The 72,089-nt window shown below is 43.4% G+C and overlaps 1 protein-coding gene and 1 long non-coding RNA gene across 3 annotated transcripts; one reads left to right on the top strand and one right to left on the bottom strand.

Moving 5' to 3' along the window:
- Positions 1–39,050: 39,050 nt before the first annotated feature.
- Positions 39,051–48,727, bottom strand: LOC141942257 (uncharacterized). 2 transcript variants are annotated; one of them, XR_012628582.1, is made up of 3 exons: positions 48,539–48,727; positions 46,939–47,076; positions 39,051–39,266 (listed from the first exon to the last, which is right to left on the bottom strand). It is a non-coding gene; the product is annotated as an uncharacterized LOC141942257 (long non-coding RNA). The 2 variants fall into 2 exon arrangements; XR_012628581.1 differs by lacking the exon at positions 48,539–48,727 and having other exon boundaries at positions 46,939–47,319.
- A 161-nt stretch (positions 48,728–48,888) lies between these two features.
- Positions 48,889–51,864, top strand: FOXG1 (forkhead box G1). The gene has a single exon (XM_074865207.1). It carries the CDS (start codon positions 49,498–49,500, stop codon positions 50,881–50,883), a length of 1,386 nt encoding a protein of 461 aa, XP_074721308.1. The 5' UTR covers positions 48,889–49,497; the 3' UTR covers positions 50,884–51,864.
- Positions 51,865–72,089: the final 20,225 nt, after the last annotated feature.

Consider the following 72,089-nt stretch of genomic DNA (forward strand, 5'->3'; position numbering starts at 1 on the left):
AAGCTAAACTTCTAGAGGTCAGGTCATTTATGCCTTTGTTTGTTCCTTTAAAATGGATCTACTCACAATTGCCTAAACACTCAAGATGGGTAAAGTGCTGGTTTCTTTTCAGTTTGTGTGAAATGTCTCTTTTTCAGTATAGAATTTCAAATTACTTCATTTTGACCAATTCTATAGTCATACGATTTTTTTTCTTTAAAGTTTTCGGGAGAAAAAGTACTCTTAAAATATAATCTATTTCAATAATTTTCATCCAACTGTGAAACAATTGAAAGTGGTAATAAAACAGATGCTTTTTTCATTAACTCTACACCACACTTCATATATGTAATGACAATAAACAAAATAAATAAAATAAATACATAATCATAACCATATTACAAAACATATACTGAATAAAGATTCTGATGAGCTTCAGTGTGTTTTTTCATGGCACTAGGTTTCTGTAGGACCTATGACTAAAAGAGATCCTCAGCTAAACCCTGTGCTGGCTTTCTCGCAGTTTTCTTATTAGCGAAGTAATGAAATAGACATGTTATATATTGCTGGGCTGAGTCATATATGTCATAACACACAGCATTGCTCAGTGCAGGCATGATCAGAAAGAAACGAGTTTTTAAGAATGCTTAGAGGTTAATGAAGATAGATCACTGTCAGAAATTTAAAAAATATAATTGAAGAAAAAGTATTTATAAAAGTATTTATTTTTCATTCTGGTATCTACAGTCTCTGTTATCTAGATAATTTGACTGTAGAGATTCTTTTTCAGCCTTAAAAATTATAAAGGGACTGATTAGAACTGAACACCAAATATTTCTTCCATTCCTGGAAGAAAATTAGGATTTAGAGAAAATTTCTCAGCCTGATTCTGGATGAAAAAAAGTCAAAGCCCTGAAAACATCTAAAAAAACAATGAACTGAAAACAAACTCAGCATAAGTCTATCATAGTGTTTGATTGTTTTATTTGTGTTTCAGTTTGTTTTCTCTTCTTACTATATTTAGCTTAAAATTGTAAATAAAAAAGCTCTTGAAATTGGAAATGAGATTTTAATTTAAAAAATTAACATAGAGCATTTCGCTAACATTAAACTTATTCCTGGAAGCTGAAAATGAAAAATGCATTTTAAAAATACTTTGCTATCAGTAGTGTCTTGTTTCAGTGAATCATGGTTTTCCAACAAAGAAAAGAACACTAAATACATTTTTCACCCTCTTTTCCACAGGTTTCCAACAAAAAACTTCAGGTTTTCAGTCTCATTTTTGTAATATTAATGATTCTAATATGTTACCAAATGGAGTAGATTAGTTTTTCCTCTGAAGAGCATATGTTAATGCCAAGCCCTGGGTTGATTGACAGCAATGATGATCAAAGATGCCACCTAAATTGCTTTTCTATTCTTATTGCTAGTGTATTTCCCAAAGGACTCAAACCAAAGACTCAAGCTACACACCAGCATTAGCAAGACTGAAAGAAGAACTGAAAATGTTTCGGAGCAGATCCTCAACTAGTGAAACTTGGCACTGCTCCACTGACTTCTTGTTTTCACTCCTTCTCCTTCTGTCTCGCTTGTGCTTATGTGTGGGCTGCTGCCCTGCCTTAGACATTTTTGAGGAACAGACTCACAGCAAGCAAAGCAGATAGATTAAATAGGTAGAAACTTTTGAGCACCCTACAAGAGATCGAACAACAACCTAAAAATAAAACTTAGTTACAAAATAATAGTATTTATTTGTGCCAGAACACTGGGCTAAATTCTCAGCTGCTATAAATGAGGATAGGTCTATTGCTGGAGGTGCAGCTAGACCAATTGACATCCAATTACAATCTACTTTTATTGACTCCAAAGGAGCTACCCCAGCTAATGAGAATCTTGCCTATTTTATTAAATTAATCAAAATTATGTGCTACTGCATGTATGTTTTGTTCTGAGAAGAAGTGAGAAATCTCTCTGAAACTAGAGACCTAAGTATACCCTTTGAAATGCTGTTGTAAATCACCAGTAGTACAGCTTTAAACAATGTCAATATAAAACTGATAAGGGTAAGATAAATGCCAGCACAATAAAAACAGGAATTTCCCCAACTTAAGCAAAAAGATTGGGACTTAGCTATGTTTTTAAAAGCTATGGCATGACAGTCTGACTAGATATCTTTAATGTTTAACTGTAATGAAAAGATGGTATTTTTCTGTTGAGAGAGAAGAAGGGAGATCTCCAAGAACCAGCAACCATGTCAGTGTGCCTTCATCACACAGTGTTTGCCTAAGACGGCAACAAAGGTTTTTTAACTTTGTTCCCAAAACTGACCCTCTCTGTGTGAGCAATAGCAGTGTTGGACTAATGAGGCCGGATGTTTGTTCTCTTTTCTGTAATCTGAATTCTAATCATTGGCACAGGTGATTTTGTGTACTGTGTGGCCACAAGTAAATAAGAGAAATTAAGAAAGCTCCTGGTGCACAAAATCTGAAAGATTTTGAACTAAAAGTTCTCTGTCACTACACATCTTTCGTTTGTCTTCAATCTGATTTTAAAACTAATTCTTGCACAAGTGCATCTTCTGTTTCTGGTCTTTGCTATTTAGGAATTACAAATAAAATGAAGTTGAAAGCAAGGAGTGATCTCTGAGAAAGAAGAAAGGAACATACTGTACAGGCTAGGATAAGGTATACTTTCAAAACCATAGTGCAGGGTTGGAAAGGAGGGTTGGTAGCAGGAGAGGGGCCACAGTGGTGGCCCCCTGTGAGAAGCTTCTCGAAGATCCCATGGCTCTAAGTCACACCCGCCTTCGCACCAAGGCCAAGTCAATTAGTTGCACCTCTGCGATAATGTATTTAAGAAGGGGAACCTGGGAGGAGGAGTTGGAGTTGTGAGGAGGAGTTGCAAGGAGGGAACCTATGCAAATGGGGGAGTCCTGTCCTTGTCTTGATTCCTGAGCCTTCTGTTTTATTTTGTCCTTCCCATTCCTTGAGGGGGAAGGGGGAAGTGAGCAGCTGCATGGTGCTCAGTTGCCCTCTGGGCTCAAACCACAACACCAGTAAATCCTTTTAAAAACAATAGTAATAAATGCAGGAAAAGATGAAGCACATGCTATTTGGCTGTTGGATTTGACTGGACCCTTGGGGCCCTGCTGCTTGGCCCTTTCTTTAAGAATTCCAGATAAGGTTCAAATTGAGCAAGAGGCTCAGCTGGAGTTTCTGTAAGCCCAGACTCCCCATGTTTCAGTGTCTTTACACTGGGCTGAGGAAGAAACCAGGATGGTAGACCCTGGTCTGAAGAGTACAGAATGTGTTGTTCTAGGTGTAGGAGTCAGGATCAGTTATTTGCAGTTCCAGTAGGATATTTCTTTGTTTCATGCAGAATTTCTTGGCATAGTCAGTAAGATGAAAGGGATTAGTGTGTTTGTTTTTTCCATCAACATTGGGACATCATGGTGTCACAATTTATCATTAAATTATCACCAGAATTAACTGAGACTCGGTTTAAATGGTCCTAAACCAAACCTTAGTCTCAGCTTTGATTGCTCAAGTGTTCAGAATCTTGAGGTTTATCCCAGATGACCAGAAATTCCTGAACAGGCAGAGTATAAGGAAGTTGCCTCTTACTCATGCACAGAAATGGAATTTGACTCCCCAGCTTGCTGCAGTTGAAATTAAGAGATTTCTATGTCATAGTGGTTTAAACCTACTAAATATAGGATGTAACTGTTCTGTATAGCAGATGTTATATCAACAGGCAAGCTGTATGACAGAAGGATTGAGTCACTTGGAGGGTGAAGATCTAATTGCAGTTGGTCATGCTGTAGACACTTAAGAAAACCAGAAAGGCAGATGAGCAGAAGGGAAGGAATATATCACCGTGCTTATCAGTGGAACTGGGCATCTTACTGGGCTGCGGTGGAAACAATTTATTTCGTCACAGTGTTGTGGGACAGGGGACAGACAACTACTGAACTCCCTTGCAAACAATTCTGTAATAATGAGCTTAGAAAACTAAACATTAATAATTGAAATAAATCAGTCAAAGGGATGCAGGGTATTTTCTATGGCCCAAAGTTTTCTAAGGCAAACATGATAGCCTTCATTTTAACTTGCCACTTCTAAATAGGAAAGTAAACTGAATATTGAGAAAACTGTGGTGGGAATAGACTGGATGTGAGGAAACCCAAAGTGTCTGGTTAAAGCTATCACGGCATTATAGCCTTCAACTATTGAACAAGGTGTCCAATATCTTGGTAGAGTAAAAGTATTAAACACAGCACCAGGCCAGATAAAGGTTAAGGAGGTGGAAGATGCAAAGAGTCATACCTATGAAAGGGGTCTCATGCAACCAGTGGCCACATCTGAGAGATGAAGAAGTTAGTAGATTGCCAAAGGACCTCAGTGATAAGAAAATCACCCAATTCAGAGGATGGTGGTAGGCATACCACAGGGCTTTTAGCAGAAGGAGAGAAAATAAGTGTCCCCATAACTGTCTAAACTGTCTATTTAATGTTTCCCCAAAGAACTCCATTTAGCAGTCCATGCTAATAAGCTATGAAGTCTGTATTCACACTCTTGGCACATCTTATATAACTACCATTAGTTACAGTTACCTTTGGTTACAAGTAAAGTTGCAGCCCTCAGGTTTGAATCAGGCTTCTGATTTGAAATGCAAGTCCAAATTAACAACGTCAAGGTCATAAAAAGGGAATTTGAGAGTGACATTCATCACAAAATACATTCATCAAAAGAAACATTCCTGGTACTATTTAAATATAAAGAGATAAATGAGAAAAATATCAATGTACAGAGCAGAGATAGAAAGCAGAAGACAAAATCTGACCAGTCTAAAACACAGAGATGGCATCACTGAAAGGTTAATGGTACCTAACTAAAGATAAAAAAGCTGAAGAACATGATACAGAAAAATCATCTAGAATTCAACAAGGCCTTATATCATTAGAGGAGTTAAAAAATGAAGTGTGAATTTCAAATCAATCAGCCCTTTCCAATACCAATCAATGTTAAAAAAAAAAAAAAAAAGATAAAAAGATTAAAACCCAAATATCTCCCAATGAGCAGATGTGGTGATAAAACCTAGGCATATAACTGCAAAGATACCTAGGTACGAGATCTAATAATGGAAAAATATAATATTTGGGCTTTTTATGAGACAGTCAAGATGGATCAGTCAGTTGTTTATACAGTGTTAACAGCCTCTTAGCATTTCTGGTAAATGCATGTGGGGTTTTTAGATTGTTTTATTGCCACATGATTAGTGAGAATCAGACATTCTCATATTTACTCGTGCTTTTAAAAGGCTAGCAATTTTGCTTTTCCACATATTCCACTTTTACCTAATGCTAGATACACATTACATATCAATATTTTTTCACTGAAATATCAATTCAAAATTTTGGTTACCTCTCCAAGCACCCACACCTTCCATGAGTGATCCAGCTTCTCTATCCCAATGAATTTCTTTTACTGATGCAACTATAAAATAACCCAAAAAATTCAGACCCGAATTAACCCAAAATTTCAGACTTGTCCAATAAAATTTTTAACTGTACCTATTCTGTAAGACAGTTGGCTTGTTTTTTTGTAATTGCTGTGGTTCTGCATTCATACCTTTAACAATCTGTAAAAGGTAATAATTTACAATGGCATCCCTTCATCAAATGTCAAGTTCAGCATATTCTGATGTGTTATATGTAATAACAATCAAGACAGTTCATAGAAGACATGGAAAGGAAAAATAGTGATTGATGAAGAAAAGAGGTCAGCAATGGAAACCTTAGACTACTGAAGGGCAAAGGTTACCTCCCACTGGAAACCACTCTTCCTGAGCTGGTATGTGCCTGCAGAAAATAAAAAAAGAAAAATTATTGTTAATGAAGCCTCCATGAGAGAATGATATTTGCAGACATTAAGAAATCAGCCAGCAGAGGAGAAATACATGAAGTGATTCCAAACAAATGAAGGTTGAGCTGTGTTCAGTTGCACTATCTCTTCCCAAGGAGGAAGAGTCAATCCTGGAGCAAACAGAGTGTTTGTCAGTCATCAGGACTTTAATGGAAAGAAATGGCTGTAAGACTTTTTTGCAATAACCACGGAAAGTTGAACTGTATTTAGGCTTGCCAGACATCTAGGCTTGATCCAGACTGTAGAGGTTACAGGGTGTTTCTCATGAGGGATTGCAGTGCAATCTGAACCAGTTATGCATGGGTCACAACAGGTGTTGCACATTTTATGAGTATTTCATTCTTTTGTATGTGAAAATTCAGGTAACATCCAGCTTCCCTGGCACTTTTGGACCATGTAGCTAGCCAGAAAGTGTAGCCAGGGCACTCAGTGGAGTATATATCCCTGGTATAGATATTGTAAGTTTTGGGATAGGAGTGGGGTAGGGTCAGACTGGTAAATTTGGCAAATCTTAATGCATCATGCAGCATGCCACGAACAGTCCCAGAAGTTACTGGATTTGCACTCACATCACAGAACCACAATTCTTTCTCACTTTTTTCTTGCCCTGTGTGATACTCAGTGAATTCAAGAATGAATGATGGCTCTTCCCCTTCTCTCCTCTCTCCCACCCACTTTGCCTTCGCTTGCCGATGGGGAGATGCGTACTCTCTTGAAACATAGCCACCCTATAAGAACACTGTCAGGTTCTGTGGACAAAAATAGAACCTCGTAAATTGTGTTTGTGTAAGAGGGTGACTGAATCATCACTGATATCAGTAGATATGGGAACTTGTAGCCTATAAACCATAATAGCTTCTCCTCAGCCTACTGTTCTTGGTATTATTCATACGCACACAATTTTTCATTAAAAAGATCTGCTCATTTCAAGGTATTTTTAGGATCTGAAATGACCTTGCAACAGATATTCTACTTGTCATTAATTCAGGTTAATCTTCAGAAGAACTTAGGAGCTCATATCTCTGAAGATGCTTTGTTTCACCAGACTTCTATATTCTTCTCAGACTTCATCTCAACCCAATCCTTATGTAGTCTATCGCTTTTTTGAGATCCTTAGATTGTTTTCTGTTTCTCATTGGCTCTGAATTTTTAATTCTTTTCCAATTTATCCCTTGTCTTTCTCTCTTACAGAACCACTGTGAACACAAATAAGGCATCCATTAATCTAACATTCTTCTGTTACTGCTGTAGAACATCAGGCAGTCTCAGTGCTTCAAAGAAACAACTGCATCACCAATACCCACTCTCCAAAAGATTTAACCAACAAGTTTCTTCCAAAATTCTTTGATTCATTCTCCTATGGTAGCCTCACATCTAATATGATAACTATGAGCAAACTTGAGCAGAGGATATCAAGTAAGGATAAAAGAATTACTACCTGACCTATTAAGTTAAAAGAGAAGCTTTACTGTAAAGCACAAAAGGGTTGTTATTTTTAATCTGTTACTGCAAATGTTGTTTTTAGTTAGGAATATTCATTTCAGAAAGATAAACTTCTGAGAGTTTTCGCCATGTGTCCTTCCCACTGCTTTGATTCTCCTCTGTAGCAGAGTCACAAGGTAAACATTCATAATCAGATTACATGACTCAGTGATTCTGAATATTACCTGATTACTTCACTTCCCAGACTCAGTGTACACAATGGCATTCTTCAGAACTAATTGAAAAGTACAGATAGAAAGACAGCCAGTAATACTTGGGAGGAGGGACATCTTTACTGGAAAAAATCCTGGAAAATAATTTTCTAAAAGGTATATCAAAATTATATGGTTGCCCCTCAGACATCAAGGAATAAGGCTGCTTACTATACCTTGATGTTTTAATATATCAAAATGTGCAGCTAATGCACACTGGAGCATCACTACACTGGAGCAACACCATGGACGAGAACTAATTCTCAGTTTCTGAACTGATTCATGAACATTTTTATTGTTCTGCTTATAAAAAAGATACACTGGAGATGATGTTCAGACATTTAAGATGTTGGGATGAAATGCTTAAACAGTTGTGAGGTTCCACTCTCACCTTTACCTGAAATCTGTTGCATTACATTGGGCAGGTTGGTGATGCACACTGTGTTGTATTGCAATTAATTTTATGGGACAGGGCAGTTGTTAATTTTGTAAATAAACTACACTTCACTAAGAAAAGCCAACTGAAAAAATAGTGCAGTGTAATTGACTGGAAGGAGCAATAGCCTTCAAGTAAGACCAAGAGAAAATGACACTCGAGAGTTGGAATATTAACGAAAAGTTCCATTAAAGTCGAGAAAAGTCTAAATCATCGGCCTTTGGAGTTTTTCCTCATTTGCACTTAGGAAATGCCACAACAGAAGCTTTGGTAGTGTACTGTACAGGAATATAAACTAGATACATAAGCAACGCTTAACTTTTCCTTTAAAAAACTCACATTTTTACATTTCAGGAAAAAATACTGAATAAATTCTGCCTCTGTGATTTTCAAATTATGTTTTTGAGAAATAAACTACTCAACATCAAATGTATATAAATTAGACTAATATCAAAAGACAATGTCAAATTCAAGCCTTAGGCAAATAAGTGTGGTTCCACTTCTGCCAATAGACAGTTTTGAAATTGGTGTACCGTTATTTTTATAGACTATGAAGATAATTTTTGAGCACACTAAATTAAGTGGTGAATACACTCTTAACAAATTGTTCTCTTTGAAAACCTCCATTGAAATACAAGGAGTGGGCAGCTCATACTGCTAGGTGAATGTGATATAAATTACTTTAAGAAGATACAGTGACTCTGAAATTATCACCAATTAGACTTGCCAAATTAAGTAAGGAAAAATAATGGACAAGATATGGAGGTGGGAGTTATGGAGATATAGTTACTACTAAAAATACAGGCAAAGCTGTAAAGACATCATGACACAGTACCCAATGATTTGCTTATTATTCAGCATCTATTAAAATAGCTTTTTAAGAACTTATATTCTTTTTGTTTCCTAGATCTAATAGTTGCTAAATCATTTTTCTACTGGTCCCAGTACCGAATGACTTCATTTAATGCTACATTTTTAATGCAATAGTGCTAAAAAAAATTATTGTTAAGAAACTTATTACTTGTCAAATAGTATCTTATGTATATGTGTACTGACTGTACATGTTTTGTCAACCTAAAATGATTATTTTAGAATCTATCCATTTAGGCATCTCTTGAAGATTTGAAACTAATCAAATCCACAACAGTCGGTACTTTTACTAGTTGTCCAGGCTTCTTAATCAGAGTTCATCATACATTTTCTTATGCCACTGTCTGCCAAGGACAAACACAAATTAGGATTCTTTTGAATGGTTTTACCATTTCAAGATATTTTCTCTGCTGTAAAAAATTCCTTTAGGAAAAAAAAAAGCAAAATTTGTCAACAGTTTATTTGCAGAAAGCTCTTTATTGATTAGCAGCACTAGAAGTGGTTTTAAAATACTTACCCAGAGACTTGAAATAAAAAATATGCCCAAATTTTTGCAATCTCGGGATTCAAAACAGTAAGCTTCTTGGGGCAGAGACCACCAGAAGATTTTATTTGTACATGGTGCTTAGCACAGTGAGACCCCAGTTTTTGACTGCAGCCCCTGAGTGCTACTGTAATAGAAATAATAAACGATAATAATAATAAAGTCTGCTTATTAACTTGACAGGCAATTTTTGAAATAATGAGTCATCAAGGAAACTAATTTTTTCCCAATAAGCAATTCAGCCATTTCCTCTCATCACAGATAATATACATCTGTCTTCTATGGCTGTTTGCAGAAATTCTGTAGATGTGCTGTGTCTTCTCATGAGAAAATTGGTTCATGAAATGGAACAATTTCTCTCAGACTCATGATTTCTTCTTTATTGAGGGCCAAATTGAGCCTGTGTTCAATTGCCCATGTCTGGGACAGCAAGTAGTTACAGCACCTCCAGAGCAAGGCGAGGAAGAAATTGTGACTCAGAGAGTTCCAACCCCTTTTTCAGCCTCAGCTGCCTACTTGCTCCAGAAAGAAAGTAACCTGCAAATGCTCTATAGTGTAGACTATTTACCACCCCTGCCAGCTCAGCTCAGCTCACTGCCATGTTGAGGGGTGAGAGCCAAGATTACTTTCACACCCTCCTCATGTGTGCAGAGGACATGAGAAAGAAAGGAGTTCTAAGTGAAAAGCCTTTATTATCCATCCTGTGGCAAACTCAAAATCTATGGAGGCCATGTGGAGACATAGTGCTTCAGCAAGGACAGATAAATCTAGGCAACATCTAACCCTTCATTATCAGCTAAAAGCATGTGATAAAGGAAACAAAATCCCCAAAAGTGGAAAACTCAAATCCTTCTTCTACCTAATCAAAATTATCCTAAAGTGGTTTTTTTTTTTAGATTTCTCTTTGACTTGAGACTTGAGACACCACCTGTAAAACCTTAAGACCCATATATGGGTCTTACACGTACATGCCTGGCATATTTCACTGACTATTCTATGGTGAAGCAATAATGTTTATAGCCTCTTCTTTCAGAGATTTTAAAGTTGCCAGTGGCAACTGACGTGCCTTTGATTGCCTTTATTTGCTATGTGGATCCATATTAATGACTAAATAAAATAGCCAGATGATTTGAGCTCTCTCATAAAAATCACCTCTGATTTTGGATCAAAGACATGTTTAACAATATCCACAGTCCTCATGCGTCCACACCACACAATTTGATGTACTCATCATCAATCATATGCCTTATGATTAATTTGAGTCGTTATGAGTAACGTCTATCACCGCAGTCCTGGCATGAATAATTATTGTTCTGCACCCTGCTGTGATAACTCATTTCTGACAAAGATCTGCAATTTGATATCTGCATAAAAAGAAAGATGAAACAGGAATAGTTTATTAGAATGGTATAGTCTGTTCAAAATTTTCGTAATAAACTTTTTTACATCCTAGGAATTGATAACTACTTTGAAGAAAAACATGTGAAACGGACCTCAATAGCTTGGAGATATTGTCTTTGCAATTACCCCTGGATCTTTCTATCAACATGTGGGATTTGTATATCAAAAATAGTAATGGGAATTTTAGAGCCTGCTGGTTTCCTGGAGACCTGTACTGCAAATAGCAATCACAGAATCAAAGCCAGGACATAGGCAGGATCAAATGAAGATGGAATTTAACACAAAAAAAGTCCAGTCAAATATAGACATTATGAATCAGACTGGACAACAAGAAAGACATGCAGGAGCTGGGAAGCTAGTGAGCAGAGCCTGCAAACCAAAGTCCAAAGTGTAATCCTCATGGGCAAAAGAAACTTTACCAGTAATTCTCTTTGGCCAGAGATGCAGTTTGAATCCCATCAGGAAGTTTCACCCTTGTGTGTCGTCAACAAATTCCTCCTTTGGGAACATCAGTGGTGCTGCCTTGAGCAACAACCCTGGTGAGAGCAGCACCATGGCTCACACACAGAGGAGTGAGAGCAAGTTGACACAGACCCTGTTTGTCTCTATCATTAAGTCAAACAGGACCAAAAAACTCAGGTTCTCCATCTTCCAGGCAGGTGTTCAAGTCACTAGATAGCTATTTTTGTTCTAACTCGAAGAACATTTAAGTATGACATGTGAAATGAAAAAGAACTAACAGAAGAGACTGAGAAGTTCTCAATTTCAAAATACCCTACAGTCTGGCAATTGAGTTTCTTCTTACCAACGAAATGAAAAAGACTTATATTTTCTAGTCTTCCAACAGCAGAAGAGGGATTTGAGCCCAGGTTTCCCACAGGCTGTATGAGAGCCCTTACTAGTGTGCAAGTGAGTAAAGCAGACAGTGCCTTCTGCTGTGTGAATCTAGACTTTGAAGCCATAACAAGACATTCTGGCAGTTGGGGCAGGATGTCAGTTTAATACCATCCTGCCTTCTTTCCACATGCACATGTAATGAAAGAGTAGCAAAAAGTAAGTTGCAAAAGCTTCTTACCTTTACTATCACATAAACGGCTACTCAGAAAGTCAGCATATGGGTGTCTTGCCCCAGCCTTGCTACAGTTTTGCTTTTCTTCTTTTTTTTTCCTTTTTTTCTCCCTACTGAAACTGCAGTTCATCAGCTCTTCTAAAACTTGAATAGACCAAGCTGTTTTAAACACATCCTCTAGTGATTCAGCCTTAGTATCATGGCTCTGGTACAAATTCTGCCTACAACTGTTAAGGAAAGACAGTTTCCTTCTTTCTTGGCGTGCCTCTACAACAGCATCCCTTCCCCCAGAAAACACTGCCTGCTTCAGCTTTCTTCGTTTCTAAGATATGAACTTTTATACTAGACTTAATCCTTCACTTCAGATCTTGTAAAAATAAGCCGGTTATTTTTCAAATAATAAGCATGTATCATTTTTTCAATTACTGTCTTATCCACTGTTTTTCTAAAAAATCTTGTGTATCTCTTGTGGAGGCATATCTTCTACCACACTTGCACTTCTGACTGATCAGACATACTTATGACTGATTTCCCTAATAGCATTGGTTAGTTTAATTACACATATTAGTATTAAATCATAATCTGTATTCATTTATTGTACTTTATGTAGGTATCTTTCCCTTATTCTTCACATAAAGATAAGCAAAACTATAGATGTCTCCCTGAGTTTGCAGACTCTGAAACAGCAGCAAGCAGTAGCGCCTGTTCTTTTGGTCTTGGCAGAGCACCAGTGCTGAGGCCTGAATATGAACTCTCATATCTATGGGTAGAAGTTTCATTCCTGAAACTTTTGGAAAAATAACTAGAATAAGAATCTACTCCATATTTTAACAGCCTCCCATGAACTCTCAGATAAGGGACTTGAAAAGAAGAGCAAAGACATTTTGTTATCTTTTGTAATATATTGGTAGATTTTAAGGTCAAAAAAGACCAATAGGTCACCTGATGTATTCTTTCATATCTCACAGCCCAATAAAGGTACATTTGCATTGAGGTAATTACATTTGTAATTAGACGACTCCCTGCAACAATTTGCATGAATCATCCTTCCTGTTAAATATATCTTCTCCTTTCTGAATTGAATTTGTCTGACTTCAGCTTCTAATCACTGATTTTGCCATTCCTTTCTCAGATTTCACTTCACTCCATGAAGCTATTCACACTAAAAGTCACTGCCCAGTTTTCTTATTGATCCGTACACTCTATTATTTTATTTTAACCTTTACTGTCCAGCATTAACTCCATCTCTTTAATCCCGCTGGTGTCCCTTTCCTGTATTTAAACGTCTCTTTCTATAAATGGCACTGTTACTTCTGTGCTGCTACTGATAATACTTTAACTGATAAAATTGCACTTGTGTTTTCACATCTGCTCAGGCCAGTGGTTATGCTGTGATCAGCTGGGTCTTCCTTACCATCACAATAATCCATCAAACATGAGAATCCAATCCTTATTTTACTACCTCCCACCCACTCACAGCTCAAAATAGCCTGGATTTGATAAGCTTCCAGGTGCCCTGCAAGGATGAGAGAGAACTTTTAAGCAAGGTTCAAGAAACGCTTGTCATAGTGGTGAAGGGGTAAAAATGAGTAACTCAAGATGTTTAGCTCATTGGATTTCTCCTGGAACAAGTTACTGAAATGGTGATTTTTGTAGAAACAGTGTCATACTGCACAACAGTGAAGTGGTAAGTTGCTTTCCTAAATAGTTTTACATCCAAGTAAAGTGAAAAGAACAAGATTTACAGAGTCGCACTAGGGAATTAGCCTTAATGTAAGTAGAGTTATGTTTCTTTTATATCCAAGAAATGTCTGATGAATTTTCTATGATTTTCATGTCTCAGATTTTTTTTTTATTCCCTATTTTACTTGTGCACATACATCCTTCGGCCTTTGGACCTAAAATTGTCTATGTAATTTTTCTTTCATGTTTGTTCACTGCACAAAAGAGGGAATGACTATGGCACATTTAATAAAATATTAAATTCAAATTTTAGGAGATTGAAAAAGCAAACAGCTTTCAATTCCCAAATCATGAATATCAACATAGCAGCTTCCTTCACAGTGTCAAGGTTTGAGTTCAAAACACAGACAAGATTCCCACCCCATGAATAAATTACTATTTGGAATGGGAGAAAGAAAAATAGGAATGATCATTAGGTTACCAGTTCAATAATCCCATATCATACCTTCATGTTTGAATTCAGAAAATAGTAGTGATGTCTTTGAAGTAGGTATGCACTTCTGCTGCATGATCACTAATTATTACAACAATTCCAAGTAAGTCTGATAGCTTTAATTAAAAAAAAAAAAATAGGTGAGATGAAAAAATAGGAACAACATCACACAGGTATTCTTTAACTTACAAATTCAGATATTAATAAAAAATGTGTTTAGTTTGCATGGTTTTTGTATTCTTGTAGCACTTGCACCTTCAATCTCCTGACTTGTTATCATCTAGTTTCCTGTCACTAGCAAGCACAGGGGAACTTCAGCTCAGAAGCCTGATCAAGCTGAGTGTTGAAGAAGTCTGAATCTCCTCACTATAGACCAGATTTCTGCTTTTTCAGATCCTCCCCACATTGCAGTGATGCTACTTTGGCATCAAAATGAAATTTGTTCATTTGTTTCAGTTTTCTTCATTCCAGCATGGAAATGAAGCAAAAAGTGGAATCAGATGTACCAGCAGATTTTGCCACAGGGAAGGATTTTCTAGTGCTGATTCCATATTGATCAGAATTTTAAGTTTCAAAAACCTCAATTAAATGTTTCCTTAAATTTCTTGCCAGTCCACTGTTATTGCCTGACTGCTCATTTTCCACCCTTTTCAGCACAGGCAGTGATACATTGGGTGATCTGAAGGAGCAATATTATGAACTTGAACTACATACAGGCAGAGGGGCAAGTGACTTCTCTCATCTCAGGATGGATATCATGCATGTGGAAGATCCTGTTAAGGTACATACAGGAAAGAAGTGGAAGAACCCAGCATAAACCCAAGATAACAGCAAATATTTCTTTAACTTCTGTGTTAAAAAACTAAAGACTGAATTCATTCCATCTAATTTTAAGTGAGGTTCCTAAGAGGAATTTAGGATATGTCTAAACTGTCAGACATGGTTGCACCAGCACTCTGTGTGCAGGAAGCCCCCCCAGGCTTCACCATTGTTCCCCTTGCTCCTGGATTTGCCTGGAATGGAAAAGTGAGCATGCAAGCAGGAGGGAAACGTGCTGACTGACACCCAGCCAGGACACTGAACTGAATAAGTGAAAGATCAAGACCTTGGGACATCTCACAGTGTCCACCTGCAGTCTGGACATAGCTTCACTTAAGCTTCATAGCCAAGAAATAGAGAGGCGTGCCTGGAAGAGGCATTCTGATCTGATCTACCTCTGGTTCAGCTCTTGGAAAATCTGCAACAGGAAAGGGAATTTGCCCTTTGCCTTTCAAAAGTGATTGTTAACATTGATACAGGAATCAATTGTGCTTTCTTTCATCATAAAATAAAACTGAATAGCAAAAATATTTGTTTAGCCATTTCAATCACTTTTTTTAATGTACCCTGAAAAGTATGCATGCGTGTGTGTGTATGTATATATGTGTATATCAATAGATACATAGATATATTTGTAGATATAAATGCATCTATACAATATCTTATTGCTATCTATATATCTTAAATAGAATATAGAACACTGTTCAGACATAATTACCTTTTAGCTAAAAATATGAGGAGGAAACTTTGGTGGTTCTAACAGTGAAACAAGTCCTTTGGAAAACTTTACCTATGATAATATATTCTTTGACATTAAACATTTACTTCATGCAGGCAACACATTTCTATTTTTATATACAATCAGGATTTTTTTAAGATTTTGAGTCATTCTAATAAGAATTTGCATATCCAGCCTATTTTGTGGAAAACTAACCAGTCTGAAAATCCAAGGTTAGGTGCAACATAAACTGTGGCTCTTAAGGTGCAGTCCCTGATTTGTAGCAATAACAACTGAAGCTTAATTTCAGGGAAGTAATGATTTTTTCTCACTTCTTGCTATAAACTGGCTAAGTGTCATGTCTTTCAATGGACAGTAGTAAACTCGGAAGAAATCTTAGATGTTCCTAAACATTGATATTTAAACATATCCAGTCAGATCAGAGGAAAAAAAAAAAATCTAACCCTAACCAATTTCATCTGAGTTTATTCCAGGCCTGTAACCTTCAATCCAGCCCAGTCAATCTGTTGCTGTGGTAGGACCTGACACCTAGTAATTCTTTTCCTATAGCCAGCTGTACACCCCTACTTGGGCACCCACAAGCTCAAGGGCAAGGTCAAACAGAGAAGAATATATTGGAAGCATCCTTCACTCTGGTTATTCAAGATGGCATATGTCAGAACAGGGGTCTGCTGTGCAGTAAAAGCTCTCAAAGACTAAGAAGAAAAAAATAATCAAATCAAATCAAAAAGAAGTCTAAAACCACTCATCTATACTCTATCTATACTCTTTTCCTTTATTATTTTATATTTTCTTTCATCTACCCTTATCTCCCGCTTCCTCCTTATTTCTGAGAAGTGTTTGCTCCTAAAAGAATATGTAATACCTGAGCATTGAAGAAGCTGGATTTGTTTTTCAAATGAATCTTGTGAGGATTCAGTAATTGCTGCCAAACAAATCATTATTAATTGATCTGTACAATACTACAAGCTTTGGTACTTTCCTTTGTAGTTCTCTTGTTCTGCACCTACAGTTTAGTATTTTAAGGTCTCAACACCTACACCTTTTAATTTTGCTATGAAATGTACTGCAACTTCACTTTTCTGTTATCGCTTTGTGTTTTGCAGGCAGAATATTGATTTAATTTACAAGTATTCCCATTTTCTATAGCTACAGTTCTTCATTTTGCATCCTTTTTATATGAATATGTCTAAATCTCTAGAAAATTGAAATGCCACACTGGTAATACCTGCTTCTACTTAATATGTCAAAAAATGTGGTTTTCTAACTGCGTATAAAAAAGACATTCGGATTATTGACATTTAACTGTAAAGAATATGAGTCTGCCATTATTTACAAGTGGCTTATTACTTTCTTTTATGAATAGGCTTAAAGAACTTTGTTAATTATATGCTGTATGAGTGCAAAAAAGCCTCTACTTATACATTTTAAATGCCCCTTTTTCTATATAATTACCTTTAAAGTAAGATGAGCATTGCTGCATTGCATTAAATTTATACTCTGATATGTTCTCTGAATGCGCTATAAATGCGGAGGTTCTTTCTTTCTTAATAGAATTTCACTTTTCTCATCTAGAGTTTCAATATTTCAGAGGTCTTTTCATTTGATTATACATGCAAATCACTTGGGAGACCTAATACACTTATCTAAAAATTACTCATTCCTGTATAACGAATTTAACAATCTCATCTACAGTGAATAAGACTTTCAAAACTGTTTCCAATTCCTCCACAGAATTGCTCTGTTTCTCTTGCATACAGATCCTGACACCCAGCCAAACTGTAACCAGTGCACTCTAAGGTCAAAGGCAGATTAATGTTTATGTAAAACACAAAGTTTAAGCCACTCCTGAAAAATGTACACTTCCTGGTTTGGCGGGGGGTCATGTGTATGGGGCTGATTCTTATGCATGACTGATTTAGGTTAAGCTGGCAAAAATACCACCAGGAGAATATTACTATCGAGGTTTCTGTGGTGTCAGGTAGTTGCCCCCTCATTCTGCCTCTGCTAAAGAGACTTTCAGGTAAGATGTTGCCAGGTTCCCTCTTGCAGCAAGATGCCCAGATGAGGCAGGCAGTCGTGTGCAGGCAATGAGCAGTGTGTCACCCAGCAGCTACTGGGAACATCACCAGTTTAGTAAGGAAGGCAACCCTTTGGCAGGATTGCAAAAAATCCAAAAAAACTAAGGCACAAAGTAGGTTTATTAAAGATTTGGGGAATTAATAGTTTTAGAGTAAAAGTAGTAAGTATAATCCTTACACAGCTGTCTTATTATTACCAGTGTTTAACTGACCAGGTATTTATAGACTTATTTTTGCCGCCCTTGTTTCGAGAAATCTTTTCAGTCCCCAGTATTAGTGAACCTACATGCTGTGTAAGATACTTCAGAAGAAGTAGAATTATATCACAAACCAATGAAAGTCAAACTATGAAGGAACCATGGGTAACTACAGTTAAGGTCTGCAAACCCTGGAACAGAAAACTAGAAGCAAAGTGCTGAAGAATAAAATATATAAACTAATGGAAACTTGGAATATTTCCTACTGGAGTAGCACAGAAGTAGAAAAGCATTTCAAAGGAGTCTAAATCAGTGCAAAGGAGTCTAATAGAAATGCAGATTTAAGCAGGTAATACAGCTAAGTCAAAAATCTGAAGCTAGTTCTAGACTGCAAAAAGGGTAAGAATGGATAGATCTAAAAAGCCTGGGGCAGGACATTGTTTGGTGCTCAAAATGTGGGAGAAAGGGGAGAAAATAGAAATCTAATTGACATTCCTATGTACATTTTTTTCTCTGAGTGTCAGATAATATGGCATTATTCTTAAATTCCAGTGCTCCTAGGGTCCTCAAATTACATGATATAACTTTTTCTTCTTTTGAATTTTTCTTTGGAAAAACAGTTTCCAAACTTCATCTGATGAAAAAAAGTCTTAAAACATTATTAAAAAATATCCTATGACATATAAATAAATTTTTAAAAAGAAAATTAATAGTAGATCCAATATTTTATTTATCTAGATAGATATATCATATATATAGTTGTCCTTCATTATTTTAAGACATGTTAATTATATGTCGTTATTCATAATTTTGGAAAAGACTAGATGATCATACTGGCATTTTAACGTCAACAGGATAACTTTTTTACATCTTAGTCTACTTGTCTCATACACAAAAACTACTACAAATGTCTAAAAAGAAGAAAATGTCCATTCTTGCCTTCAGGAAAGATATATATGTATAAAAAGATATAACATGATGATCACTTGTACTTCATATTTCTAAAAATAAAGCCATGAACAGGATAATGATGAAAAGTTCAAGTCCAGGACAGAAAAGAGAAAGGGGGAAGGCATGGTAATCAATTCTCAACGATTTTATTACTCCTTGTGATGCCATTGAATACTGTACTCAGAATATTGTCTTGACATTCTATATTTTACTAACTACTTCAAAAACAGATTTTGCTTATTGACAGAAAGTTTAAAACAGATAAAGCTGGATACCACTATGTATGCTGTTAATTGCTTCTACATTCTCTGTAGCAAGTTTCAAACATAACAAAGCCACAGGATATGAAATTAGATCTTCTCTTCCAGTTACTCCATGCCTCCAGGTTCCAGATACCATCTTTGCTACTGCTCTATTATTTCTCCAGGATTTTTTTCCCTTATGTTATATTACATGCACAATTGTTTTCCATATTAAATATACTGTCTTCAGTAAATTGTAAGAATGTAAATTGTTCATATTTGCCTCTGTAAAATAATAACCCCTTGTTTAGCGAAAACAATGTCAGTGGTAATAGCTTGTGTTCAACAAGAAAAGGTTAAACTTCTATCCTATTTATGAATATATGTATATCTATGAATATATATATTCTATAGGAGAACATAGTCACTTTCATCAGAAAGCCTCATAGAAGGGCAGATGTTCTGTTAAATAATTTGGAAAAATCAGAAAACAACCCAGTCTCTGGTCTCCAAGAACCTATCAGCCAGCACTAGCATTGCTCAACATCCTGCATATAACAGGATTTCCTACATTCAGCTCCTTTATCTCATAAAAAGCATATGGAACATGATTTTTTGTTTTTATTTTTTACAGGTATCTGGACACTTTTCTTGATGCTGGATTGAGCTTCATGTTTAATGAATCTACAAGTGGATGTGTTGGATCCATTTTACACATGCCATCTGACTTAACCCTACAAGCACAGACTGGATCATCCTCAAAGTCCATATGAACAGCAGGGTACATTCACAACAGTGACTGCTCTGATTTTTCAACACTCTGTATGTAGTGCTGCATGGGAAGGTTCATGGTCTTAAATGGTTTTGTGTATTATGAATTTTGGTATTCTCCTCTGAGATGCCTAACTGTTCCTTCCCATTCCTTTTATAAAAAATCTAGATGGTCAAAGATAGATGTCTTCGTGCTTAACAAACTGAAGCCTACTTCCTGTGGTAGCTTTCATGTCTTCAAGGTACTCAAACTGCTCAGTGTGCCTAAGAGATAACTGAATCATTCTGGTAAAATGTCCCTGTCTGACATAATGATTATTTATTTATTATTATTTTTTAGAATCATGCGTGAAGGAGATGAAGCTTTTTCAACACCAACCTCTAGACAATGACTGTGATTCTCAGGAATGATCCCATGTTCATCACCTTCAGATCCAATTATAATATCCATCTTGTTGCAGCTTTGTTCCCCAGCATCATGGTACAGTGATCTTACGGGCATGTATATGATCTGTAAAAAAAAAAAAACATTGCAATGCACACAATAATTTGACCTGGAAAAAGGACAAGAAGGCAAGAGTATCAGACTAAACTGGACTACCCCTTCTATTCTAAAAACAAGCCTAGGACCCAAAGCCAATGACCCTGATTGCAATAAGAGTTGGTGTTACAAAGTTCAGCCTGGTTCAATAATGAACTATGTCATTTTGATATGTTAAAAAGCTAAATTATATTACCATTAATGATACCCCGAAAAACATCACCTAGACCATGACCTGGGACAGAACAGGAAAAATAGCATTGGACAGGTAGTTGGTTTCCTCTGAGAGAAGCATCAGTGAGAACTGAAAGGAAAATAATCCCTCTCCAAACCACACTTCAGCAAAATTCAACTGTAGCTCTTCTTTCACCTAAAGAACACCAAGACACACTACCCCATTCCAATTTTTAGGGAAGTTGCTTTTCATTTTTTTCAAATGGAAAAAAGATTTGTTCCATTTCCTTCCAAAGAGCTAAGATGAAGTGAGTCTACTTTGTCTGGAGAGCTAACTTAACTGTTCTGAAAAAATAAGAATCTCTTAAATGAATGAAGAGAGTTAAAATATGCCTCAAAATAGAAGATTGATTGCAATTGTAACTATGTAGAAATTATCAGTCTATATTAGACTCTCTGGTGTAGAGCTATAACCTGAGAAAGCACATGTTTTCCCAAAGCAAATGACTGTAGTCATTTACTTACCTGCCAATTTTTTCAGTGTTCTTCCTTCCCTCCCTTCTTTAAAAGTTCTAATGTTATTAAAAATTCATAACATTTTACATTATGAAATGTTTAATTGCACTTGTTGATTTCCCATTATCCTGTGTTTTTTAGTTGATTTTTTTAAGTAGAAAAAAATATTTCTTGGTGACATCTGCATAGGAAAAAAGGGACCATTAATGGGTGAATGAATGTCACTTGGTTGAGGTAAAACAGATGATCCAATCATTTCTAAACGGACTACTTTCTGTTCTGAGAAAGTGCTACAAAACTAGAGATTATCAGAAAAATGAAAAAGGAGTACATATTGGATACTTTTGACTTGCCTACAGCACATTGTACTTCTGAATTTATGGCAATTTGTGATAAGCTAGGATCCCTTCACATTAAAAAAAAAAAAAAAAGTTAAAATTATCAGTATATTCTAGAAGATATACTGGAAATTTCAACAAATGAGCTGCAGTCAGAAAGAAGTATAGAAAAGCTGTTGATATTAGAGGAAATAGTTCTATAAAAGGCAGAGAAATAGATACACCAAAAGTGTTCAGGACAGGAAAAGGTTTGATAGTATATGAGCACTTACAAAATCAAATGACAGATTCTAGTAGGAAAGGACTAAAATAATTGAGGGATAAAATACATTTAAAAAAAAAAAAAAAAGGAAACCTGCAGTTGAGTTTAAAGGAGTTGTACTAAACAATGCAAGTGCAAAGATTTCACACTTATAACCGGTTAATTCAATAGATTATTTATTTTATAAATACTTCATTTGTATGTTTATTTGTGTTTTGTTTATAGCATAAAATTGCTCACCTCTGCCTATTTGTGGCTAAGAGCTCAAAAGCACTAGATGATAGATTATACTCAGTTTAACATACTTCTAGGACACTTGTGCAGGCAGCCATGCTTCCTTCCACCGCTCATGCTCCATCTCACTGTATATGATCTACAAGGGTAGCCACACAATTTCTATCTTGGAAAGTGACCGTGTTCAGACCACGGTAGCTGGACCGTCTTTGTATTTCAGTCTCAGCGGTCATTCAGCTAACATGTAGAAGACTGTTGTTCAGATGCTCATACTGTCCCTACAGACCTTCCCAAGGTAGACAATGAAAGTCTCTGGTGCCACTTTTCCAGTTGATGAATGTGTACTGTCTATCAAACCAAAGTTTTATGCCTACATGACACCAAACAGCTTTATGCCCTTTTTTCTACAGAGTTGTTGTAAAATGTATTCTGAGTTAAGAAATCAATACAAAGTATCTATTTTAATGAGACAATCTAAGGAATACAAAATTAGTAGTTGCATTCAGTAGTAACAAAGTGGAAGAATTGAGATGCTTATGCAACTTTCATTAGGTCGCCTTGTAGCTAAATTTTGGTGGTATCATTTATTAGAAAATCACATCTGTTTCTCAGAGGATTCTTGGCTGGCCAATACACAAGACAGATAAACCAGTAAGACATCATTGTCTATAAAAGACTTTTCCCTTGGAAACTGTAGCTCAGTGGGAAGAGTGGAAAGAAAAGGGAGGATCTATAAACTAACGCCACTAAATATTGCCATAGAGAATTATAATCTCTCTTCCCTCCAGGCTCAGGAAACAGAAGAATCATACCTTCTCGTGTACTTTGTATGTACGGATTGTCTTTTACTACACTTTTTAATGCTCTAATTATATGCAAAGTATATCTGCACTGTGCAATGTTGTTTGGTGCAAAGATATATCTTGGGTTCTGAAAGCTCCACACTGTCATCGATCATGCTAAGACTCAGTGTATGCTTGCTCTTGCTTTCATATGCTGGCTACCCTTCCTGGGCTAGTAAGTTCCCTACAAGCTTGCATGTTGTCTTGTGCAAAAGAGATTTGCTGTGCATAAAAGAGTGTAAGAGAATGCTCAGAGCACAGAAACAGGAAGCAATGGTGTCTCTCAAGCTTCAGTGCTGTGGGATATTTCTGCCAATGTTACTAAAGCAAAACCAAGCTTTTCATTAGCGACATTTTGTTGTTTTGGTTTCTTTTATTTATTTTTTTAATTAAAATATTACAACTTGAATCCTATTTAGAACAACAAAGAGTCCAAGAAAAGCATACTTGAATGTTAAGAAATTATAGGATTTGAGCATCTTTCTTTGTAAGTATTGCTCTACTTCAGTAATATATTTTAATCTAAATCACTTGAAAAACTGTCCACAGTACAGATAATGGATTTAATTACAAATAATACTGTTCTGACCTTTCTCCATCTAGCTGTAGACATTTCACCCTCTAGCAACTGTGTTTTTAAAATTCACTGATGACATATTGTTATTAATAGACAAAAGACCATTGATGATATCCACAGATCTAAAGCTTTTGATTTAATCATCATGTTCCCTTGATTAAAGAAACTGCTATTCTTTGGTCAATTATTCCTGCTATTATCTTGGGTTGATTTTCTTGGGCCATTGTAAAAATGTTACACAAATTCTAATAAAACTGGTATATTTGTGTGTTATTTGAAAATGTTGATTGACCCTTATTTGTGCTGGAAAAACAAACCATTCAATAAGGAACAGCTCTCTGAATTGAATACAGAGGCCTGGGAATCTCTGTTTTGCCATAGATCAGTTTGGCAGAACAGATCTATGCTATCCTGTGTTTCCGAGGATGTTAATGGTACCTTGGGGATGCTGTAAATGATGCCAAGTAAATAAATTTCTGAAAAAACTATACATTAGCTGAACGTTGTTGTGCAGTATTTATACTAACAGCATGACATCTGTGCTATGACTGATGTCATTGGTATGTCAGAATACAGCTTGAGCTTTATCTCAGGAAAAGGTCTTTCCACTTGGACTAGGCACTATGCAGGAAGTCCTGGACGTGCCTGCACTCCCCAAAGCTCTTAAAGCAGCAGCCTAGTGCACCTGAAAGGAAAAGATTTTACCATCTCTGTATAGCAGCTCGGCTGGCTCCTTCAGGACCAAGAGGCCCTATCTGAGGTTTTTATTTCTGTACTGACCTGTTAGTAAGGCAACCTGTGCAAGACAGAAGGAGGTCTGTGCTTGATCAAGCTTACCAGCTCTCTTTATTGTCTTAAGTACCAGAAGCCAAAACCAATGAAAAAAATCTCGTCTGTGAATTTCAGAACATTTCTAAAAACCACCCGTGAGACTTTGTCCCCTCCAAGACAGTGACAGAAATCCATATGACATCAATGAAGCAAGCAGCTTTTCTCTAACTAGTAATGTTACACTATGCCAAGCAACCTACAGGTTGCAATCCCAGCTAAAAGATACATTCGCATCCTACCTGTTTACATGAGCCTATTTTCCAGTGAAATCTCTGACAGTGGAAATACATTATTTTTGCTTTGAAAACCTCACTAGGACTTTATAAGCTTACTCACTTACTCTTACTGAGTTAAACAACTCTGATGCAAAAGACTTGTTCTTCCTGTTATAAACTGACACTCTTCTTCACTTTATGTATCTTGAAAACACCTCTGAATCAAGCGAGTTTAGTCATGTGGATTTATTTAATATATTGCATGTTTAGAAACCTGCAGCTTTATTTTTGTTGTGCTTGTTCCTACAACCTGCAAGTAACCCTATATCCTTCCAAAGAGAAACTATTTACTTTCAGTTATGCTAAAATATGATCTATAATTATAATTCTACATTAAAGGAGATATCTATACATATACAAGGTGGGTGGGTGTGTAGGTGTGTGTGTGTGCGTATGGACTTTGTCCTTGACAAAAGATTCCTGAAGTAGCAGTGTTCTTGCAGATTTCCCTTGGAGATAATCACACCACTTCAGGACATAATAGTCACCAGCTGGAATACAACCTACTTTAAATAGAGAATTTGAAAGAAATATAGACTGTTGTCCTAACAGCAAAATACTCAGTGGCCATGCAATGCCAACACTAACCTGACTGTTTATTTGCCATAATATACATAGTTATTTTATCTGCTAGCTAACTCCAGAAGGGGAAAGCGACCTCATCATGAGATTCAGTCACAGAATCACAGAAATTAAAACTGTGAATGAATAATGAGACCATCTAAGCTTTCTCACTCCACAGCTAGATTACTTCTCAGTACATATATTTGATAATGCAGCCAAACTTTTTCATATTTCCCAAATAATAAAAACTTTACTGATGTTTTTCAAGTTACTTTGTTGTCTAATAGATTCTAGTCTTAAGAAGTGTTTTAAACACTGTTTAAATTTTCCTGCAATTTATTTCTTGTTTCTTATGAATATGTGCCCTAAAACTGCTGCCTTAAAAGGACTTCCCTTCTACATATATGAAAACTGTTACCATGTTGCTCTGACTCACTGTTTAATCAAACTAGATGTATTCAGCTTCAAAATTAGCCCCAGATGATTTTTCCCGTTGATCAAAGTGGATTATCTCTTCTAGGGCTGGCTTAAAAACTTGAAAGTTTTGCACAAATTTTTCTTTGGTAAATTTGCCACTTGTTTCCCTATGAAAAACACTTATCCAGGTTAGTAGTGACTGCAATTCATTATCATATAATGGCAGCTGGTATTATTACAGATTTCTTTCCCCTGTGGCATATGTTTTCAATACTGCTATTTACGATACATCTTGAATGCGCTAACAGATAGTCAAAATCACGCAGCAAGCATGCAAGGTTCTGAGCCAGACGTAAATTTAAAATAAAGAAAGCATTTCAGTGTCAGTGCCATGATTCAAATGTTCTCTTCTCAGCCAAGATGGACTCATAACTAGCATATTTTGTTATCATGTCTTTAAAAGATGTGTTTTTCTCTCACTCCAACTCTATCAAAAATCTTTCTGAGTGGAATCTTCAAAGTACTTATATGAATTAGGAATACAAGTTCCATTAATTTTCCATTAAAATCTATTCTGTTTCTGAGAGGCAATTTGTTTGGGATATTTACATTTTTTTTTAATTAGCCCTTATACATATTGCATTATTGACCCATCTGATTCATTGTCTTTCCCCTACTCCTCATAACTTCCAAGACTGTTGGCCAATTTCAGCCAAAGATAAGAATGAGGTCAAAGCCTTAAAGAGAAATCTCACAAGTTTCACTGAATTTGGTGGCTGGATAGAGGACACAGAGCCAGATTGACATCCCACTAGGAATAAAGCATCAGTCACAGCTCAGCAGTTATCTTTTTTGATTGACCTCTTGCTATCCAGTCAGCAGGTATTCTGCCAGCATGTCAGTGCAAAAGGAGCTCTGAACTACTGAGAGCATATAATGTCTTCTGCACCACTGATATCTGCAGACATGAAAGACACCTGAGGGGACTGGAAAGGGAAGTCTAATGGAGTTGGGCACAAAGCTCAGCATAAATGGACAAAGCTGCTGCAATGGGGCAAAGGAAAGGATGTAAGAATATCAAATACAGATACTCAAAGTTCACTTCATTAGCTCAGCTATTCTTAGAAAAATTTGCTTTATTATTTCTATTAAGACAACAAAAACCAAAATACCACCAAGGAACCATGACAATAAAATAACTCCTTATTACAATGAATTTTGAACACCGACAGGAAACTAAATTAAGCTCAGTATCTAAAAGAAAATGTATTCGCTTTTTAGATTGTATAGATTGAACACAGCCAACTAAGTGATCACACTACAGAATTTTGCAGAGGAGCTTGAAGGAGATACACAGCTACATGATATTGCAGTTAGTGTGATAGCATCTGAGGAGTCCATCTCAGCACCCTGCTGCACTCAGCACAATGCATGCACAGGGAGGAAACAAATATTTTCCACTCCCCACGTGATTTTATTTTCACACATCTTCTTTTATGTCTCCTCCATCTATATACATAAAGATAATTCCAGGGGCTGAAGAGGAAAACCTCATTCACAGAAAACACCTAAAAAAACACTACTGTTAAATCAATTCCCTGTAACAGCTATTCTGGTGACAAATTTGTTAGTTTTTTGTGGCATAGGGATAAGATGACTGTGTGATGGACGCCAGGGGTAGTCCCAGTAGTATTCTGTCAACTTGCTGTCAATTTTCACTCCTTCTCATGCCACCACTGTCAAGCTTGTAAAACCGGATGCTATGTTACTGATGCAGTGAGATCAAGTTGCACTGATATTGCAGAGGTAGGTTTCTGAGTAATTAGAGAACATTGGACTGCTGGGGTCCTGACTTGTACTATCTTGGGTAGTAAATTTATCTCAGAGCAGAACTAAAAAAAAATTGGTTTGGCTAGTTGGTTGGTTGACTGGTTTGAAAGAAAAAGGAAAAAGGAAAATAAAAAAGGAAAAAGCAAAAAGAAAAAAAGGAAAAAATAAAAAAGGAAAAAATTAAAAAGGGAAAAAAGAAGGGAAAGGGAAAGGGAAAGGGAAAGGGAAAGGGAAAGGGAAAGGGAAAGGGAAAGGGAAAGGGAAAGGGAAAGGGAAAGGGAAAGGGAAAGGGAAAGGGAAAGGGAAAGGGAAAGGGAAAGGGAAAGGGAAAGGGAAAGGGAAAGGGAAAGGGAAAGGGAAAGGGAAAGGGGTTTGTTTCAGGCCAGAAAATTAAAAAAAAAAAAAAAGAAAAAAAACACCATACTTTTAGAAATAAGACCCCTTAAAAGCCCCCAGAAGTTCATACTACACATTGTTGGCTTTTTTTAATATAGTGAGACATAACACAATCACTCAGTCAAGAAAATATTTTGAGAGATCCATTTCAAAACTTAATTTTTTTCAAATTTTGGATAAGTGTGAAAAAATTTATCCAAACACCAAAAAATGATAAATCAAGCATCATCCCTCTCTCGCCTAAATGTCATGAGATTGCTTAGAAACAAGTGATTTTCAGAAAACAGCATAATTTGAATCTTCATTTATGTTTTCTGGGAGTTTGGGAAATGTTTTTATTAGTAAACTAGAAAATTCCGGTTTTTTTTAACATTAGAGTCACACTTTGCAAAGAGCAGGGAGCTGGTCTTTATGAGACTGGGGACCAGAATTGCAGCCAGCACCAAGCATCCCTCAGGCTTGTGGTGAGGTTGTGAGAAACCCATTCTTGGGAATCTTTGACTGCTGCATTGGTTCACAAATATCTCATTAACTTCCCTTTGACCTCTCTGTTTTGAGGGTATCAATAATTCAGAAGGAGCCTACACCAGCAAGACATTATTCCTAATCCAAAAGGTTATGAAAATCGACTGTAGGGGACCAGCCTCCTCCTAACGTCCTCAAAGCACTGTTGAAACATATATTGTGAGTACTGAACAGTCCCTTTCCCCAAAACTGGTGGTCTAGGCAGACCCTCCTCCCCTTCAGCCATGGAATAACAGCATGAACAGCATAGTACAGGTGGTACACAGCCTTGTCCTTACCTGGTAGAGAGGAAGCATTTTGTCCATTCTGTGTCACTTCAGTTATACAGAAAGAGAAGAAATGGCAGACTAATTTCAGATAGTATTGAAAAATCAGCACTGTACAACCATATTCAAAGTACTTCCCTTAAAAACTTCCCGGGAATAAGAATGCTCCACACTCTACAGAAAATAGCTACAGCTTGGTCATAACTGAGGAGACACAGCAGAGAACTGTTTGTGATAAAGCAAAAGATTTCTTTTTTTTTACATTTTGTGACTCCTTCCTTTTGTACTCTGGAAGTTCTTAATGAAAAATGTGCACTCAAAAGATACATATAGGCTTTTTACAGTCTAGCATGAGCAAAGAAGCAGCTATTCATAGAGGCAAATGCCCAGCAGCTTATTTGAAATACTGTTCCTGCTGATAGCAGAGCGGCATTCAGAACAGGGAGTTTGTGTTTTGGACAAAGCATTTTTTTTCAGTTACTATGTGATATGACGAGGAGAGAATACAAAGAAAAGCAATGAGAGGAAGGCAAGGACCGAGATGATGTGGTTTCATCAGAATTACTGTAATTACAAAAGTTTTCAGCAGTACCGTGTACGTGGGTGCACTGTTCTTTATTGAATACTTGAAATATACCACCTGCACCCCTGAGAATGCTGACAGCAAATCCAGTACTGGCAGGAAGGTGTGGGGACCTGATGCCACTGCTAGTCAGGCTGTGATGCTCCCTGATCATCACAGCTTCTTCCTCTGCTCTTGTGCATCACATTCCAACTCCTTAAGTGGAGTCAAATCACCCAAAGTCACTTTCAGAAATGGGTGCAAAACAAAGCAATTAGATCCCAGCAACAGTTTTGTTGGCTCCAGAAGACTTAAAGCTGGGTAGGTGTTTCACTGCTCTCTGGATCTGGACCCAGTTCTCATATTCAGGTTTAAAGATGGTGCAAAACATTTGCAGAGAAGACTTCTCTATTTTTTAAAAATGTGTTTAACCAAAGAAACATAATTAAGAAAGCATGTTTGGACTTCACTTAGTTCTTTGCTAGATTTCAAGGAAAAGCAACCAAAAGAATTTTTTCCAAGTCATACAGAGCGATAGAGCCAGGGGAGACCACGTTATGGCATTCTCATATTTTGATACTGTCCATAAACCTCCCAAAAAGGGGCAACTCCATTTACTAAAACATTGTTCTTTCTTGCTTAAAGAAGCATTTGTTTAAGGGTGATGGAAACCTTTTCACTGGCATGGCTTTATTTGCTTTCTGTTTTTTTAAATAAGGGACACAGCTTTTATGTCGCGGATGTGTTGAATTGTCACAGCAGCTACCAAAGGAGTCATCCCTGTCATCCACTCACTTGATTCTGTCTTTGGTAAGTCATACAATAAGCTAGTAACATGTCAATTGACTAATGCACCATGGAATAAATTTTTTTAAATAATTATAAGTTCTTTTTTTTTTCTCTGTCCAAGCACTAAGGGTCTTATATGCTGTTTCCATTAATGTAGCTACTTATGCCATAAAATGCCACTGAAATCAATGGGACTATTTATGGAGTCATTTGTTATTCAAAGGGCTTGATTCTCTGATTATTTATTCTGGTTTTTCACTAGTGTTACTCTGCTTACTTGAACAGAGTTACTTCTATTTTAGCTGATGCAAAAGAAACTACAGTCAAAGGTGACAGAGTCTGGCAGTAAATTGCTTCGTAAATAGTTGCTTCAAAATAAAGAAAAACAATATCTCTGGATAAGTGCAAATCACGGTTTAACAAAAAGCCCAATCTGGATTCTATACGTTCAGTTGGATATTCCAGACAAAAATGAATGCTCAAAGGTAGCACTATTTTTGAAGCTCAAACACTCCCCACATGCTTGACAAATAGCATCTGTCTAGAATTAAATCTTGCCTTGCTGATGTCTGTAGGAGACCTTAAACAGAGATCAGATTTCATCCTGAGGAAACAGGCTTGCAAAAGCTTTTGTAACCAAGTTCTTTATTTCATAATGCAGAGGTGCGCAACTCACAGGCCATTCCAGCATATTTCAATTATTCAATTGAGTCCACAATCTACTTCCAGCTACCTCTTTTCCCAAGCGCCTCAAAGATGTGGATGGCAACCAAGCCATAGGTGAGATGGATAATCCTAATAGCTGCAACCTCCTATTTCACAGCCACCCTGACAATTTGATCCTCTGCCCAAAATACAGACATCTTGATTGTCTGACAGGTATAAAGCTCATCCACTTCCAGGGTGGAGTTCAAAAGCTCCTCTTTGACATTTCCAAGACAGGCAGGGAGTAAGAAATGATCTACAACTGCCTGTGTGTGAGCTATTGCAGGAAAGAAAAAGGCTTCTAAGAAACACCAGGCTTACTGTGCCTGCTTTGCACAGGCTCTGTGTAAATGTGTGCATACTTTCAGATTTTATGCACATGTGAAGATCAGCTGTCCCGGGTATGCATGGTGGGTGGCATGCTGTGGCAGGAAGAATGGGCTCCACAGTCATAATTGGTAAGCTTCTGATGAGCTGACTGAGCACAGTACACATCATGTAGCACTTTTCACATTGCCAAGTTAACAGCTATCACCAGAGGTAGAATTTAAACTGCTGGAATAAACAAAGTCAAGGGGAAGTATCTTGCTGAAATGTCACCTCCCACAGAGCTTGTGGAAAGCCATTACTATTGTAAAGGTGCATATATGGGATTTCAAAATGTATATTATGCCTTAAAAGATACACTTCAAAAATGTAAAACATACAGCAAGGGCAAACAATTATCTTTCCCAGAGTTTAAATAAGATTGCCAGTTTTTATACGTTGGAAACTTCCCGGTAGCTTTCAGATGGTTTATTATTATACAAAGTAATCTGTCTAACTCAACTAAAGTAGTTCACTTGAGAAAAAAAAAAAAAAATTAAGTGATTTGTGGCTATAAACTTTATAGAGGTTTAACTTGTCTGCCTTACTTTGTCTGAAAGATAGGGCTATAATCTCAGACAGCTGCCAGGAGAATTAACTGGCTCACAAATTGGAAGCACTTTATGTAAGTGCCAAGTGTACTATTTCAGAGGTAGAGCTGCTCAAGCAATAACCCTGTGCCAAAGTAGCCCCAGAACTCTTGTGGGTCTCAAGAACAAGTATCATCCTCATTTTTTCTGTTCCTTCTTCCAGGACTGTAAACCTAAAAATACCTCCAGCTACCATATTTCTCTCATGGCCTGTATTTCCTGAGAGAACAGAGGACCCCTCCAGCCGGATCAGCTGGCTCTGCTGGGCCTTGGAAAGGTGGACTGAAGGGCAGGCAGGGCCAGAAATTAAGCAGCCTGTGCAACATCAGCCCTATAGGTTCCCTGGGGGATGCCTGATGCTCAAGTCATGAGCAGGCTGTGATGCAACAGGGAGGGAGGGTTGTGCTGCATGGAGTGGTGGCCCAGCCAAGTGTTGAGTTTTGTCCCTGTCCTTCAGGGTCAGGGCACAAGGCTGAGGCCCTGAAACACACTGGCAACAGATATCTCTTGGTGCTGGTGGGACCTTACCTGGGAGGCAGCTCCAACCACAGAACAGGGAGGAAGATGTTGAAAGCTCTGAATCCAGCTAATACTGTCTGATGTATTGCTTATGGGCACTGAACAAAGGCTAGGTAGCTAGGGAAAACGGCAGCACAGTGCTATCCCCAACAGACGGGAGACTGCATGTTTCACAGAAGGTTTATAGGCTAATACAAAAAAACACATTTTCAAAAATGACATCTGTATGGATCGATGGGCTGCCCCGTCCTCTCCAGGGTTTTTGCTCTTGCCCTGGCAGATCCAGCAGCGAGGTACCTTCGTCCATAAGAAGTGTCCGCTTTAACTGAGGAGCAACTGGAGGGGGTGGGAAGGAGGGAAGAAGGGATGGTTGCAGAAGCGCGGGTTGCTGGTCAGAGAGCTCCCAGCCCCGCTCTCAGCCCGGAGCGGGACCCCGGGCCCGGCCCCGGCCCGGGCAGCTCCGGCGCGGCGGCCCCGGCGCGGGGAGCTGCCGGCCGCTCCGGCCGGGCGGGACTAACGGAGCCGTCACGCAACCCGCTGTAGAGGGTTCCCTGGCGACCTTGGCTGTGCCAGGAGTCGTTTTTTCTCTTGCCCGTTGCTAGCACGGGTCACCCAACCTGTGGCACTGTTGCACACAGTCTCTGGCGATGAAATAAATAGCTGGAATATGGGAAATGAAGCAATTCAAAGAAGATCAAGAGCCGGCAATAAGGAAGTGTTACCTTGGTATCAAGCACTATTCTGTTTGAAATCCTTGACACACACGGAAGAATTGTATCTTTTTAAAATTCTCTTCTCCCCCGCCCTTCCCTGTCTCCCTCGCTGAGGTGACCCTGATGTATGCGACGTACGCGATGTGCGCGATATGTGCACGTGAAAGAGCTACTACCACGACTGTGGAATCCCAGGACGGCGCGTATTTCCCTGGCCCTGGCATCATTCCCCTGCTTGCACTGGGGGCTGGGTGGAGGCAGACGAAGTGCTGCTAACAAATTAGAAAAGCTAACAAGACTCAAAAGGGACAAAGGCAGGGTAGGACGGGTTAAAGCAGCCTGCAGCCGTGCGCCGAGGAGATGATACAATACCCAGCAACCCGGGCAGGGAGGGAGGAGAACAGGGGTACCTGGGCGTACCCTCGAGAGACCCTGCCCTTCTGGCTGCTTTGCGTTTTGATTGTTCTTTATCCCCGATTTGAAGGAAAGGGAAAAAAAAAAAAAAAAAAAAAAAAAAAAAAACCACACAAAGTGGTTTTTTTATGAAGGGGGCAGTAGATTATTATTTTGCTTTCTGCTTGACTTGAGGGCTAGAGACTTTTCGTTGGTTTGAATTAATGTCGGAGGAAGAAACGCACCCGGGAAAATTAGATAGGAGAAGGATCGCCTTTTGCTAAAAACGTCTTTTCGTTACTTTAATTTATTTGTGCTTATTTTTCCCACGTCGGTTCTCCGAATGTAGGGAAATATAGTGAGTGTGAAATAAACGCTTCGGCAAAGTAAATAACTGTTATTACTTCTACCCGTCCATAAATATGGTATAAAAATAATAATTGATCACATAACTTTTCATTTCCCTGCTTACACTTACTGAAGGACACCGTGCAACGAAAACCGCCCAGGGCGTTAAAGCACTGAAGCGTGCTCTGAAGCGAGGATGGCCCTGCCCGAGGCGAGGGTCCCGCTGGCTGGAGGTGCTACTAGACCTCGTCCCCGCAGCAGAACTCGGGAGGGCTCTCTGAGAAGTGTGCCAACGAAGAAGCTGATTCGAAAAAAAGGAGGGCTGGGGAGATGCTCCCCAGGTTGTTGGCGAGGCTTGACCTTACGCCTAGGGGTGCCGTGGCGGTCCCTCCGGCCTTTAGGACCCCATTTTTTCTCCCAAGCCCAGGGCTCAGGCGCCGCTTGGCAAGGCAGCGGCACTCGGGGCGGCGGTGGGTCCTGGAGGACGAGCCAAGGGGCGCGTGAGGAGGAGCGGGGCGAGGGCTGAGCCGGGGCGGCCGCCCAAGAGCCGGGGGCTCCCTCCCGGCCGCGCCCGCCACGTCGAGGGCCGCTCCCCGCGGCGGCGGCGGGGCCCGGCGGAGGCGGAGACGGCTCGCCGAGGCCACCGGGCCGCTGCCGGGGCAGGCGGGTTCCCCCGGCGGCTCCTCAGCGCTCCCCGGCTCGGGCCGGCCTGCGAGGGCGGCGGGCCTGGGGAGGGGGCCGGCAGGATTTGCCCGTCCTGCCAAGGCCGGGCAGCGAAGCCGAGATACATGGGAACGCACCGAGGTATTCCCCGAGGGACACCTCCTGTCGTGGCCCCGGTGTGGTTTAGCCTTCTCCTCTCCAAAGGAGCAGAGGGCAATCATCTGCTCCGTAATAGCCCTGGTGAAATCCAACGTGCTGGCAGGCTCCTAACGACCCTCCGGGGAAGCTGACATGACGGCTGGGATGTGACATCCAGCGGCCACCTTTCCCCTTCCGAGAGACCAGGGGTCCCGTTCCCCCCTCCGCGGCTGCAGCGCTAGGCTGCCGAAGCGGGTAATCATCTGGGGAATTAGGCAGCGAAACCTACCCACTTCTGAGGGAACTGGGGAAACACAAGGAACGTCCAAAAAAACCAGAAGAAAACAACAACAACAACAAAAAAGAGGGAAATTACAGGTCTCAAGTTTTCCATAGTGTATCTGCCAAGGCTTCCAAGCAGGGGGGAAAGGAGCCTTTGGCTTTTTGCTAAAGGAATCTCTGTGCATTCCCGAACGGAACGAGGTCTCTCCACCGCCAAGCACCTCTCTTTCGAGTATATTCACATTAGGTATGATGATCATAATAATAACAACAACCCCGAGAATTATGAGACGAGAGCACGTTTGACAGTGTTTGAGAAATTCAAATACAGCTGCATCGGCTTTGTCTCTGGTTCAGTCACATTTATTTCCCCAAGCTAGGCAGACAGCCTGAGCGAAGCATGACAATGAGTTTTGTAAATAGCAAATAGAAGGGTTTGCTGGGTTGATGGGTTTGTGGGGTTTTTTTCTTCCTCCCCTCCCTGTTTGATTTTACTCGCAATCCAAATAACCTTCCTCAGTGAATGTTTCAAACAAGAGAATGGGAGCGGGAGGGGACGAGGGGGGCTCATAATTGCAGGTTCCCTTTGGAGCTGGAATTAAAACGCTGACGGCGTGTGTTGCAGAGGAAAGGTGCAGAGGCAGCCTCCGCTCTGACTGCAGGACGGCTCTGTTGTTACTGCCATAGCGTTTATTTACAGCCGAGCACTTGAGAGCAAACGCCGCTTGAAAAGCGGGAAAGTTGTGGGCCCTACTCTCCGTGCCCGAGGCGCCGGGGTCCCCCTGGCAGGAAAGGGATCCCCGGCGGGACACAGAGAGACCCAGGACCGGGGTCCTGCTCCCTTCGCTGGGATTAAGCAACCCGGCTCCGCAGCCGCGCAGAGAGCGCCCGGGCGCGGTGCTGCCTCTGGGCAATTCCACGTTCGCACCTTCTCTGCTGAGATCTGCGCGTCCCGAAACGGGGCGGGGAGGGGCGGAATGGTCAGCTGGAGATGGCTTAAAAAGATCTTAGTCAGTAGAGCACAGAGGTGAACATTAAAACAGGTCGTTTCGATCTGTTACTCTTGTCAGGTTCAAGTGTCCTGTGCCTGGAACGGCGCACAGACCAGTACCCCAGCGGAGGCACTGAGGATGGGGTGAAACGAATAATTGCTTTTTTGTTCACCACAATCCTCTCCCTTATTCAGGTCAGGTCGCCACTCCTACGGACCTCTTCTGCTTTCGCTGAGTGAGAAATGTATTCCTTGCTTTTATCAAGCTCTCGCCCTCCCCCTTCCATTGTCTCAGGGGAAGAAAAAAAAAAAAAAAAAAAAAAGAAAAAAGCAGCTTGTTCTGCACAGACGAGTTAAAATACATTTACAAAAGCGTCTGCAGCTCTTCAAAACTTTCCCTGCTTCCTTATCAAAGCCACCTTCCCGGTGGGAGAGTCGGGGGAGCTTGTTTGTTTGTTTTGGGTTGGCTCGAAGCTCTCAGTCTGTCGCTTGTTATTGCCTAGCGTGCTCGTCTCCTCACGGCCGGCTTCCCTGGGCGATGGTCCTGGCAGCTGGATCCGAGCCGCTGAGCACTTCACCTGATGCACAAATAACCCCCAAAGTTTCCCGCAGAGACTATTGTGCTTTGCTAAGTTTGGCTGAACATACCAGTAACTATTTTTCTTGGACTCTTTTTAGCCTCCGCGGCTTCAGTGAAAGCCTTTTCTTGTGGCTGCCATTGCAGCCCCTATTCATGAGGGAGGGCAGGAGACGCACGCCGGCATCCTTAACTTTTCCTGGGAGGGCAGGAGGGAGGAACGAAGGAAAAGCGTTGTCGCCTCGGGAAGCCCTTCAAGATGCAGGCACAGACTGTCCCTGCTCTCCGCAAGGCAAGCAAGGAGATTGTAATAATAGAATACAAACATGTGTTTTGTTTTCCATTAAGTCGATAGACCAGACAAGGTCTGCCCGGGGGAAAAGATGACTTGAGCTGTTAATGAGAGCTGACACTAAGATTTAAATAGTAAGGGCTCGTTCCGCCAGCGGTGTCTCAATAATATTGCTTTTTTTTTTTTTTTCCTTCTTCACAGCTCCGGGAAGTGCCCACGCTCGGGCAGTGTGCGCAGGGAGTGCCGGCCCACGGGGACACCTCGGAGGGGGACGGGACCGCCACTCCCGCTTTGTTTCTGCTTTGTTTTCATGGAGGTCTTGGGGGGGGGGCACGAAAGCGTTTAGATTTTTTTTTTTTTCCTCTCAGTGCCCCCTGTGCGTAAACGCGCAAAAAACGACCCCTCGAAGAGGGAGCACGCGTTTTGTGCCGATACCGACACCTCACCGAAAACTTTGGGGCGTTTGGGGGGCTTTGGGGTATGCCTGACCCTTAACAAATCAGGGGGAACCCGCGTGCCGAGGAGCGGGAGGGGTGTGAGATGCGTCCTCCGCACCCGGGTAGAGCAGGCAGCGCCTCTCCTCTCCTCTCCTCTCCTCTCCTCTCCTCTCCTCTCCTCTCCTCTCCTCTCCTCTCCTCTCCTCTCCTCTCCTCTCCTCTCCTCTCCTCTCCTCTCCTCTCCTCTCCTCTCCTCTCCTCTCCTCTCCTCTCCTCTCCTCTCCTCTCCTCTCCTCTCCTCTCCTCTCCTCTCCTCTCCTCTCCCTCTCCCTCTCCCTCTCCCTCTCCTCTCCCTCTCCTCTCCCTCTCCTCTCCTCCCCTGTGCTCCCTCCCCCCTCCCTCCCTTCCTCCCCGGGCCGGCGGCCTCCGCCGCAGCGCTGGCACCGGCACAGCCGGCGCTGTCGCCCCGCGGCCGCTAGATGTCGCCGGCGCCGTTCGCATCGTGCTCCCGCCCCGCGGGAAGCCGCTGCCGTCGCTCCCCTCCGCGCCCGGCCCGCGGACGGCCGCCGGGCACCGCTCGGCCCGGCCCGGCCCGCGCAGGGCCGCCGGGGCCCCTCGCCGCTCCGCTGGGCGCCGCGGGCACGGGGTGCCGGGGGGGACCCGCGGGGGTCCCAGGGGCGGCAGGGCTTTCCGCGGCCCCGGCCGGGGGTCCCTCGGCTGGCGACACCGGGGCGGGGCGCGGCGGGGCAGCGGGCTGCTGGGTGAGGGACGTTTTGGTGTGAATTGCACCGAAAAAATGGTCTCCGCGGAAGACACGCGGGAGGTGTCGAGCTGAGAAGCTCGGTGACGCGTCCCCACGGGGGTGTGGGGAGTTTGTGCTTCGGGCGGTTTGCAGGGGGCCGGGGAGCTCCGGGGTGCTCGGCTCCCAGGGGATCAGGATCCCTCGGCAGCGGCTGCTGGGCACCCCGGGGTCCCCCGCCCGCAGCCCCGGGTCCGCCTGCCACTGAGGCGACGCACGAATTCGGCGGCTGGCCTTGGGAAAGGCTCCCGAGATGAGCATTTCTGTTGTGCGAAGTGCCCGCATTAGCAGCCCGAACACGTAGGAAAAGGCTGACATCTGCGGTTTGGTACGAGGCACCCGAGAAACGACAGACCTCCCGGTTCAGAGGGGAGCCCCCGCCCCGGCTCCCGGCGGGGAGGGACCCGCCGGTCCCCGGCGGCGCCTGCGGGAGCGGCTGGCCCGGGGGAAGGAAACCTGGAAACCTCCTCTCCCGAGACTTCCCCGAGTTTAAAAGCAGGTGTGCGACACCGTCTCTCGATTTGGGACATTGGCGATCAGTGCCCAGAAGTGGGAAGACGGAGGGAGACCTTCCGTATAAACTTTGAGCCTGATTCCAGTGGGAGCACAAATAATAACAGTTTCCAGGCTTTTGTCCCCGGTTTCCAAAATAACGCATAAAATCAAGTGTGCCCCTTGGGTCATTTTTCTCAGCCTTTGTGTCAACGCACCTCTGCTTTTAACTCCTCACTGCATAGTTTAATCCACCCCTAAATTTCTCCAAGCCCGTCCTGATCTCTGGCCTGAGTTAGAAAGAAGCCGGAGCTACTTTTATTTGTAAGGAGCCGCAGGGGCTGGAGAACCTCTCCTGGGCAGGGGGGAGGTTTGGAGCCGGGGGGGGAGGTTTGGGAGCCGGGGGGGGGGGGGGTTGGGAGCCGGGAGAGGGAGAGGGGGGAGCCGGCTGTGAAGGCGCGGTCGGACCGCGCTGCTCTCCGCCGCACGGGAGGCAGGATCCGCACGGGGAGGCGTGGGGTCCCCCCTTCTGAGCGCACACACAAACACGAGAGGGGCAGAAATGTGGAGACTTGTCGAGAGGGGAAGATAAATAAGAAATAGCAAAAGAAAAATTTGTTCGGGATTAAAATCCGGGGGAGAAAAAAAGGCAGCTCGCAGAAAGAGGAGTCCTGAAAGTTTCCGCTGGCTCTCCTCGTATTTTCTGTAGTTTGAACTAGGGTGTTGGAGTCACATCACGGAGGGCATAATGCCATCTCCGTGGGTCTGTATTTGTAGGACCAAAATATTAAGGGGCATTCTTTCTACTTCGATGGGTTTCCCAGCAAGGGCTCAGAAAGGAGCAACACGGCTAACTGGCACCTTTAAGTACCAAGCTATGGGGCAAAGGATGTATTGTAAGAACAGGTGAGAGTATGCTTGGCATAGCTAGTATTTATTGGCATTATCCAAAAGGAATAAGTCAAAGATAAAGAAATGTTAGGTATTCCATGACACAATTGTCGCACAAACTGCCTTCAATCAAGTTGTTCTGTTTTCAGGGCTCTTTTGCAAGCATCTTCCACCCGCTCGGTTTGAAGGGGGAGATCTCCTGGGCTGTTCTGCATTTCCAGGGACGATCAAGTCCATCCTGAGAGAAAAAAGTCGCTTTAGAAGGAGAAAAAGTGCTTCTTCGTGGAGTTCAATGTATTTTTTTAAACGCCGTTATCTCAGAGAAAAGGCCTCTCGTAACAGATTCCTAGATCGTGTCAAATTATAACAAACTGAATCGCAAGAAGCAATTACAAAGCAAATATTGTGATCGGTGTTGTGGGTAAAATCGGAGCCGGGTTTATAGAGGAATATTAACTCTGATTTTCTTTTTTTTTTTTTTTTTAAATCAACAGTGATTAGATTTGTGTTAAGTCTAAAGACCTTTTCCTGTAGATGGCGTCCTTTGGGTACTGAGTATTCAATAATAATACAGTCGTGCTCAGGAGATTTTATTAAGCCTTAGATAATAAAATAATTAATAATTTTTTTAGTTATGTATTTATTGAAAGTGAAAAAACCTTGATTTATGGTAAGCAAAAGTGTGTTTCTCCTTCACGTGGATGCAAATAAAAACTGTTTGAATAAATAAGTTGTTTCTGAACATTTTGTTGTCAAAGTGTTAAATGTCCCCGTCATTTTTATTCAAACACTAACATGATTACAGCCAATTATATATTCACCAGTGTTCTTTATTTTAGAGTAATTGTACTTGTCACTAATAAAACAGAGACATAATGGATCGCTACTGTTCTGAATTTTAAAGCAATTTTCTGTAATTTGATTGAATTATACATCGTCTCCGCTACTTTTTTTATTTCTATATTTTGAAATCCTATTTTCTTGAAAATTGCAGCTCTATTCCTGTTTTGTTGTTCCTGAAGTAACGAAACCTTCTGTAACATTTATAAATAGAGCCTCGTCCCTTTTGAAATGTGGAAAATCATAATTTCAGCCCCAGCATACTGAAAGCTTTAGACTTCAAATCCGAAAGGCCGGAGGAGCGCCTCAACCAGAACACTTGGCTCAGCGCGGTGTCCTCCTTTGAGAGGAGAAGCAGAACATAAGCAGAGAAAACAAAACCGCGACGTGCATAGGAAGGTTTGATCACTTTATTGCAATGATTTGGTGCGCTTCTTGGGGCTCAAACATAGAAGCACGCCAAGACTAGCAGTTCAGTTGCTAATATTTACCACCGGAGAACACGTAAAGACACGGAACACTCCTCCAAGCAATTAGAGCGACTATCCGTATACCGTCCGTCTATTCTTTTATGTGGCGATTGTAAGTAAGAACCCCGGGAATGACTTGGCTATCTTTAGGCACAGACAATAGAGAGGCAGAATGATACAGGAGCGTGTGGAGATACCGCACACGCGTGGAAAATATTGCGCTGAGTTGTCATACTGCTCCTCGGGGTGTTTTGCTGAGGATGAGCTCTCAGAGGGTTGGTTTTTTGTTGTTGTTTTTCAAAGCCGAAAACATGCCTTTAATTTAGCAATTGTATCAACCATCAACGCGATGAGATACGAGCTGCCTTGTCGCCAAACACGAATCAAAAAATAATACAAAGGCTTTCACAAGTTAATTTCATATGACAAAACACGTGCCCACCACAACAGATAAAGTTAAACCACCGTTTGCAAACCGTGCGGTTGCGTGAAAAGGTATCTCTTAGGTACGCGTACCACAGTCAAACACGAATGTTTTTTCTGCGATTCTGTAAGGAAAAAATAAGGGAAGGCGCGGAAATGCAGGAGGCTCCCTGCGAGAGCATGCCAGCGAAGCCTGAGCAGGGCCCGATCCCGACCGTCAGTGAGAACACGCTTCTTGCTTTTGCGGATTCACGGTTTGATATAACCACAGAAATTAGCTTGTAGTCTCCTTGGAAGGAAAAAAGAACATGTTCTACTCCTAAACGCATATCTTTTTATTAATTCCGACGTGTATAAGGACTTGTGAGCCTTTTCTTTACCCTTTCCTTGATGTTTTGAAATGAATGTGGAAATAATTACATCCTCTGCTAGTATTCTGCTAGTAGGCAAATGGAAATTATTTATTTGTGTGAGTTTCCGGAGCTACGGCATGATTTCATTATTTAGGTGGAATTTATAGCTCGATTATAATGAACATTGTTCTCTAAAAATTCCCTAGGAAACATAACCTCTGCGTGTGGGTGTGCAAGCCTATGCGAGCACCCCATCTAAAAGGTGGAGAGGAGAAAACACACAAAGGAGATGCATCCCGGGAGGACTCTCTTTCAACGTTTTTCCTCTCCGTATTGCCAGTGCACGGAAAGTCCGTCCGCAGCCGCTCCTCTTTCTTGGTCAAATTATTGTCGCGGCAAAACTACAAACCCCAGGCTTTAGCGAGGCACCGTCCGTGCTCGGTGGGAGGGACACAAATGGGATTTAACTTGTTGCCAGTCATTTTTGTGTGTTTGTTTGTTTGTGCTGGTGCTTTAAAAGCGAAACAAATTCCAGAAACAAAGCGGGGGGGTGGGGGGTGGGCTGGGGAGGGAGGGAGGAGGAAAACAAGCTCTGTATAAAAGACATATCATATTAAAATAATACATGAACACACCCACTGATATCAAGGGTACGATATCAGCCCTTCCCCAAGAAACTTATTTATAAGTGGTAGCGGTTATAATCATCCAACGAGCCCCTTACCATCACTCCCCCCTCCCTCCGCTAAAGAAAGAAAGAAAGAAAACATGGAGACCACCCTGCCCGATGTAAAAAGTGTTCAGAACAACCTACATAAAGAGGCAACTCCTGCGAGCCCTACTCATGCGAGAAGACCAAGGAGCGGGCAAGGTCTGCTTCCCGGGCAGCCTCCTCGGGGCTAGAGCAAAGTGCGGGTCCGCCCGGCCGTGCGGCGGCCGGAACGAGCACCGGCACCGGACTCCGGCACCTCCTCCTCCTCCTCCTCCTCCCGCCCGAGCCCCAGGCACGGGCAGGGCTAAAACCGGCTTTGCTCCCAGGCTCGCCAAACGCCTTCTCCTGCAGGGCTGTAGGACTGGCTATGGCTTTTGTGCTACACCGGGCATTTTGCTGTGGTTACAAGGGGGCCCCGGGGCGGGCGGGCGGGGGGGTGGGTAGGGGAGGATGTTGCGCTTTTGTAGGCCCTAACAATCGGATGATGCGCGGCTGACCTCGCCGAGCCCGGGGTTCCGCTCAGCGGAGGGGTGCGGTGGAGGTGCGGGGCGGGCCGAACGGCGGGGCAGCTCCGCGGCCGGCCGCCCTCTGCGGAGCGCCCGGGTGACACGGCGCCGGGAGGAGAGAGCGCGCCTGCCCGGCCCTGCGCCGGGGAGGGGGAGCGTCTTTTCTCTCGAGTTACCGAAAAACTGCAAAACCAGATACATGTGTCATTTGCCAAAGATTACGTTTATAAGAGGCTAAAGAGCTTTAGAACAACACCATGAAAATATTCCAGCAACAGCTCCTTTGGAGTCAAAGAGCAGCTAGAAGTCTCTTCGAGCACTTTTAGGTTGGTGTGTTTTGGTTTTTTTTTCCTCCAGGTCGTTCTTTTTCCCTGTATTTTATTTCCCGATTCGTTAATTCAATCTGATAACTCCTGCAAAAGCACTGTGTTGGCCAAGAACATTTTAACAGTAAACACAGAAGAAAATAAAATGACATATTTAAACCTCGAGAACAGTACCAGGTTTTTAACTTGTCCATTTCCCCCCTGCATTTTATTATCGTCGTCTGCGTAACTCTACGGGTAATTCTTAAGGGATATTTTAATTTTCGGTTTGATTCCTGAATTAGGGAGAGCTTTTGTTACACAGGGACACGTATTACCTAGGCAGGTGTGACGGCTCTCTTATGCATGCTGGCATATAAAATAATAGCGACATTTAGGATCTAAAAAAACGCACGTCTTAACGTTAAAGTTGGCAGCGAGTGTAAAAATAATCTGTTCTGAAAAATTCTGGCAGTGGCAGCTGAACACACCAAATCTAGTGGATGCTCCACACTCTCCACATAGGCTTTCTGTGGATGGTATTCTACAGCTACAGGAATAAATAAATAAAATCTTCAGCTTTTAATTAAGGCGATTTCATTCAGACCTCTCCACCCAGCGTAGCCGCCCGTGGGAAACGTATACTCCAATGTTTACTCGGATCTCTTTCTGTCACTATTCTATCTTGTCTTACGCTCACGACATCAGCAAAGCTCTCTGGCCCTTACAGCCATTGTTCCCTATTTCCACGTTCTCCGTCCGACCTCTGCCCGTCCAAGAAACTTCCTAAAGTTCGACAGGAGGGGAACTCTTAGCACCTAGTTGGTTAATGCCGTTGTTTTAACGCTACCTCTCCCCTAGCTGCGCAGGCTTCTCAAAGGTATACCGTGTCCCGCTGGCTGTTCTTTATGGCAAGTGCAGCTTCTCAAAAGATCATCGGATGGAGAAATTTAGCTCTTCTTGAAACATTTAAGCAACTGAGCAATTAGTTCTGAATGGGGGTGGGGGGAGGGAAGACTAGAGAGCTTAGAGGAGGGGGGGGGGGGGGGGGAGAGGAGATACAACACAACTAGCCCGAAAACAACAGGGGTGGGGATGCATGGGAGGGGGACTTAAAATGTTTGTATTTAAAGGGTGCTTGCAAGGTCTTCGGCACAATATGTGCTGCTCTCCTTAAAGGGGCACTGAGTGCCAATAACCATTAGTCATCCAGCAGGGACTTTTCACTACAGTTCTATCTTTAGGGGGAGTTCCCCGAAGTCTCCGAAGGGAACATAGCTGCGGATTTCAAACCCGGTCCAGTTCCAGTCACACAGTGCCTGCGTACCTGCTGCAAGAGAAGGGAGAGATACTTACCACAGTTTCGGGTGTGCGCCGATAGCCCAAAGGTCTCTGCAAGTGCTCCTTTCCTCTGCGGAATACTCTCTTGCATCCGAGGCAGTTCCCAGTCTATATTTGATGTTAACATCTATGCTATCTCAAACACGAGGCTCTCCCATAGACATTTTTTCCAGGGTTTTCAAGCAAATTTCTCGGTGCCACAATGTTATGATGGAAGGATGCTGAAATGACAGGCCTCGTAGACGCTTGTCTTAATCATCGGCTTCTTAATTTAGTTTTAGTGCTGTGGTTTTGTGTGTGTGCGTGTGTGTGTCTGCGCGTGTGTGCGCGCAAGAGAAGCCTCTGACAACCTGCAGCTTCCTAATGACTGACGAGGCAGGGCTGCTGCAGCAAAGTAACACTTCCCTGGTGTGAAGACCTCTTACTGGGAAGTTTAGTTCACTACTGTTCTCGCAATCCTAATCGTATAACCTGTAACCAAAACCCATGGAAGAAGGATACAGCATGCTAGATAGACTAACTTCTAATCACTGAACCTTAGCACCACTACCAGCTGTTGAGGATTAACTGGAAGTTGGCTAGAGACGGACACCTAAACTTAAATCTACAAATGCGGGTAGAAGGGTGGACCGTTGAATACTTCTTCCTCTCCCTCTTTGCCTGCATTCATCCGTCCACCTTCAGTCCCATTCACCCCTCTTCAAAATGTTTGACTACCTCTTTCTCTTTGTTAGTGCACCGCTCTGTCCCCATTCGCCATGCCTTAGCAGCAGGGTATCAGTGTCTGCTGAGCAGCCCTTACCTTAATTGCCCAGGTAACCTGGAATAAATAAGGCAAGCTTAGAGTCAAGGGGGAATAGAATTAAATATGCGTACATCCAGGCATTTACTGTACCGAATGTGATATTACTGACTGTTAAACCAAAGTGTCCCGACTCGTTTCATGGAAGCATGATGCCATCAAAGCGTGGTTATTAAATACCCTTTCTTCATGGCTGAAAAAACCCTCATTCATTTCTTAAGCTGTCAGTACATTTTAGCAGCTTAACCCCTTGAAAGAGTCTGAGAGTACAGAGCCGCTCTACCCGTGTGAAGGGGGATTGAAGGCTGGGGCTGGGGGGTGGCGGGGGGGTACGCTATATCCATTGAGCTTACAGTGGAGAGGGTCTGTTTTTCCTTTGGCCTTTAATTAAAAAAAAAAAAAAAAACAAAAAAAAAAACACCATAAATTTAAAAAAGAAAAACCAAAAAACCAACCAAACAAAAAAAACACCACAAAAAAAAAAAAAAAAACACACAAAAAAAAAAAAAACGAGGGAGAAAACTGTGCTGTTGAAACACTATTCCTATGAGTTATACCCAAGAACTGCACGGAGATCGCTGCTGAATGGCACTTCAGCCAGGACGTTTCAGCTCAGCCATTCACCCCCATCCTGACCCCGGAGTCGGACCCTCTCAGCCCATCCCCGCTGCTCAGTGCGGCAGGTCCACACCGCAGGCTAGCGCGCAGGTGAGGGAGCATCTACGCCCTGCAGGGAGCCAGGTCCCCTCTGCACACCCACCCCTGGTTCACGAGGTTGGGGCCATGTCCTTCCCCTCCACACACAAGCTTCTTCTCCAGACACCCCACAAAAACTTCCCTATTAGAAAATGTTGCCATGAGGGGCCTTCTTAGAAGAATTCGAGTTTAGCCAGAGCTGACGGGTCACACCGGCCGCTCACGCAGTGCTACGACGCACAAAGCCACCACTGAAGTGAATGGGAGTCGTGGCCAGGGCAGAGCTCAGGGAAGAACTGGCATTAGAGCAAGATTCCCACATTTCCAAAGTAAATATCTCCAGTTTTATAAATGGAGAATTTTCGGCAGAAGAAAAAAAAAGAGAGGGACTCGAAACTTAAAGTCCAGCAGAAATAATAATTGACGTGGCTTCTCTTGCATATCCTTTTCTGTCCTGTAAACAGTGAATTAATCTTCATGGGCTTAGAAAGATATGTGCTACATATTGGACGCAACATTTCCTTTTTTGGTAGAACTGTATATCCACGGCATTAAAAAAAATATAATATAAATCCTATGTTTGTGCACAGAGCTTTATCCTGCACCCGTGACAAATGACTGAATGTTAAATCTAGATCACGAAACTTTTTAAAAGCGTGCTTCTCTTGGTGCTAGCCCTTTGCTTAGAAATGCAAAAAGATAAAACATTTATTTTCTTCCTTGCTACATTTTCATCCCTGATCACAACGCAAAGTAAACTCAGCTTTGACCTAAGAAACACCTCAACGCATTAAAATTTCAACAGGCAATGTCAGTGTTACATTAAACGAGAACTCCTCCAGTTCTCTGCAGAGCTGGGATTTGAATAAAACGTTCAATGTTAACAAACAATACACACGTTTGGCACTTTGTGTATTAAATGGATCAAAGCGATTTGATAAGGCACAATACACCATTTGTACAGACCTGATTGAGTTAATATAATATCAGCAAATTTTACAGCGAAATGAATCTGTTTCTTTTCTTTGTGTTTAAAACCAGCACAGATTACAAATTTTAATGATCTGAAAATGTTTGGTATACAAAATCATGCTTATTTCAGTATTAGCAAAAACACAAGAAATTTTTCAACACAAACACCCAGCTGTGTCTATTTTAAAAGCAGTTCAATGACAGCTTGCACTTATGAGCATGCAATCAGCTAATTTCGCTTTTTTTTTCTTCTGTGTTAATCAACACTTTCCTTCCTGCATATCAGAGTACAAATAGTATAGTTACTCCACATCAGTAAATGTTTACGTAACCTGTCCTTTCTCAAGAATCCGGTTACACCGAATCATTACATGCTAGACCGAGTAGGAAAACGCACTGGGCCCAGCCACCCTAATGGGATCCTAGTGCACCATAATGACACATATTAGTTAATGATCATCATAATCATAATAATATGCGGGAATCTTACCTTTCCTCTTACCCCTTGCCATGGTAGAGTCAAGTCATATCCTCCACATTGCACTCATCCTCGAGAATTCCCATACATTGACTTCAGTGTTGAGCAATGAAATAATTACAAATTGACATGATTTTTTTAACTGCATTTCTAAAAAAAAAAAAAAAAAAAAAAAAAAAAGGTAAAAAATAAGCGTGGTCGATCATTGACTTTTATCTCTTTTTTTGTCAGTAGCAACCTGTTATGAAATTGGATAAATAAATACAATTGTGGTGAGGTCATTCGAGGTTAATCCAATGCACAGAGTTCATGCCATTCCCAATTGCAATTGTTTATTACCGGTCCATTGTAATTGTTCTCGTTATTTACTCTCCCTTTCTCACACTCGCTCTCCCTCCCTCACAGACACACACATACACATACAAACACATACATAAAACGCACATCTACACACAACCACGTTTGCTGCACGGAGCTCTAACCTGAATTTTCCCGGGATAAATTGTTTTAGCTGGGCTTGAGCTGCACGTATTATTTCTGCGGCACATTTTTTTTCGCTGCAGCACAACCGTAAACTTTGGGTAGCTTAACGGGGCGCTATACGTTGCCTTTGCCTACAGCTTCGGTTTGAATGGGATCAGCACTCTCTCTATCCGTTACATTTCCCCTTCTGCTTCCCAAGTAAGAAAGCTGAGCGATTTATTTCGCTTTGTTTCGGGGCTGATTTTTCTCCCCGTGCTGACGGTGAGAAACGACGTGATGTGGGTGATTAAGACCCAGTTCCGCGGTCCCGGGAAGCCGCAGCCGTGAGCCCGAGTCCCTGCCGCCGCCAGTAGCCGAAGGGCGCCGGGCGGAGCGCGCCGGTCCCCATCCGCTCCAACGGCCTCGGGGGCACCCGAGCCCCTGCCCCCCTCCCTCTCCCCTCCCCCAGCAAGACTAAACCCCGCGGAACCGAGACCCCGTGGCCGGACACCGCGGGCCGGGCCGGGCCAGGTCGAGTCGGGGGGGCGGCAAGAAATCGCGACATATATTTCACGGGGTTATTAATGCTATTATTTATTTTTTACACCTGACACGCGGCCTGCGCTTTTCTGTCTGAAACCACCCGGCAAGGCAAAGGAGGACGCAGGAGGGCCCCGTCGCCCCCGCGATGCGCCGGCGGCCCCGCAGGGGAAGCGGCGGGCGAGCGGGAGCTGCGCGGGGCTGGGGAGGGAGCGGCGGGCAGGGGAACGCGGTGCCCGGCCCCGCCGCCGGCCTGGCGCCGCGCCCGGCCGCCGGAGACACGGAGAGAGAGCGGAGAGGAGGCGAGAGGAGAGGGTCCGCTCCTTTCCGTGCCTTCCCAACTCACATTCCGGAGCGTGGCGGACACGGACCGAGCGGGCCGGAGCAGACCGTCTTCCCCGGCAGGCCGCGGGCAGCGGCCTCCGCCCCGGGCCGCTGCCGGACCCCGGGCCTGAGGCGGCCAGAGGTCCGCCCCGCCGGCTGCGTCCCCGCCAGCTGAATATCTTTTTTTCCCTCCCTCTTGGTAAAATAACGAATAGAAATAACTGACACCGGGGCCTAGAAAAAATAAACTCGCCGAGCGACTTCGGCGGGATCCGCAAAGTAGTACCTCCGCCGCCGCCGGTGCGCCGCGGCCTCCTCACCCACCCGGCCTCCCACCCCGCCTCCTTCGCCGCCAGAGGAGGGGGCAAAGAGGGACGGGGCAACTTTAGTCCACCGGCTAAACTACGAAGTAGGCAAACCGCCCGGGCCCGCAGCCGTGGGACGGGCGCTGTTTGTTTGGCGTGAGGGGATTTGTGCTCGGAGCGACGGGCGGGGGGGCGCGGGGGGGGGAGGGGGGGGGGCGCGCAAACCGCCGCGGTGATGCGCCCCTGCGCCGGTATCCCTGCGCCGCGGGAGCCGCGGCGGCGGGGGGCGGGCCGGCGGCGGGGGGCGGGCGCGGGGAGAGGCGGGGCGGCGGGCCGCCATTGGCCGGCGGGCGGGCAGACGCGCCGGCACGCCGCCGGCCCTGATTGGGCGGCCGGTGGGAAAGGTTAAACCAAAAAATTTTTTACAGCCCCGGTGCGTGTCTGCAGCTCTGAAATTAATTGCGGCCAGGGCGGTCTGTATAGCCCGTCTCCGCTCGCTCCTCGCCGACCCGCGGCTGCGGCTGCTCCTTCCTCCCCCCTGCTCTGCCTTGCCGGGGGAACCAGGCACCATGAAGTAGCTTTTTTTTTTTTTTTTTGTGTGTGTTTGTGTGTTGTTTTTTTTTTTTTTTTTTTTTGTTGGGCTTTCAGAGGGTTTTTTTTCCCCTTTTTTTCTCCTTTTTTTTTTTTTTTCCTCCGCTCTGACTCGGTTTGATTTTATCTGATTGGTGATTATTATTACTATTATTTTTTTCCCTCCCCGGCGGTTCCTGTCCTTGCTACATGACTTGCCAGCGCTTGAGACTGCGGTCCAACTGCGCTGCCGCCGCCGCCGCCGCTGCCGCCGCCGGTGGTGCCGCCGCCGCCGCCTCGGCCACCGCCGCCGCCGCCCCGCGCGCTGCTCCCTCGGCCGCTGCAACTTTCCCCCTCAGACTAGTGTGTGATGTTGGACATGGGAGATAGGAAGGAAGTGAAAATGCTGCCGAAATCCTCCTTTAGCATAAACAGCCTGGTGCCCGAAGCCGTCCAGAGCGACAACAACCACAGCAGCCACAGCCACCACAACAGCCACCACCCCCACCACCACCACCACCACCACCACCACCACCACCACCCGCCGCCGCAGCAGCCCCAGCGAGCCGCCGCGGCCGAGGAGGAGGACGAGGAGAAGGGCCAGCTCCTCCTGCCGCCCCCCGCCGCCGCCGCCGCCGCCTCCGGCGCCCTGGAGGTGGCCAAGGCGGACATGCTGGCGGGCAAAGGCGACGCGGGCGCGGCGGCTGCGGCGGCGGCGGAGCTGGAGGAGAAGGAGAAGGCGGCGGAGGAGAAGAAGGGGGCGGCGGAGGGGGCCAAGGACGGGGAGAGCGGGAAGGAGGGGGAGAAGAAGAACGGCAAGTACGAGAAGCCGCCGTTCAGCTACAACGCGCTCATCATGATGGCCATCCGGCAGAGCCCCGAAAAGCGCCTCACGCTCAACGGCATCTACGAGTTCATCATGAAGAACTTCCCCTACTACCGGGAGAACAAGCAGGGCTGGCAGAACTCCATCCGCCACAACCTCTCGCTCAATAAGTGCTTCGTCAAGGTGCCCCGCCACTACGACGACCCGGGCAAAGGGAACTACTGGATGCTGGACCCCTCCAGCGACGACGTCTTCATCGGGGGAACCACCGGCAAGCTCCGCCGGCGCTCCACCACCTCGCGGGCCAAGCTGGCCTTCAAGCGGGGCGCCCGGCTCACCTCCACCGGACTGACATTCATGGATAGGGCAGGATCCTTGTACTGGCCTATGTCCCCCTTCCTCTCCCTGCACCACCCCCGGGCCAGCAGCACTTTGAGTTACAATGGGACCACGTCCGCCTACCCCAGCCACCCCATGCCCTACAGCTCAGTGTTGACTCAAAACTCCTTGGGAAACAACCACTCCTTTTCCACGTCTAATGGGTTAAGTGTTGATAGACTAGTCAATGGAGAGATACCTTATGCCACTCATCACCTCACAGCAGCAGCTCTGGCCGCCTCAGTGCCGTGTGGCTTGTCAGTTCCCTGCTCCGGCACCTATTCCCTAAACCCCTGCTCTGTAAACCTCCTAGCAGGACAGACGAGTTACTTTTTCCCCCATGTTCCTCACCCTTCAATGACTTCTCAAAGCAGCACTTCAATGACGGCCAGGGCAGCCTCCTCCTCCACGTCGCCACAGGCGCCCTCCACTCTCCCCTGTGAGTCCTTAAGACCTTCTTTGCCAAGTTTTACAACGGGACTTTCCGGAGGACTTTCTGATTATTTCACACATCAAAATCAGGGGTCTTCTTCAAACCCTTTAATACATTAACATCCATGGGATCAGACTGTAAGTGAACATTTTACACACATTTGCATTGTAAATGATAATTAAAAGAAAAAAAAAGCAAAACAAAAAAGTCCAGGTATTTTTTATTAAGTCCCCCATTTTCTGTACGTTTGTTCAGTCTTTAGGGTTGTTTATTATTCCACCAAGGTGAGGAGTGTCAGCAAGGTGCAATGTGGGGAGATTACATTGTAGACTATGAAGTTTGGAAGACAAAATTATAGTAGAATGTGTATCTAAATAGTGACTGCTTTTGCAATTTTTTTATTCAAATATGATAAGTCTATCACTAAAAGCCGCCAGATTCTCCATGTTTGCAGTATTATAAGTTATCATGGATATGTCGGTGGGTGCAGACCTTGAGAGAAAAAAAAAAAAAAAACAAACACTAAATTTATGAAAACTATAAAAACCTTAAAATGTGATTTGTATTTAAGCAGAATTAATACTGAAAGATGCCCAAGAACTACATTTTGGCCATTTATTATTTTATCCTTTTCTTTACTGAACTTCTTTTTTTTGGGGTTCCTTTTTTTGTTTGTTTGTTTGTTTGTTTACTTTTAGACCAAAGATTGGGTTTTAGAAAATGCACTCAGTGTACGGAGTAATTTAAAAAAAACAGCAACATTATTTCAGTTTGCAGCACTGCCCGTTCAAATGAATCAGAAGGGGACAAAATTAATGATTGCCTTCAGTTTGTGTTGTGTATATTTTGATGTATGTGGTCACTAACAGGTCACCTTTATTTTTTTTCTAAATGTAGTGAAATGTTAATACCTATTGTACTTATAGGTAAACCTTGCAAATATGTAACCTGTGTTGCGCAAATGCCGCATAAATTTGAGTGATTGTTAATGTCGTCTTAAAATTTCTTGATTGTGATACTGTGGTCATATGCCCGTGTTTGTCACTTACAAAAATGTTTACTATGAACACACAGAAATAAAAAAATAGGCTAAATTCATATATACTTGATAGTTTTTTTGTCTCTTTTATTAACTAAAATTAATATGCCAGAGGCTTTAAAGTTACAGGGAGATCAGAGCGCTGCTTATTACAGCAGTCCACCATTTTTCATATGCTCCTTTCTCCCTCCGCACCGCCCCCCCCCCCCCCCCCCCCCCGTACCTCCGATCATATTGTCTTTAACAACAGTATTTTCAAATGTAAAGGATCAGGGTATTTAATTAAACATCACGGCCACCATAGTGATGTCCATTTTGGGGCAGAACTCTGATCAAGTTTGCTTAAAATTTGTTAGGGTGAGGTAGGGTGTCTGACTGGAAACTGCCTTACGTTGAAGGTGCTTCAAATTGCGTACGTATATATATATATACACACAGATCTAAAATTTAAGTATGTGTGCACACATTAGAAAAATAAAAGGTGCATTATTACATAGATACATGTTGTTCTTGCAATCTCTGAAATGCATTCAAAGAGTTGTTCTTCTGAGGGAAATTAATTTCGACTCTATGTCAACCGGAGGTAAACTAACTATGAATGTGTATGTGTGTGTATATACATATACATATTAGCTTTCATATAGTCATTTGATCAAATTTAACAAGCTATGATCCGTATGTGGATAAAATGCGATCCTTACCTTAAAGGAACACTGTTCCGGAAGTACTTATACTATATGTATTTATATACTTTTAATGCTGCAAACGCTTTGGCTTTCAATATTGCAAAAGTAGCGACCGTGTCCCATCTGGGAGCTCTGCCCGCGCCCCCGTGGCCCCCGGGCGGCGGGGGGGTCGCAGCCCATTGCGGCCAGGCGGAGGGCTGGCGGGGTCACGTGACGCCCTTGGCTTGCATACCGATGTTCCAACGTTCTGGGGGGGGGAGAAAAAAAAAACCACCACAAAGCCAGAAAACCCAAACCCCCAAACCTGCGTGGATGCACTTAAATGGAAAGTTTTGCACTGGAGCTCCTTCTCGCTCCCCGCCCGCCGCGGCAGCCCAGTCCCCCCGCGGCCGCCCGCAAGTACGCTCCGCTGCCCCGAGAGCAAGCCACGAGTTCTAAGGGGGCAACGCGACGAGTAATTTTAAGAAGCATTTAATCCTAAAAAGAATTGGTTTCTTGATGAGTTTAGGGGAGCCTATAAAAGCCGTGACTCTTGAAAATAATTAGAAAACTTGTGCAAAAGGTTTAGGAACTAATTGGACCCCGCGGCGAGTCCGCAGAGGACAAGTTGTTCATTTGTTACGTTTGTGTAGTCTAAACTGGGCTCTGCAGCAGTGCAATAAGCCGGCGACTGCTCACAATAGGCCCAGTGAAAAATAATCTCTAGGTCGGAGATATTATCGCAAACGCTTTAAAGAGCTGATCTTAGAAAGACGGAAAAGAGGAAGAAAAAGGGAAAAAAATGCCGGGGAGTGAATAAAGAAGCAACAGCGAATCTGAATTCTTGAAAGCAGAGTGTTTGTCATGCGGAAAGAATAAGGAGAGGGAGGGGAAGTCTTCCGAAAATAAGTAATAAATAAACAGATGCAAGCAGATCTGCAGGAAAGAGAGAGGAGTGAAAGGTTACGGATGAGAGATGGGACACCCAGCTCTGCACTGTGTGGGGGAGAAGGAGAGAAATCTCTGATATTCTTGGCTTTCACTCTCACTTCTGCAATTCAAAATTAATCATCACGATGAGAAAAAGGTTGCTTTGTTTGGGGATAAAGAGATGATACCACCACTTGGAAGCGCCTACCCTTCCCCATATTCTTCACTCTATTGTCATTAAAAGAAGTGATGGCAAAAAACTAAAAACCAGAACTCCTTTACAGCAAGCCTATCAGAAACAATAAAATGAAATAGGTGTGATTTAAACTCTTGAAGCCTCGAGATCCCATTCTGTATACTTGTGCCTAAGCAAATTAAAAGAATGGCATCTGCTGCAGCTGACAAAGGAAATTATTTATTATTAACCACTTGCAATTGGTTGTATACTGTAGGAAATCCAATAGCACATACTTAAAAGTATTATTTAGTTCGCAATGTAAAAAAAATCCGATGACAGTATACTAAAAGGAGGAAAAAGACCAGTCAGGTTGGAGGAAAACAGAATCTCGCCATGTCAGAGTTTGGGGTTGGCTAATAAGCATTAATTAGATAAGCGTGATGCATAATAATTCCTGAAAAGGGTAGCCCTGATGTATGTCTCTCCAGACTTCGTTTAAGCAAGCACTCTCTCTCAATGGTCTCCTTTAGGTTCAGTCTAGCAAAGTGCTGCCTAAGCAGTTCAGGTGCCACAGACTTTTCCCTCTTGCTCTTACACTGGGGGAAGGGGTAGCTGTTGAGCTGGTAATTTATTCACGTTTCCATACACATATTACCAGCAATGAGACTGTCTTTGTAAGGGGAAAAAAAAAAAAAAAAAAGCGCTAAAGTTGTCACGGATTGTAGCGAAACTGCCAAGGCCCCAAATATGCCTTTACCTTTGCCTGCTCCCCAGCAAGAGAAACCCTTTTGTTCGCTGAAGATGTCTTTTAGGCTACTCTTTGCAGAGGCTCGCTCGGTACTAATTGTGAGGTTGTGGTTGGTTTTTGGTTGGGTTTGGATTTTGGTTGGTTTTGGGGGTTTTGTTTGTTTGGGTTTTTTTGGTTTTGTTTTGTTTTTAAGCAGGCAATAATTCTGTTATCTGATACTTGTTTCTTTGGTGGTTTATGTGTAAAATCCTCAAGCTAAGCTTTCAGATTTTTTTTTTTTTTTAATATACACATTTCTAGAATGTTGCGGTGTCTTTGCGTCGTTTCTTTAGCGTTTCCTAATTTAGAGTGTTTATGGGGGACAGATGGTCTTTATGGAATTAAGGAGCTATTGTTATATTCCTAGTTGATGTTTGAGGTGATTAACTTTGATCGCATAGATCGTAGGAGAAGAAATCTGCTCATCAAGAAACCTCCAATTACGATTTTAAGATTGCCTTTGCAAACATGTTTGAGGAATAATAAACTGTAACTGGAATCCACAATGCGATATTTGGCCAACCAATTTTTGACATATTTTAAATATTTTTCTTTTGTTTCAGTAAAATATGATCCGTTATGTGGAATGTATTCTTACGAAAGGGTTTAAAAGGAAGTGAACAATAATATATTTTGCCTTAAATGGCACAAAACTACTGTTTGGGGGAGTGATGTTTTTTTTAATCCGGTACGTGAAAAAATAGTTTAACTGGGACGTCAATTTACTCTTTATAACTTCTGATGATGATTATTAAGATTTATGTCAGAAATTATGATTCAGGTACACACCCCCTCACCACTTCTGTTAATATGAGGTCTCAATCACCACGTATTCACTATTCACTGAAGCAAAACTCCCACTGAACGCCGGTTACGTTTTGACTGAACCACATCAGAGTTTTGCTTAAGAAAGAACGTTGAGCAAAACTCACTGTTTTATTAGTGACTATATTCTTTAATTGTTCGTATTTTCCCTTAGGACAGAAACAAACAAACAAACAAAAGTCTGCCTGTAGATAGTCACAGCTATGTACTTCATAGTATAATCGCGAATAATACACCCGCCCATGAAAGAAAGTAGATGCGCATACATATTACACAACTACAACGAATGGCACTAAATATGTATACAGACAGACACACACACACAACCCTACAGAGGTGTTTATCCATGCACTAGTGTCTGTAGTAGCTTTTCAGTGCACAAAACTGCCGAGATGTTCTTGTTTTGAATACCCCCCCTCCCCATCCCGTGGTGAAGGTGCCTGGGTAAATGGGTCAAAAAGTGGTGGAGAACTGGGTTAGAAAGAGGTGAAGGTGAAGATCATTAGAGGTTTTAGGGCTGGCTGTGGCTGTTTTGCTGGGTTTGTGTGACTGTGCCCAGAGGGCGGAGTTCCTGCACATTCCTACCTCACCGGAGAACCTGCCCTCAACTCCACTGCAGCTACTCCAGAGAGATGGGACCCTCCAGAAGAAACCTGCCCAGCAATCCCAGCAAGCCTTCCCGCCAGAAGGGTAGGTGCACTTCAAGAAAACCTTCCCTACTTCTTCTCCCAACAGGCAGATCCATGTGATACGAATGAATAGAGATGACAGACTTCTGTCTAAACGTACTGTTTCCCCGTGCCCCCTGATAAGCAGATCGCCCGTGCAACCGAAGCACAGTTTCAAAGCACCAGTTACACCAAAACTGCGTGTGCCTAATGTTAGGATTTTTCTCTCTCTCTCTTTTTTTTTTTTTTTTTTTTTGGTCTCTTCCTCAAAGTGTTTCCTCCCCCGGCCTCCCCCCTCCCCCTCGGGCTCTTTCGTTTCAATCGGTAAGTTGGAAGTTTCTTCGCCGGTTTCGCAGTTCTCATGGTTTATCTGTAGATTTTTTTAGCTTATTTTGTTAACGTGCTCTTTGTTTGCTTGTTTGCCACTAACGCCAGAGAAAGTCACAGGAGTGCAATGTTGTGTTTGCCTTTTTTAAGATGCCAGGAGAAACTGCCTCTACCTGCAAGAAAGGCGCACGGTGGCCCTTGGGGATGGGAGTCCTACGCCAGCACCGGGTGAGTGCGGAATTTACTCCTCTTTTACACTCAGGTATCAAGTAGCTACACTCGTGATTCGTGTCCGCTGGTATCAGGATGAGAGGGAGCGCGGTTCCAGCAGATCCCTGAGCGTTCCCTGTCTTTTTGGTCACGCTTGAGCGTAGAAATATTATGGGGGCTAGGCAAAATTCCCCGCCACCACTCATTCCGGGATGAAATTTGTTCCATCTCTGCTGTGTGAAAGACGATTTTAGCATGGCGAGTATAGGCGGATTCCGTAATGAATTATTTCTAAAAAATCTGAGCCTGTCGTTTGAGAAAAAACTATGGGCTTCTCGCACCTTTCGGGGGTTGTGTAAAGAGTGCTAATATCCCTAAATTCTCAGGAAAGCGACTAAAAGCCAAAAATTCTAGGAGAGCGAGGAGAGAGACCTTGTAAAAAACTGTACATCTAAAACTGAGCTGGGCTTTGCTCTGAGTGCTCCAGCGGAGCAAATGCGCCCTTACACCCGCCGACCCGATCACGGGCAATGTTCACGCTCATCGGAGAGCTCCAGGCACTCCCTTTGTTTTCCCACTCCCCAAATTCCGTGGCTGCGTTCTGGATGGATGGAGATTTACGTGCCGCAAACCGCAATCTCGGGATAGGGGCGGAAGTTTAAACCGCTGATTTGCTCAGCTTGCTCGTGCTTGCGGGTGGGGGCAGGCGTGGGGTGCGTGGGCAGGACCCCGGGACGGGGCCCTCTGGGGACCCACTTGTTCTCGTTTTGTTGTCCCGGCGTAGCGGAGAGAAAGAGCAACGGCTCGCGTCCCACTCGGCGGATGACTTTAACCCCCTTGCTCCCGCCATTTGTGGCCTCATGAAAATAATTGATTTTTTGAATATACAGCAAAATTAAGTTTTCCGCGGTGCCGTGAGCCGTGAGCGCAGGGGCGGCGGTACGGAGCGGCTCTCTCCCTCACACCGTGCGAAGGGCGCCGGGCCCGGGGGAGCGTGCGCTCGCACACGCACAGCACACGCCGGCCTCAGCTGCTGCCAGAGCCGCCGGCGTGTCGTCTGCCCGCCTCAAACCTGCCCCGGGGCGCCCCGCGGGGCACGGGTGGGACTCCCCACGCCCTGCTGTGCGGTGAGCGGCACCCACTCCCGCGTGTCCCCGGGGCAGGTTTGAGGCGGGCAGACGACACGCCGGCGGCTCTGGCAGAAGCTGAGGCCAGCCGCGGCAAGCCGCGCCAGAAGCCGCCGTGCCCGGACACGCGTGTCCGCGGGGCGAGGCGGGGGCCGGGCCGGGCGGACGGCGGGTGGCGGGCGGCGCTGCGCGGCGGCGGCGGCGCTGCGCGGCCCGCGGGCTGGGGGCGCTCGTGCCTCGCGGTACAGTCGCTGGCCCCGTCCCGGCTCCGCGGGAACCGGCAGCGCAGAGCCCCGCCACCTTCCTCAGAGCCGCTGTGATTCGGGGCCTCTCTTACGTCCCGGCGCTCACCCGCCAGTGGGTGAATCTGCGATTTGCAGGCGGCAGGCATTTGTGTTTGGGGGGCTTGAGTCCGCCCCCCCCCCCCCCCCCCCCCTTCAGAAAGGAGAAAAAATTGAAGTGTCCTTCTCCGTACTGACTGAGGTTTGCGTCTTGGTAGTCACCAAGAGACACATGCTGTGCCGTAGGGAAACGCATTTTAGAGTTCAAGTCCTCTTCCTGCGAACTGGTCCAGGATGCTCCGATCCAGGAACGGTATCGCAAAACCCACCTCCCACTCCACCGGGGCAAAGTAAACCAGCAAAACCTAGAAAAACAAAATCAAAGGAAATAAAACAAACCGTCAAAATAAAGAAATAACCAAAGCAACTACCAGCAACTCCCCCCCCCCCCCCTCCCTCAAGACCGTGTAACAGAATACAGCATCAGGCTAGCGAATTAGACTTAAAGCGAGCGGATTTGTTCTTCTCAATCGAGGAAATGAATGCGGACCGTCTGCAAAGTCCGTTTCAAAGAATTATCTCTAGGGAGTCCTCCAAATGTATTTGGAGTTATCCGTGATTTGAGAGGAAAGACTAAACGGGGGGGAGTCTGAGAAAAGCCTGCCATTGTCACCCTACCCTGAGGTGAGTAAAGCATCCCTGTAAAGTTAGCTGCAAAGAACTGCTTAACCTAAGACCGAGAGGTGAAAACTCTCCTCGCCCGGAGCCGCCTGGCCAGGGAGCCTGAATTTCGAGCTACAAAGGCGGCACGAAGCTCGGGCTCTCTTGGGTTTATTTTTTTTCTGCGGTGCGGAATTCAGAGCACTTTACTATTGATTTCGCAGGGGCATCTTTTACAGGGAGGTAGGAACACGTGAAAGGAGCCCTTCCCCTCCGGGGCGCTCCCGGCCCGCAGCGGCGGGAGCCGGCGACGCCCACGGCAGGTCTCCCGCGGCCGTGGCGGAGGGATGGGGTCTGCAGCGGCCCGTCTGCGGGGGAGACCCCGCCGAGCTCCCCGTTCACCTGGAGGCCCTCCAAGTCAAGTCTTAGCCCTGCACTCTTCGTTAGTGGAAGGAAAAGAAGTGGCACCCCCTCTCCGTCCCGTCGTCCCCTCCCCCCCCCCCCCCGCTTCCTTTCCACCCAGAAATGATCTGATCAATATTAGCTCGTCTGTTAAATTAATCATAACCAAGAGGAGACAGGTATCTGCCAAAAAATCTGGCTGAAGTCTGGCTGTAGAGTAAAAAAGAGGAGTTCTTTCTCAGCCTTGGAAGACAGTTTAAAAAAAAGAGAAATGGAAAAAAAAAAAGTTGCATTTTCATAAAAATAAGCAAAAGCTCATTGTGAGGCACTGCATGTCCCAAAAGGCTGCAATACTTTCGAGAATTAAGTACGGGTAATATTCACCGGTTACCGGACTGTTCTTTTGAAGCAAAAATCTCGGTGATGCTATACTAGGACTTGCATTTCCCCCCTTTTTATGCTCGTTACACACCCAAACACACTCGCATCCCCACCCCAATATATTTCTAAATGGGGATGACGGCTCCGACAGGACTTTTCGCTAGACCCTGAATGAAACAGAGCTGGGACAGATTATTAGGGAGGTCTGTAGAGGGAGATGGTTAAACGTATCACACAATGAGTTATATATTTATCATGTCATGGCTCACAGGTAACTTTAAAACACACTAGTGATAAGTAAATCTCCTTTTAGGTTTCTGAACTGCATTTCTGATGGAGAGTGCCTCAGGAGGAGAGAATCACAGTGCTACAGAACGGCAAAAGTGTTTTTATTGGCGTGTAGTATACACTCACTCTATGGGTCTATGAAAAAGCAGATGAGAATTGTGCAAATAAAAATTACATTGTTGTTTTACCAGTGAACTTTTCCCTCCATATCTCTATAGCTATATATACACGTGTGTATATATGCACGTATATTGCCTGATCTTTTCTGAACCTGAAAGTGTCCTCCAGCATTCATCAGAAAAGGCAACACTGCATGTTCCTTTTCTTGCTTGCTGTCTATTCTATTTGAGCAAAGTTGTTTGTTTTTCTGGGAAGCGTAACTTGCCTTTAGTTATGTCATCATTATCATTTGCATTTAAGCGGAAGGGTAGGACTTATTAACTCTATTTTTATTATTAAATCAGTGACGGCAAAAGTACTAATAATTAAATACAGATCTCTGATTGCAGGTTGGAACAGCAAAATCGATTGTCTCTTCATCAATAAGACAAGGGTTGAGTAGCTGGCTATTGATTAGTATGTTTATTTATGCAGAACTTTAGGTATTTACTTACATATTTCAGGTTCTTTGTCTGCTAATTATTATACCAGATTGGTTTGAAAGAAAGAGCTTAGACTGGGAAACACACTTGACAGATCCATTCTTAGCTAACCTGATAGTGGATTATTGCAATCCAATAAGTTTAACAAATTACTTATACGTGCTTGCCTTTCGAGCAATTAGGAAACCGTCTCAGATTAAAATCCCTTGTTGCATTCGGGGTCATTTAAATAAAGGGGCATTCTGTTTAGATATTTTCCAAATGAAAAATGATTTTCTGGATCCGCAGAGGCTGAACAGGAGTCGATGTGTGCTTCGTCTTCCGGGCCCTTGGCTTCCTTTGTAAGTGTAAAACACCTTCCCAGCAACAGAGTGGCCCCTGGGGTTTCCTCATAGATGGAATTCAAGAATCGGAGGTAATCTGAATATAGAAATCAGGAATCGATATAGTAAAAGAAAAAATTAAAAAAGGATCGGCATTCAAATATCGGAGTGCTCTAAAGCAGGCGATATTTTAAGTTGCTTTTTGGCTTAGTGATTTAATCGGTTCAAAAGGAACCGCCCCGGCCTCTCTGCTAAACCGTCTGGTTTCCAGCCACCCTCTCCCAGGACCGCAGAATGCTGACATTTTGACATATTATTTTAACACACTTTTTTTTTTTTTTTTTTTCCCTCCCCCCCCCCCCCCCCCCCCCCCCCCCCGACGCTGGCATTTTCTTTTGCGGCCGTTTCGGGGAGGGCTCTGCTTTCTCAATACTTTCCCTTCTCCGCTTCGCCCGTGCTGGCGGAGGCACCTCGGCGGCGGGGAGCGAGCTCCCGGCGGGGTGGATGGCGGGGGGCGGTGTGGAAGCCGGGTGCGGGAAGGGAAGGCCGCCTCCCCACGCCTCCCCACGCCTCCCCACGCCGGGCCAGGCCGGGCCATGCCGGGCCACGCCGGGCGCTCTGCCCCCGTCCCGCCTGCAGCCCGGGGCGCGGCGCCGCGGGAGCCCGCGCTACAGGTCGGGCAGCGGGCACGGAGCTGCGTGGGGGAGAGCGAGTGCCGAGCCCCGCTCCGCGGCGGGCAGAGCTCTTCTTCGGGTCCTCCTCGCCTTTTGCTTTCGGCAAGTTGTGTCGGGGAGGCGGGGGGAGGGATTTTTTTTCCCCCCTCTTTTACCTCCAGCAACTGCTGCTTTCCGACCTGTAGAGATAAGACGGCCTCGCATCAGATGATCACAGAGATAAGTAATCTCTCCCCTCGGCCCGTGGTATAGCCGACCGTACGCGCTCGAATCTTGGAGCGCTAAGTCTTTCCTGTGAATGAACGAGAAAACACTCGACAGGTCGTGAATAATCGTTTTAATGAGTGTGTAAAAGCGTGCGACGGGGTGCACGGAGCTGTCGGGTTAAACAAACAACTTGTACCCTGACGAAATCCGATTGTTAAAGTGCAAAGTGGTGTCAGTCCAATTTCCATCCCAGTTCTAAAAACCACAGATCTAAGTCGCGGGAGTCCAATTTTCCCCATTAAGAAAAATAACAATATTTTCTGAACGTAAGTGTGATCGTGCCTAATGTTAGCCTCTGACCAAAAAAAAAAAAAAAAAAAAAAAAAAAGACCAGTTGCATATCCCGAAGGTACCGAAGTTCTTTCTAGTCTTTTTTTAATTTTTAAAATAAATCAGTTAAAAAGAGTGTATTTGACGTTTTCCTAGTTATTATCAGATCAATGCGGTAAATATTTTCTTTTTTGTGTGTGTGTGTCCTTCCCCCCCCGTATGTTTTTTTCACAGATCACTGGAGGCAAACATCGAATTAATTGGATCTCAATGACTGAGGTTGGTAACTTTGTATTGAACTGAGGTTATCTCTGTCATAGTGTCCAGGTGTTTACAAGACATTTCAGGCGTTTCTAGAAAAGGTAGACCCAGAGAACACATATGATAAAATTAGAAGGAGTTACAATATTGTGTACTCCGAATCCAAGCTATCTTACTCCTGTGTGTGGGGGTAACACTCTGTGGTCTGTAACAATCTATCCAGAGACCATAAATTCCGGAGAAAAATTTTGGAGTGGTTTTTGTTTGTTTGTTTGTTTGTGTGGGGTTATTTGTTTGTGGTGGTTTTTGTTTGTGGTGGGTTTTTTTTTTGTTTGTTTTTTTTTGTTTGTTTGGTTTTTTTTTTTTTTTTTTAAGAAAGCGTGCCATCAGAATAACCAGGTCTGTTTCCTTTACAACTAGACGGCCTTGAACTATCTTGAAAATGCAAACCCCACACCTTTAAGTCCACTGATTTTTTTTTTAGGGTTAATGACGCATACTACTAATGTTTATTGTTGCTAAAGACTTCCAGACCGACTACAGGTCTGGTTCTCTCTGTGAAAAGTTATTTTCAGATGTGTCCTCCCTTTCTTTAAAAATACCGGTTTGAGAAAAGCGAGGCAAGGCAACCCTAGCTGGAAACCGGTGCTTTTTAAAATTTCTCCATACCACGGTTCCGTTTAACCCTCGGATTTTCAAAAATGGAAATAAACGGCATGCCAAAATATATTGCTAGGCTATAGACATAATGGGAACCCACTGCAGTTTCCAGCGGTACGAATGGGAAATTTACTTTTGATGCTAGTGAAAGCCGAGTCTGACCATTCACGAACTGGATAGGAGTATCCAGACGGCTTCGGTCTCAAGCCGATCTCCACCGGTTGTATCATTTGGAGTTAAAACAGAGGGGTTTTTGCACCAAGGCAATTTTGTGTTGTGCTTTAGGAACGATGTAGGCATTCGGGATGGATGTCGTTCAGTTCCGTGTCTCCCTGCACGGCAGAGTCGCCTTGGCGTACCTTCCCGTGAAATCGGTGTTAGAAAGAAAAGAGAGAGACAAGAAAAGAGAGGGAGACAGGGGGAGAAGGAAAAAAAGATAACTCAGCCCCGCTGGATTTGGTAGCGGATCTATAACTAATGAGCCATACGATCATATAACAGTATTTAACAAGCATCTGACAAATGTTCTGAGCATTTTCAAACACGGCTTTGTTCAGACTATATGACTTGAAACACGTCGTTGCTCGGACCAGTTTGAACGCTGAAGACTGTCAAAACCGAAATGCTGTCTGTTCCCACTGTGTTAGGGGGCTTTTCCTTAGCTCCCCGCGGGCGAAAAAGGGATGTGGGCTCAGCCCCACAGAGGAAAGATAGAGGAGAATGAAAGACAAAGCGCAAGGGCATGTGCCTCCCGAGCACAACAGGACAGAAGGCTGCATCCTGAGAGCTAGGAAACATTTCTCATCCCAATGAAAGACTAATGCCCTCCTCCTGCAACTGCAATTTCCTTTGCAACAAAAACGTGCGTAAATTGGGCACGGTGGATAGCGAAGACCTATCAGTTTTCTGCTGTAGTTCTGCTAATAAATAAACTTCTAAATGTTTAAAACACCCTATCTGTCACATTCACAAGATAGGTACTGTAAATTCCTGTTGCAAATATACAAACAGAGATCCAAGAGGTTGCCTCTGTTTTTGTATCTCTCTCTCACAAGAAATGCACTATCAAAACATTAATTATATTTGAAAGGGAGCAGATTATTTGTTTGAGAAAGAATTACATTCTTGAATTTATATTCCACACAGATCTCTCCTCCTGTCTGCTGAGAGGCTTGAACTGTAAATCTGTCTCGAATGATGTACCCCTAAAATGTAGGTAGGTGTGTCACATTAGAGTAGTAGAGAGATGGGAGATAATCTGTAGGTGCTTTTAGACACCTCTGTGGGATGGGTCGTTAGGGAATGTTGAAATCAACATGAAATTGCAAATCTAACATGTGAAGAACATACACCCTTATTCTTTGACAATGGAAATATAAACACACATAGACACGCAGGGCTGAACCTAGTTAGTTATTAAACACTGACTCATGGGAGTTCGGGCCTACAGTTCCTGTTGTGGTTTTTTGTTTGTTTGGGGGTTTTGTTGTTGTTGTTGTTGTGTCTCTTTTTTTTTTTTTTTTTTTTTTAATGGCACATGCACATCTTGCAGTAGCTGATAGTTGCAAGCTACCAACTATGTGAGCTGTAAGCCATGTAAGTCAAAATAATTTAAAGATTTTACCTCATTTCCTGCTTTTTAAAAGACTAATAAAAGGGTTAAACAGATGCCCTCATATCTCTATCCTTCTTCTGAGAAAAATGGCAATCTACTGGGGCTTTATTAGGACCCCTGAAATACTACCCTCGGCATCTCCTTTTTCCACTCTCTGCTAACCAGCAGCTCAGTATTTCCTAGCCTACCTTTAGACGCTGTTAACTATCTCAGCAGCACCGTTCTCCAGCACTGCAAGTATTTTGGCAGGGACTGATGTGAACAGCCCGCTCAGAAAGGTGTTTGGGGCTTGGGGAAAATCGTCACTAAATCAGTACCCTTAGCTTGGGCCCAGGGGAAGCTGCGTTAGCACCAGCTCCTGCAGTGGTGGGGCCTTTTCTCTGTTCCTGTATTTCCCGAGCCCTGGGAAAACCCAGCCATGGGGCCTGAAGGGCGGTCGCAGGGAGCACGGGGCGGGGGGGGGGGCGGGGGGAGGGTTTTTCTGCCTGCGGCTGTTCCTGGGATGTGCTCTCTCCCTGAGTAGGTATCTGTGGAGGAAGAAGGTGACGTGACGAGAAACGACTGACAGCCAAAGTGGGGAACTGTCCAGGAGAAGGATCCGTGATGAATGAGGTCTGCGTGGTCGTGATGCAAAAGCAGAACAGGACAGTGTGCTGGCACCAAATGCTGCTTTTTGTTCGTTAGAACCAAAAGAAAAAATGGAGGGGGGTGGGGGTGGGGGGGGGGGGGAGAGAGAGGGGAGAGGCAGTGGGGGTTGGGAGGGAGAGATCGGAGAAGTTAGTGGCTGTCTGGAGTGTAAACACGAGTCCATCATCTCCTTGGGAGAAGGGGAGGCTGCATTTGTCAAACGCGCTAGAGCCCAGACGAGGGGCAGAGGCGCCACCGGACCGCTCCGAGATGCTGCCGTGAAATCTGGATCCAAGACGACTCGAAGGACAGCATTTTACAAAGTAATCAGTCCCCAGATCTCCCAGGCAGATGGCCGAGGTTAAGCCAGGCTCTTCGAGAACTGCCGAACAATCGTAGGGAACAAGATCTGCCCCGGGGCAGGGGATCGGATGTGGGGGGCCAAGTGAGAGAGATGGGATGACATAAACCAAAACCCACTAAAACTGAAAACATTATTTAATTCCTTGGGTAATTTCGTGCAGATCTCAGGCGTCTTCCTCGGGCTTGGCGGGAAGGCAGCGGTGGCCGAGCCTGTAACCTCTTGCTTTGTTTTTGACCGTGCACTGTATTGCCATAATGCCAATAAACGCTTTAAATGCGTCTTACCACCGGCCAGGAGACGCTTCCAGCCTCTCAGGCCCGGACTAAGGGAGGTCTGTCCCGGCCCGGGGCTGTAGGGTTGCTCCCTGCCTTCGGGTGCACTTGGTGCTCTGGGGAAATGTGGGTGGATGGGCGGGGGGCTGTTGGCACCGGCCACTGGGTTTGCTTTCCTTAGAGAGGCCAGTCTTGGCCTGCAAGGGATCGCAGAGGCACGGGCTCACTTCGTTTCAGCGGGGTCAGGATTTTCAGGGCTTTAAGTTCAGCAGCCGGAGACACCCCTGCCAGAATTTTGCCCGACATGGTGGCTGCCTACAAGGAGAAGCAGGTCTCCCAGGGACGAATTCCCTGGTGTGAAGCATGGCCCATATCGCTCACCCTTCCAGCAAATGCCAGCAGATGGATGCAACTAAACCTCGGCGGTCCTCCGCAGCTGGACACCGATACAGGGTGTGAGAGGGCTGGCCATTATGCAGGGCCTATGGTATGGTATTCACCCTCGGCAGCTGCATCAGGGGAGGAGGAACAAAATGTGGGTGCTGCCAGCTACCCTGTCCCACAGCAAGGGAAGCATGGCAGGACCCCAAAAGTTCAGGAGAGAAAACGCCAGAAAAAGAGAAAAAGAAGAAAAGCTCTACACACGTGTTGGGAGCATTCAAATTTCTATGTAATATTATTAATAATCATAAAATCCCTGCAAAACAACGGCTCTCTTATAAGGGAAATCTGAGGAGCGCAGTGAGCTAAGTGGAAGCTCTGTTTCCAAGGCAAGGCAGGATTAGTTCACTGCACATAATAGCCAGTGTGTAGGAATTGCAAATGAACATCACCAGCAGTGCTGGAGTTACCCTTCTTAAATTAATATCGAGCTGGCTTCTTTACACAATGTGCAAATAACAGACATCTCTTAGCTTTCGAGGGGGACAGAGATTTTTATATATATATATATATATATAAAAAATATATATCTATTTTTCCCCCAGTCAGTCAGCAGTGCAGGAATTTGGGGTAACGCCCCCACGACCTGTTTTGCGGGTTAAAAAAAAATCAACAAACGACAACAACCAACAGCAACAGCAACAACAACAAAACACCCAGCCCAACCCAACCCGACCCCCGCCCAGGCACGGGACGAGCATGATGCCAGGCCGCAGGTGATGCGCAGCCCTGCCGCGGACCGGCCCCGCCGCGGGTTGCTCCGTGCCCCTCCGCGCCCTTCCGCGCCCCTCCGCGGCGGCAGCGGGGCCGGGGCCCCGCGCTTCCTCTCCGCGGGGCTGGTCCCCCGTGGGCAGTTCCTGCTCCGGCTTCACGCGGGGGGACTGCTGCCATGCTCTCCCCCCGTGTGCCATTGCAGGCGCAGGCCCGAAAATCTGGACTGAACCAATACTTCTGTCCCGCCACCAGGCAGGCAAAGGGGGAAAGTAATACATTTGATCTTCCGCTGCAAAGAGAGGAGAGAGAATCCTGCGAGCTCCAGGGCGCTTTCAAACACTTCAGGAATTAATGGGGGAGGGGAAGGGGCTAGGGAGGATAGGGATAGATGCATTAAGAACTGATAAAATGAAAACATGATATGAAGATATATTTACTGTCAGCTCAGAGCCAAAACATTTATGCTCCCACGCCTTTTTTTTTTTTTTTTTTTTTTTTTTTTTTAGCAATTCGGAACTTAAGTGATGCATTTTAATTATTTTAGGAAAATAAGCAAGAAGGCTCTTTTCCAGAGTCTAAATAAATAGCAGAGTGTTCTGTGCTGATGATGTCTCTGGCTCGTGATGGCCTCATCTATGCAGCCACTACTGTGAGCTCTGAAAACCTGGGAAGAATGGGGTGTTACTGGCAATTTCTGAAAGGAACTATCCATTATTTGTGGGTTTTTCTGAAACAGAACATGCAAAGAATTTTCTGACAGTCTGAGAGATGAAAAGGGGGGCAATATTTTCCTAAAGCTTCAGCTCAGAGTGTTGGGTGCCTAAATCTCACTATTGTTTCAAGCCTGAGGTGAGGAGCGATTTTCCTTAGTTTTCAAATAGTTATTTCAACTCCTTGAAAGTAGTGGGGAAAGATACATGTTTCCCTGACACAGAAGGAGCTGGATGCCTTGCAGTCTCTCAGATCAGTTTGGTGATTCCTTCCCCGCGCCCCCCCCCCCCCCCCCCCCCCCCCCGCCGATCTAATCTCTGACAACTTTCTTCCTGCATACAATGTGTCCCTAATCTTCAACAGATTGCAGAGACCTTCCAGAGGAGAGTGATACTCAGAAGAGCCACTTTTTATTTGGGGGGAGAGAGAAGGAGAGAAATACTCCCTTCACCTAGAAGTAGAATCTATCTGAGTGTAGTTAGAAAAAAACCCCAAAAAACCAACCAAAAGCAAGTAAGAACACAGCAAAAAAGTGAATTTAAGTTCATTTAAGTGAACTTAAAGTTCACATTTAAGTTCACATTTAAAGAAAATCATGAACCAGTGTGTAACAATTGTAGGGAACGTTAAGCCACACACACTGGCAATTCTATAGCAGTGAATATTAGTCATAATCTTCCTGTGTAAAAAGATCAAATCAATGATGGGTTTCAGTTCTCTGCAGGAACACCTAAACCATTTAAGGGCAGCAAGGCTTAGTCCACAGTTTTTCCTCCAAACAGGACGTCCCCCCACATCTTTACTAAAGATTTTCATTATCTTTCTGATGCTCCTCTCTCCACTGACTTCCATTTTGAATAGAGTAAATTCTGTCACTCAAACACTGCAGCCAGTTTCTGTCAGCTTAAAATGAGCTCAGTGAAAAGTGCAGAGTACCTATAGGCAAACTCCTTTCTTTCTCTTTGTGGCGTGTTTGTACAGCATCTTCAAGACTCACCAATGAAAGGTCCTGCTTTGGAGATTGTACCATCAGTCTAAGGGGAGCAGAAACTGCAAAAAAGTGGGGAGCTAGGAAAAGTCATGTTTTTGGTTTCTGGTTCAAGCAGAACAGCAACATCAGCAGCAACAACAACAGCAACATTAAGACCACATCAAGAAAAAAGAGAGAATCAAGAGGGAAGAAATCCTAACAGCAGGGAAGTCTAGCAAGTCCAGCAGGGTGGTACTACAGATTTCCAGCCTATGTAATTCCTACCCCAAAGATGGAGCAGGCCACAGCTTCTAATACCCAGACAGGTGAAGGCAGAAAATAGTGCTGGTCTGCGTGTGCCTGAGTGCTGCTTCTGTTTTGTAGCACATGAAGCCACCTCTGTCAATGTCTCTAAGAGTTTTCTGACACATCCATGCCCCTACAAGCAAAGCAGAAAAGTGTTTGCTGCCTTGTTTTCATGTAGATCCTAAAGATGTCCTGACTTTCCCTGTACATCTCCACCATGACCTCTACTGAAACTGTGAAATACAGTATTGTTGGTATACAGGAGGAAACCTGGGCATTAGGACTTCCATAAGGAGGTGTGTCACTGGTGGTACAAGAAATGTGTGTGGGAAGGAAGTGGCCTAGCTGCCTTATCCTCTCCAAAGTATGCCCGCAACACAGTAGAACCCCTGGCACTTCTGTTTCCTGCTCCTCCAGAGTCCATTGAATCTTTGCCTCCTTGACTGATGGTCCTGGATTATCACTGGGAGGAATAGACTAACACCAAAAAAATGTAAAAATTAGGTTTGAATGGTTTTGAAATATTCTTGATTGATGGATTGATGGAATCTGGTGGAAAAGATTCTTCAAGTAAATGCTGGAAGCCCCATGAATCTAACCATTTGATGTCAAGTTTGCAAAAAATCTAGGGAATAATGTAATCTGAAGAACATAATTTCATGGACAGGGAATAGATGACCTAACAGCATCTTTCGTCTGTACTTTTAAAGAAATTACACTTTCACAAAAACATAAGACAAATTAGCGCATTAGCTTGGGATACTCATTTAAAAAATCAGTTATTTCAGATTTTTTGGGGCACCATATTTAGCTGAAGCTGAAAAAGAAGCAGCAATGAACAATGTTGACAATGCTGAACAATGTTGACTTATAGAGTGTTACCATTACACTTCAGAAGTAACATATTACTGCCAAGACATGGAGTTTTTCAATATTTTTTTAGGGCTGTTGATTAGGAACGACTTTGAAGCTTCCTTCTGGCACCTAGAATAGGACCCTGCTTGATATAGATACCCTGCTAGTATAGGACCCACTTCTATTGAAAAGCCTGCTTGATGTTTGGAGGAGTTACAAATATAATAATAAATTAATTAATTAATTAGTGATGGCCTGGTAGGATCTGTATAAACTGCTGAAATCATGAGGCAAATGATCTATTCCATTTCTTTTTAAGATCTTGATCTACTGCTGGAATAGCTCAAAAGCACTGCTCCTTTTGCCTATATCTACCTTCATGGAAATAAACCTCAGGTCTGGACATATGTACTTGGTTTTTGCTTATTAAGGACAGGAGCTCTTTGCCAATTGCATTATTTGTTTTATTTATTTGTTCATTGATAACGATAAGTCTTTTGGGGCAGTTTCTGCAAGACACTTGAACTCAGCACCTTGTAGGGATTTTAAATCTGTTCTCTGGATAGATTAGATGCCTAGTGGGAACTGGTTTTATGTACTGAATAAGAAGTGCACTTGGCCAATGGTTTGGAGACTGCTTTGTACAACTGCATATTTTTCCATAAGTAGGACCACCTTCTATGCCATGTAGGGACTCGAATATCACACGTGCTGTGCGCAATAGGAAGTCTTGTCATAAGAAACAATGGACATTTCTGTACATGCAAAGAGGAAGAAAGGCTGCTCCTTATGTGTGGCGGTCCTTTAAGGCAATACATTTTTTAAGGATGAAAAAGATTATCATGGTTTATGCTTTTGCACTGAAACAAGGCTCACACTATCATGCAAAGGCTGATCTCAGGGTTGCTGTTTTGCTCTTCTGTCAAGTAAGTTCCTTTGCTCAGTGACCAAATGTGGAAAAGCAGCCATGTTAAGGTAGTTTCTATTGGCACATGGGCCTGAATTAGCTTTCAGAGGAGACATTTTATAAACCATGTGTCAGGCTAGAGCTTCCAGTGATGAGCTTTACCAGAATCACAGAATATCTCAAGTTGGAAGGGACCCATAAGGATCACCGAGTCCAACTCCCTGCTCCTTGCAGGACTACCTAAAATTAAACCATATGACTTAGAGCATCATCCAGATGCTCCTTGAACTCTGACAGGCTTGGTGCTGTGACCACTGCCCTGGGGAACCTGTTCCAGTGACTGATCACCCTCTCAGTGAAGAACCTTTTTCTTGTGTCCAATCTGGACTCTCCCTGATGCAGCTTCATTCAGTTTCCTCGTGTCCTATCGCTGGTCACCAGAGAGAGGAGATCAGCACCCTGCCTCTGCTGCCCCCCTTGAGAAAGTTGCAGACTGCCATGAGGTCACCCCTCAGCCTTCTCCAGGCTGAACAAACCAAGTGACCTCAGCAAGCTCCTTGTAATCCTGAGCCTCAAAGACTTTCACCATCTTGGTCACCCTCCCCTGGACACACTCTAATAGTCTGATGTCCTTCTTACATTGAGGCACCCAGTTCTTCCCCTCATGAAGACATGAGTAGGAAAGGGCTATTGAAATACAGCAAATCTTGAACAATCATCTGTTACAATGAACTATCGCAGAAAAGATAGTGTGTTGTAAGGGCAAGGAAACAAGAGGGGAATCCATCATTGTTGATCTTGAAAATCATGATGCAGTAGCTCACCTTCAGTGAGATATCCCCAGATGCATGGGGGGCAGCACTTGCTGTTATTTCAGTTTTTCATCTTTCATATGGTAAGTTCCTTACACAGATGTATGAATATTTGTACGCTCAGAAAGACCCTTAATAGTGAACCTCTCTTCTGGATCCCTAGGTATCTAATAAATTAATCTGCCGTTCATCTATGAGTGCTCTAACTGGAGTAACATTTGGCATATTTCAAACTCTGGTTGTGGACTGAAGGTTCACACTTAAAATTGGAGCACCAAAGACCTGATATCTCATTCTAACAGATATTTAAAGTGTACAAAATATTATTGGCCAAATGGACAAAAAAGCACCTCTGTCCAGGACTTATATAAAGGTGTCTGGGATGGTCTGCTTTAGGCTGCTGCATATTTTAAAGCCTAAATTAAAATAACTAGATTCCAATTTAATAAAAAGTGCTTTGAAAGTTGCTAAGCAACTTTCAGAAATCTTGCTTTTTAAGAAGTTTATTTGTTTGTTTAATTTCAGGAAAAGGTTTCATATTATTATGCATATTATTATTAAGTTCCATATATCAAAAGAGAAATGCATAATGGAAATGCAGTAGGACATTTCAACATTTTACTTGCTTTCTATGTTTTGCAATTAAAACCCCTTTAATTGTCTTGTGAAGTTTCATCAAGTACTCAACAAATGTTATTTATGTATAAAGCTTCAACAGATTATTGAGTACGCAAAGAACCAAAGAAAAAAAATTAAACAGGTTTGTCATATGGTATGTGTTTATCTTAACCTTTCTTCTTCAAAAATCTCATCTACTAAGTACTTTTATCAGACACTAATTATACTCCTTCTGAAAAGAATTTCTCCAACACCCTTCAGTGCCTACACCCTTTAATCATATCTCAT

Source organism: Strix uralensis, chromosome 4, assembly GCF_047716275.1.
Source record: "Strix uralensis isolate ZFMK-TIS-50842 chromosome 4, bStrUra1, whole genome shotgun sequence".
In the NCBI taxonomy this organism is placed as follows: domain Eukaryota; kingdom Metazoa; phylum Chordata; class Aves; order Strigiformes; family Strigidae; genus Strix; species Strix uralensis.

Coding starts and splice junctions, on each gene's coding strand:
- FOXG1 (XM_074865207.1), top strand. CDS start 49,498: ATGTTGGACATGGGAGATAGGAAGGAAGTGAAAATGCTGCCGAAATCC.